The sequence below is a fragment of the Chiloscyllium punctatum genome, chromosome 14 (assembly GCF_047496795.1).
Source record: "Chiloscyllium punctatum isolate Juve2018m chromosome 14, sChiPun1.3, whole genome shotgun sequence".
Classification (NCBI taxonomy): domain Eukaryota; kingdom Metazoa; phylum Chordata; class Chondrichthyes; order Orectolobiformes; family Hemiscylliidae; genus Chiloscyllium; species Chiloscyllium punctatum.
In genome coordinates this window covers 90,008,359-90,080,447 of record NC_092752.1, presented here as the reverse complement: position 1 = coordinate 90,080,447, position 72,089 = coordinate 90,008,359, and the positions used below count along the sequence as shown (strand labels likewise).

The window sequence follows — 72,089 nt, the reverse complement described above, 5'->3', positions numbered from 1 at the left end:
AGACAGAGACTTGGAATGTCCATCATTTAGCTACACTAGGGTAAATGGTCAAGATGACCTCAGATAAGGTTTGACAAGAGACTCTAGGAAATGCAAGTTAAGGACTAAAATGAGGAGCACCCTTGTGAGGCAGTTTGGCTCGGTGGGCTAGTGGAGAGGGAGGAAAGAAGCAGAGGCAGCTGATTGGATTGTCTCAATTTTATGGACAGAGAAACTCCATGTGCTCCTCACTCTTGTTGTTGGAGGGGAGGATGTAGGAGACAGGATAATGGACAGTGTTTTTATCTCCAAAACAATAAACAAAACCTGTGATAGTGATTCTAAAAATAAGTGAACAAACCTGTCATATTTATCATTTATCAAGAATATTAAAATATACAACTGAAGTTCAGGTTTGAATCCCAAATCGGTAGAGGGTGGCTCTGAAGTCAAGAAAAAAATAACTGGAATGAAGAATCTACTGTTTGCCATGGAACCATTGGGGATGTTTTTCTGCCATTGACAATGCCCTTGAGGGAAAGAAACCCGACAGAAGGCCATCAAATCACTCATTGTATTAATCACTGCACAGTCTCAACAAAGGAATGAAATTGGATGGACCACATTACATCTACCAATGCACTGGAAAATACAACCACACAATCAGCCCTCTTGACCCTGCAACTTCTGTCTCACTGTGGGCCAACAACAGCAGCATAACTGTACTCCAGCCCAGTCTGAAATCTCATCGCCTGATATCCCCCACTCAACCATTAACATCAAGCCAGGGGAATCAACGCTGGTTCAATGGTGAATGCAGGAGGGCATGCCAGGACCAGTACCAGGCCTACCTAAAAATGAGGTGCCAACCTGGTGCAGATACCAAACCTGCATGCCAAACAGTACAAGCAACACCAAATAGAACTAAGTGATCCCATAGCCAATAGATTAGATCTGAGCTCTGCAGTTCTGCCACACCAAGTCAAGAAGAGTGATGGACAATTAAACAACTCACTGGAGGAAGCATCACAGATATCCCCACCCTTCCTGATGGAGGGGTCTCACACATCCATTCCACAGATAAGAGGACAGCATTAGCAGCGATTTTCAGCCAGCAGTGCCAAGTGGATGAGCCTTCTCCATTGGTCCCTGACATCACAGATATGGATCGAAATGGTTTAAAACTCATTTCAAATCAGATCAAGAAATGGAGAAGTAGTGTAAAGGTAATGGACCCTGCCAATATTCTGGCAATAATACTGTTGGCTGTGCTCCTGCACCTGCTGCCCACCAAGGCAAGTACTGCTCCAGCACTGGCACCTACTGACTTTGTGGAACATTGCTCAGGGATGTTCCAACACAAAAACACAGGGCAGATCCAACTCAGCCAATTCCCCTCCATCAGTCCACACTCGCTCAGCAGTGAAGTGATGGAAGGTGTCATCAACAGTGCTGTCAAGCAACTGCTCAGCAATAACCTGCTCAGCGATGCCCAGTTTGGGTTCTGCCAGGGCCACTCAGTTCCTGAGCATGTTACAGACTTGATTCACAAACGGACAAACAGCTGAATGAGGTGAGGATGACAGGCCAGACCCCCTCCAAGTCCACTATTTCGACATCAGTGATATCACCTGACCTCGCCACCGTCTCAGCTCATTTGCTGAAACTCTCATTCATTCCTTTTGTTAACTCTAGATTTCATTATCTAAACCAGCATCCCACATTCACCTTCCCGATAATCTCAAGAATATTAAAAACTCTACTGCCGAAGTGCTCACTTGTACCAAAACTTGCCGATCAATCAAAAGACTCCCATTTATAAGCGACAACAATTTACTTTCGCACCTTTGAATTAATTCCTGGCTGTAATTATTCCTATCTCCCAGCACCACACACCCTTTCATATCTCAATAACTCATTTTAGTTCAGACTCTCAATCATGTGTTTAATTTTGAGTTCACCTGTGTGACTGTTTCTATAGACTGCAAGGGAACATGGTCTGGAATCCCCACTAAGATCTACTTTCTTCCTTTAAGGCATTCTTGAAAAACTGCTTATTTGGCAATGGTTGTGGTCACTGGACACAATATTCTCCATCTGTAGCCTTATGTCAAAAGTTCTCAATAATATTTTTGTGAAATTAAAACCATGATGATTTGCACAGATATCTTCTACTCTTCAATATCGCTGAGTGAATAATCTGTAATGTCACTTACCCAACCACCTTCACCATACAAACTGCAGCAGTACAAGGAAGTCAAACATCACCCTCTCCACAGGCAACAAGGCTTTGGCATTGATCACTGGTTTCTTGGACGGAGAAATACACAGTTGATGTTTCAGGGAGTGCAATATGAATTACAGGGAATGAAAATGATGCACAATTTGACTGTCAGAAATGGAAGGAAAACGCACTCGCTTATTGGACAAAAGAATTTTTGACTGTCAAAGATATTGTGGAAAAAATAACCTGATAATGGAACAGCTTATGGTCACGAGCCGGGCAGCAGTGGACAATTCATTTACATTCCTGAAGAAGGGTTTATGCCCAAAACATTCATTCTCCTGCTCCTCGGGTGCTGCCTGGCCTGCTGTGTTTTTCCAGCTCTATATTTTTCAAATCATTTACAAAACAGCTGTGAAAGTAATAGTAAAATACTATACAGAGCAAAAATACACCCATGAGAGACTGAGGAAGCTAGATAATGAACAAGTGGACATCAGAGAACCCAGAGGTGAACCAGAGCAGAACTCACTTTTATGATCCCACAGTCAAAGATGTCTAGCACAGAAACAGGCTTCTTCGGTCCAACCTATGCCAACCAGATATCCTAGCTTAATCTATCTAAATTAAATCCTATTTGCCACTCCTCAGCCCATTGGCCCATCTGATCAATATCCCACTGTCCTCTGAGATAACCTCCTTCATTGTCCACAATACCTCCAATTTTGTCGTCACCTGCAAACTTACTAACTATACGGCCTCTATTCACATCCAAATCATTTAAATGAATGACGAAACAAATCCAGAAAAAAGTCCATTTCTCTGGGTTTGAATGTGCTCTGTGTAAATCCTGCACTATGACTCTTTTTACCAGGGAAGGCTGCACATACATCCCTCTGAACTTTGCCCCCTACAAAGCTGGCGGCCGCCCACGTGTCCAGTGAATCATTGCCCCGAATAAAGATGGCGGCGCTCACTCGGGCCGATTACTCAACGAGGCATTTTCCCGTTTGCTGCAAAAGTTTCAGATTTGTATTTTCCGATGTGTACTAAATGATTGCAAAACCTCTCAGACCATACCAACACCATTTCCCTCCCGCTTCCTGCTGTTTATTTCTTTCCTTACCGACAGATCTCCGCGCGCACACTCCGAACATCCGCGCCCCAAGAAAGTCTAGTCCCGCCCTCATTCACTGATTGGCCGGAGGACCAACTGCCCCGCCAGGTCCTCCAGCTCCGCCCCTGCCTTTCCATTGGTCCGCCGCTGACATCAATCACTTCTTCTGTCCAACCTGTCTATGACAACCAGATATCCCTACCTAATCTATCTAAATTAAATCCTATCTGCCTGTCCTCAGCCCATTGGCCCATCTGATCAATATCCCATTGTATTCTGAGATAACCTTCTTCATTGTCCACAATACCAACTGTTGGCTGGAGCTTGCGCACTGCTTCGTGGCTTTTGTTGCTGTTTCTCAGTCACAAGAGTGAGGGACAAAGTTAAAAATCACACACCCACCTGATGAAGGACCAGCAAAGTAGGGCTTCCAAATAAACCTGTTGGACTATAACCTGGTGTTCTGTGAATTTTAATTTTGTCCATCCTAATCCAACACCAGCCCCTCCAAGTCACGAGTGATGGAGGCATGCAAAATATAAGAACAAAAGATCTTGGAAAATGAGAAGGCCGTCCTGCCCTTCGAGCCTGCTCTACCATTCAATAAGATCATGGCTGATCATTTTGTGGACGCAGAACCATTTACCCACGTTCTTACCGTATTCCTTAATTAATTATTTCTTTTTTAAAAAAAACTAACTTAGCTTTAAAAACGTTTACTGAACTAGCATCAACTATTTCCCTGGGCAATGCATTCCATAGAGGTCAAGAAGTTCCTTCTCAATTCAGTCCTAAATTTGCTGCCTCTAATCTTGAGCTTCGTTTCTAGCCAGTGGAAACATCCTCTCTACTTCTTTTTTATCCATTCCATTCATTATTTTATATCTTTCCATTCTTCTGAATTCCAATGAATATAATCCCAATCTACTCAGTCTCTGTTAAACCAAACCCCTCACCTCCGGAGTCAACATAGTTAACCTCCTCTGCACCCCCTCTAGTGCCAGTACACCCTTGAGCAAGAAAGGAGATAAAAAACTACATGCAGTACTCCAGGTGTGGGATCACCAGCACCCACTATAGCCCACCTCTGCTTTTAAACACAATCTCTTCAGCAATGAAGGACAATATTCCATTTGACTTCTGAATTGATTGTTGTACCTGGTGACCAACCCTCCTACAGAAGGATGTTCAGGTGCCTCTGCATAGCAAATAATGCATTTTTTTAAAATTCAAGTAATAATCTTTTTACTAATATTACTCCAACCAAAGAGTATGACTTTACATTTATGAACATAATATTCCACTTGCCAAACCATTGCCCACTCACCCAATGTATCTCTGTTCCTCTGCAAAGTTTCCCAGTCCTCCACACACTTTGTTCTGCTACTCATCTTAGTCTCATATGCAAACTTTGACACCCTACATGTGGTCCCCAACTCCACATCATCTGTATCAATTCTAAATAATTGCAGTCCCAACACTGATCCTAGAGGCACGCTACTAGTTACTGATTGCCAGCCAGATTAAGGCTTATTTATCCCCACTCTTTGCTTCCTGTTAGTCAACCAATCTTCTATCCATGCTAATACTCTATCCCATGCACCCTTATATAATGCAACAGCCACTTGCGTGGCACCTTGTTGAAGGCCTTTTGGAAATCCAGACATGCCGCATTCTCTGGGTCCCCATTGTCCACGTAGCTCTTCTTAGAATTCCAAACGTCTTCTTAGAATTCCAAATGATTTGTCAAGCATGACCTGCCCTTCATGAATCCATGCTCTGTCTGCCCAATGAGACAATTACTATCGAGATTCCCTGCTATTTCTTCCTTGATAATAGACCAAAGCATCTTTCCAACTACAGAGAATAAACAAACTGGTGTAGAATTCCCTATCTTTTGTCCACCGCCTTTTCTTACAGTCCTTCCTTTTCACTGGAATATGCCTTTGCTGAACACTTCCTAAAATGTCTTTGAAAATCTTTCACTGCTCATCAACTGTCCCACCATAAAATCTTTGTTTCCAGTCTACTTTATCCAGGTTCTCCCTCATTCTATTTTAGTTCCCCATGTTCAAGCAAAGGACCAAGGTATTAGATTTTATCTTTACACTCTCAATATGTGTTCTAACTTCAACCTTACAGTGATCCCTAGAGGACCTTCCAAGAGGATCCCTAACTCTGAGGTCATTAATTATTCCTGTCTCATTGCACAGGGGCCAGATCTTGGATAGCTTGCTCCTTGTCAGTTCCGTTTCACACTGTTCAAAAAAACTATCATGGATACACTTAATGAACTCCTCATGGCTACCCTGACTGATCTGGTTTGACCAATCTACATGTAGATTCAAATCACCAATGGTAATAGATATGCCATTTTTACAGGCTTTAGTTATTTCTTTGTTTATTGCCCATCCCAACGTGACGTTATTATTTGTCTACACACTGCGCCTATCAGTGACATTCTTGTTAACATTTTGAAAGCATCATTCCTGTTTCTCCTAATGTATGGCAATAAAAACAACTGCTTGCATTGTTTGGAATCTTTCACAATAGCAAATTTCCTAAGGTGCTTCATGGATGATCAAAACATTGATTAAAGAGAATGATTTTAAAATACATCTTAATGGAGGATAGAGAAGGTTAGGGAGGGTATTCCACAGACTTCTGTCCTTGGCAGCTCCAATTGTGGAGTGATGCAGGTGGGGTGGGTTGGAAAGGGAATGTGCAAAGGGGAAAACGAGGAGTGCAGGCAGTGCATAAGGTCTTAAGGACAGAGGAGGTTCTGGACTGAGTCTGTCTGTCATACAGAGTATGGCTGCTTCATGGAATTTGAAGCACTGCAATGGGCCCATGGATGTCATGTTAATCAAGGATAGTATAACGGTGGCTGAGAGAACATTTGATGAGGACTTCTCTACTGAAGTAGTGTGGGCTGAGGTTAGAAACAGGAGAGGGGAGGGCACATTGCTTGGATTTTTTTTGTAGGCTGCTGCAGAGTTCCAGGGAGGGGGAAGAGAGGATTAGCAAAATTACTCTGGGTAGGAGTGAAAGTAACATGGTGGTCATTATGGGGGACTTTAACTTCCCAAACATTGACTGAAAATGCTATAACTCTAGTATACCGGATGGATCAGCTTTTGTCCAATCTGTGCAGGAGGGTTTCCTGACACAGTATGTCGAAGGGCCAACAAGAGGGGAGGCCACATTGGATCTGGTGCTTGGTCATGAACCGGACTAGGTGTTTGATTTAGTTGTAGGTGAGCACTTTGGAGAGAATGATTACAATTCAGTTATGTTTAGTTTAGCGATGGAAAGTGATAGGTACATGCCACAGGTGAAGAATTATCGATGGGGCAGTGGCAATTATAATGCAATTCAGCAAGAATTAGGATGCATAGGATGGAGTACCGAAATGCAGTGGATGCAGACAATGGAAATGTGGAGCTGGTTTAAGGAACAGATATGGCATGTCCTTGATAGGTATGTCCCTGTCAGGCAGGAAGGAAGTGATAAGGTAAGGGAACTGTGGTTTACCACAGAAATTGCATCTCTTCTTAAGAAGAAGTAGGAGGCTTATGTGTTGATGAGGCAAATGGTACAGATGAGGCGATGGAGACTTACAGATCAGCTAGGAAGGATTTAAAGAGAGTTAAGAAGAGCAAAGAGAGGACACGAGCAGTCTTTAGCGAATAGAATAAAGGAGAACCCTAAAGCTTTCTATAGGTATGTGAGGAATAAAGGATAGGGGAGGAATCGGGCCAATCAAAGACAGAAGTGGGAAGTTGAGTGTGGACACTGTGGAAATTGGAGAGTTGCTAAACGAATATTTCTCATTGGTTTTCACTCAGGAAAATGAGAATATTGTAGATAATAATGAGGTAGAAGATGTTAGACTAGAAAGGATCGAGGTTAGTTACGAACAGGTGTTATCAATTTTAGAAGGATTGAAAGTAGACAATTCCCCTGGGCTGGATGGGATTTATCTGTGGATTTTCTGGGAAGCTAGGGAGAAGATAGCAAATACTTCGGCTTTGATATTGAGTCGGCATTGCCTACAAGTTCAGTACCAGGGGACTGGATGATTGCAAATGTTATGCCCTTGATCAAGAGGGGCAGTAGAGATGACCCAGGTAATTATATACCAGTGAGCCTTACTTCTGTTGTAGGAAAGGTTTTGGAAAGGATTATAAGAGACACTATTTGTAATCATCTGGCAAACAATATGATTTCATATCGTCAATATGGTTTCGTCAAGGGCAGGTCGTGTCTCACAAACTTCATTGAGTATTTTTGAGATGGTGACCAAGCATATAGATGAGGGTAGGGCAGTTGACGTGGTATACATGGACTTCAGGAAAGCCTTTGATAAGGTTCCACATGGTAGGCTCTTAGATAAAATGTAGCGACATGGAATTGAGTGTGATTTAGCAGTTTGGATTAGAAACTGGCTTTCCTGAAAGAAGGCAGTGAGTGGTGGATGATGGAAAATAATCAGCCTCCACTGCAGGTATTAGTGGTGTGCCACAAGGGTCTGTTTTGGGATCACTGCTGTTTGTAATGTGTTATAAAAGTCTTAGATGCAGGCATAGGAGGATGGATTGGTAAATTTGCAGATGACACGAAAGTCAGTGGAGTAGTGGACAGTGTGGAAGAATATTACAGGTTGCAGGGGGACTTGAATAAACTGCAGAATTGGGCTGAAGGGTGGCAAATGGAGTTCAATGCAGCTAAATGTGAGGCGATGCACTTTGTGAAGGATAACAGGAAGGCAGAGTACTGGGTCAATGGAAATATTCTTGGTAATGTAGATGTGCAGAGGGATGTTGGAGTCCACGTACATAAATGCCTGAAAGTTGCCACCCAGGTGTACAGTACTGTTAAGGTGGCATACAGTGTGTTAGGTTTCATTCGTAGATGGATTGAGTTCTGGAACCACAATATCATGCTGCAACTATACAAAACACTGGTGCAGCCATATTTGGAATATTGTGCGCAGTTCTGGTGCCCATATTTCGGGAAGGATGTGGAAGCATTGGAAGAGGTGCAGAGGAGATTTACCAGGATGTTGTGTGGTCTGGAGGGAAGGTCTTATGAGGAAAGGTTGAGCAATTTGAACATGTTCTCATTGGCAAGAAGGTGGCTAAGAGAGGATTTGATAGAGACATACAAGGTGATCAGAGGCTTAAATAGGGTAGACAGTGAAAGTCTTTTTCCTCGGATGATGACATCAGTGTGTATGAGGGGGCATAACTACAAATTGAGGGGTGATAGATTTAAGACAGATGTCAGAGGCAGGTTCTTTACTCAGAGACTGGTTAGGGCGTGGAATCCACTACCTACTAATGTAGTTAACTCAGCCACGTTAGTGAGATTTAAACAGTCCTTTAGATATGCACATGGGTGGTTTCAGAATAGTGTAGGGGGATGAGCTGCGAATAGTTCACAGGTCGGCGCAACATCAAGGACTGAAGGGCCTGTTCTGCGCTGTGTTGTTCTCTGGCTATTGTGCTACAAGAGATTTTTACTGTCTTCAACAGAGTGATGGATCTTGTATTGTGAGCTTACGAAGTGTCACTGATCTCAACCAAACATGTACGAGGTAGCGAATGCTGCCTGACCTGCTGTGCTTTTCCAGCAACACATTTTTCAGCTCTGATCTCCAGCATCTGCAGTCCTCACTTTCTCCATGTCCGAGGTAGAGTCAGGGCAATAATAAGATGCTGCAACAGGAGGGGGACAGGTAGCTCCATACAAAACCCCACTCCTTCTCAACTTTTTTCACCACAAAAACCGAGCGCCTTCCAGAAAAGCACCTCTATATCCCACCACAACATTTTGCCCCACAATCGTGGTATCTGGCTGTGCACTAAAAGGAGTGCAACAGTCTGTACTGGGACCCTGAAACGCTTGGTAAAGAATCAAATCATCCTAGCATTGAGAGCCCCACCACGTTGCATGCATTTTCTATTGTTTTCTCTCTGTTCCTGACTTCCCTTGTTTTTCCTAAATGACCGGCTAAAAGTTGTTGTTACACACACCTGCACAAGCTGTGAATTGAAACCAAGCCTCTCGGTCCAAGATTCGGGATATTTTCACCGCGTCACAAAACATCGACTCGAACTTCCTTTGTCCCTTGCCTGCGAAGTCTCGCCTGAATCAACTCTGCAATTGGGAGGAAGGGGCGGAACAGGAGGACTGAGTAGTGGCTGGTCCTCCAACCACAGTGACTGAGGAGCGGGGCCAAAGTATTCTCGGGGAGTGAACGCTTCAAGATTGGTCAGAGAGCAAACAATTTTGCAGGATTGATCATTCTCACTACATAGTGGAGCATTAAATCTCTCTCATAAATCCATTTGAGATTTTAAGAAATCCTGTAGTTGAAATGTAAATATGATAACGTACATATTTCAAATCGATTTGCATAACTCGAGTAAGAAACTTCTTTCCAAAATCCCAGAACGATGAGTAATTTACATACCTGGCCATTATGGATGATTTGGACCGGACAATCTATTTGGATGCTAGACATCTCTATGACTGTAACTCGACAAAGCAAATGTTAATGACTAATGTTTTACCCATCAGTCTGTGCAGATATGGATATTCTCTATGAACACACTGACAGCCTTTTGCGCACGCGCGGTTTGGTTTCTATGCAGAGCATGCGCAGTGTCACATTGGTCAGGACAGAGAGAGAGAGAGAGAGACGTGGAGCTGCTTTCTCCGGCAGCGGCTGCGATCGACTTCAGAAAGCGGCGCTCAGAGCCGGTGTGCGGGAGCCTCGCTGGGAGAAAAGAGCGGAGAGAATTCACAAGTCCCGGATAAAGGTTAAAAAAAATCCTGAAAACGACCCTCCAGGCCCGGGTAAGAAGGTGGCGGTCTCTGATCAGGGAAGGGGCCCGGAGTCACGGCCGCCATTTGTTTGAGGGAAGAGGGAGCGCGGGCCTGAGGGCCGCCATCTTGGGAAGGTCAAGGTTCAGGAGGGCGGGGCTCTCGGGGTCTGTAGAACAATCAGAGGAAAGGGAAGCCCCATTGTTATTGATTAATTCCACGAACACAGCTTCACTGGGCGATCCTGCAGGAATATCCTCTCTCAGTCCTGCTGGGATGTTTCACCCCATCAGAACCAGCAGCTCTCCTCCTCTCTCAGCTCCCCTTCTGTCCTTCCTGCACAATCTGTCCCCTGGAACATTGAGCTGCCTGTCCTGTCCCTCCCTCAGCTGTTGTTCTGTAATACCTGTGATATCCCAGTCCCATCTTAGATTACTTCACTAAAGACAGGAATGCACCCGATGGATTTTTCTTAACATCAGCAATTGTTTAATACTCACTTACAGGTTTTTAATTACATCGTTTTTGAAGCATTTACTTCACATTCAATCATTTGCAATGGTGGGATTTGAATTTGTGTCCAGAGAACACTTGCTGAGTTTCTGCATAAATTGTCACACATTAATGCCACTGGGCCATCACTTTGCCTGCTCACAGTTTGTATATCCCAGTGCAACATGAATCAAAACCCTTTCTTCCTGCACAATTGTTTGACCCAGCACTCTGGTGATGTGACTCAGTACCTCTCCATGTGGTATCTCTCACTGTGTGGGTCTAATTGCTGCCTCTGTCAGCGTCTCTCACTTTTGAAGCTACTCCAGATCATGAGCCAACAGAATTCTCCACTCCAGAGAGATGAGGCAGCACAGGTCAGGAATGGAGACTGGGATTTTCCAGATCTCTGTGGGCTCAGTGCCATTCTATATGTGTAACCCTCAAAGCATTAGTCTAATTTCCCATTCTGCCTATTTCTGTGTCCTCTACAGGTACTCATGGAATTCCTGACTCAATAGACTTGCCAACTGCTGGTTGGGACGATGGTTGGTCAGCCAGAAAGACAAAGTCAGGGAGGTCGGGAGTCTTCAATAAATCCTGCTGCCAGGTAAGATCATTCCAGTGCACAGAGCAGAAAGTAATAAGGGGGATCCACACATCAGCTAACAAGACATGACATAGAGAAAATGCTGGAGGGGTAGCACAGTTACAGACATACCCCAGGCTCAATCACCACGCCTGCTGAAAGTTTTGTTGTAATGAGACAGCATCGGGAGTTCCCAGGTATCAGTCCAGGCCTGTGCTTTCTTAGGGAGCATCAGAACAACTGAGGGGAAAGCAGGCCTCCCCGAGAGTGTGATAATGTTGCCTGGGATCTTTTTGTTCCCTATTCCCTCTCCAACACTGTATCTATGGCTTGTATTGAGGACCAGTGTCTTCAATCATTCTAACTCCTATAACAGTTCCTATCTCTGTCATCTCCTCCCGTCTCACCAATTATTTCACATATTTGAAACCTCCAGTCCAGATGACCATCGTATCATTGTAACTTGCTTCAGTCTCTCCAACATGCCTTGTCTTGATAGTCTCCTCCACCAATAACTGGAGACATCGGGTCTGTTTCTGTGCGGCACGACTCTTCGGCCAAGGTTCCCTAAATGGAATGATTTGCGTTTGCCTGTGTTTGGCCCATATCCCTTCAAACCTTCTCCTCTCCATGTACCTCCCGAAGTGTCTTTTCCTTGTTGTAATTGTACTTGTTTTCACCATTTCCTCTGGCAGTCCATTCCGTCTATGCACCATCCTCTGTGGATCATGTTGCCCCCCAGCTCCCTCTTTAAATCCTTGCTCTCACACCTCATGTTTATGCCTCCTGCTATGGACTCACCTACCCTTGGCTATTCACCTTACCTAGGTCCTATATGGTTTCATAAACCTTTATAAGGTCACCCCGTGGCCTCCTCTGCCCAGGAGAAATATTGACGACAATGTTACCAATATCTCCAACTCATATACTCAATGCTCTGACCAATGAAGACAAGTGTGCCAATTGCCGCTTTCAACACCCTGTCACCCTGTGATGCCAGTCCAAGGAACAATGTAGCTGCACCCCTTGGTCTCTCTCTCTCTTTTCTACAACACTGCCCAGGGCCCAACCATTAACTGTGTTAGTCCTCCCTGGTTTGTCTGAACTAAATCCAACACCTGAATTAAATTCCATCTTTCATTCCTTGGCCCACTGGCCCAGTTGATTAACATCCCCTTCGATAATTATATTCCCTGCCCACTCCTCCACTAATCTTGGTATCCATAAACATACTAACAGGGACTGCTATCTTTGCACTCATATTGTTTATGTAAATGGCGCACAACACTGGTCCCAGCACCAATCCTTACAGCACACTGCTGGTCAGAGGCCCCAGTCTGAACAACAACCCTCTCCCACCACCCTCTGTCTCCCACTGTCATCCCATTTTGTATCCAGTTGACTAGCTCTCCCTGATCCCTTGTGATCTACCCTTACTAACCAATGTATCATGCTACATCCTGAACAAGGGTTTGCGGAAGCAACGTCTGTTGCTCTGCATTCATCTATCTTTTTGGTCACATCTTGAGCAAACTCCAGTCAAGTTTGTGGGACATGTTATCCCATGCACAAAGCTATGCTGGCTGTCCGTAATCAGGCCTTATCTTTCCAAATGCATGTAAGGCCTACCTCTCAGAATGACCCCCAACAACTAACCCACCCTGATGTCTCGCTCATCAGTCTGTAGTTCCCTGGCTTTCTCTTGCAGCCTTTCTTAATTAATGACACAACATTATAATCATAGTCAGAGAGTCAGACTGCAGTGTTTGGTTAAACCTAACCATACTCTAAAACGGATCTCATCCCACCTGCCAGTTCCTGGATCATATCCCTTCAAACCTTTCCTATTCCTGTACGAATCTGAATGTCTTTTGAACATTGTAATTGTCCCCATGTTCACCCCTTCCTTGGGAAGTTCATTCCACACACAGCCCACCCCCTGTGTAACAATGTGCCTCATGTCTTTTTTTTATGTCTCTCCTCTAAACTTAAAAATGTAGTGCCTTGTCTTGAAACTCCCCTGTCCATGGGAAAAGACAACTCCCATTAACTCTATCTATCCCCCTCATGATTTTATAAACTTCTATGAGGTCATCTGTCAACATTCAGGTTTCAGTGAAAAATACCAACCTATTCAGCCTTTCTTTATACTGAAGCCTTTCGTACCCAGCCACATCCCAGTAAATCTCCTCCCAACCCTTTCCAACTTAATAATATCCTTCCTATAACTGGGCGACCAGAACTGGACACAGTATTCCAGAAGAGGACTCACCAATGGCCTGTATAATCTCAATGCGACCTCCCAACTCCTATATCCAAAGGACTGAGCAATGAAAGCAAGTGAGACAAGCACCTTTTTTTAAACTATCCTGTATCTCCATGTTACAAACTTCAAAGAATTATGTAGCTGAACCATGAGTTCCCTCTGTTCTACAACACCACTGAAGGTCTTGCCATTAATTGTATAATCCCTGCCCGTGTTTGTTGTACAAAATGCATTACCTCGCATTTATTCAGATTGAACTCCATCTCCAGTTTTTCAGCCGTTCACACATTTCATCAGGATCCATTTGTAATCTCAGAAAAACTTCTTCACTGTCCACAATGCCACCCTCCAGTCTATCAGCCTATCACACATAGCTCTTTATGGTACAAATATCTCTCCTAGGGGCCCTACAATTTCTTCACCAGCTTCCCACAATGTCCTGAGCTCCATTTGATCAGGTCCTGTGGATTTATCTACCTTTGTGTTTTAAAACCACCAGCACCTCCTTTTCTATAATGTGGACTCATTTCAAGACATTGAGTCATAGAGATGTACAGCACAGAAACAGGCCCTTCGGACCAACTCCTGGATGACGTTTCCAGTCACATTTGCTACAATTTTGCCAATATCCCTCTGAACCCTTGCTGTTCATACTCCCATCCACATGCCTTTTAAATGTATTTCTATCAGCCTCCACTATTTGCTCTGGCAGCTTATTCCATCCACTCTGTGGGAGCCAGGTGTCCCTTAGACCCCTTTGAAAAGTTTCCCTCGCCTGGGGAAATGACCTTGTCTATTGACCCTGTCGATGACCATCATGATTTTAAACACCTTTTATCGGTTAACTCCTCAGCCTCCCATGTTCAAGTGAAAACAGCCCCAGCCTATTCAGGCTTTTCCCTGAAGCACAAACCCTCCAACCCTGGCAACATCTTTGGTCATTTCTTCTGAACCCTTTCAGGTTCCACATTCACAACTTACCAGAACGAAGGACCCGATACCCAGCATGAGCAAAACCAATGTAGTGTACAAAATCCCATGCAAGGACTGCACAAAACACTACATCGGACAAACAGGAAGACAGCTAACGATCTGTATCCAAGAACACCAACTAGCCACGAAACGACATGACCAGCTTTCCTTAGTAGCCACACACACAGATGACAAGCAACATGAATTCGACTGGGACAACACTACATTATAGGGCAAGCCAAACAGAGAACAGCCAGGGAATTCCTAGAGGCATGGCACTCATCCACAGACTTTATCAACAAACACATCGACCTGGACCCAATATACCGGCCACTACAGCGGACAGCTGGAACTGACAACCGGAAGTGGCAGAGACAGGCCACTATAAATGCCAGAGGAAACATCACAGAAGCACTTCACAGGAGGCTCCCAAGCACTGAGGATGTCACCTAGACAGAGGACGAAACGTTTGCAAGACAAATTCCCAGCTCGACGAACAGAACCACAACAACGAGCACCCGAGCTACAAATCTTCTCCCAAACTTTGAATGGTCACTACCTCCTAATGGCTCCTTCACTTCGACGTCCCTGATCCAATCTGGTTCGTTGCACAACACCAGATCCAGAATTGCCTTCTCCCTGTTAGGCTGCAGCACCAACTGTCCTAAGAATCCATCTCTGAGGCACTCCTCAAGCTCCATTTCTTGTGTTCCAGTACCATCCTGATTCTCCCAGTATACCTGCATGTTGAAATCCACCATATCTTTGCGACAGGCCAATTTCAGCTCCTTATTCAACTTACACTCTACATCCAGACTACTGTTTGGGGACCTGTAGATAACTCCCACGAGGGTCTTTCTACCCTAAGAATTTCTCAGCTCTCTCCACACTGACTCCACATCCTCTGCTTCCATGCCCTTCTTCGCAAGGGACTGAATACCATTCCTGACCAACAGGGCCACCCCACCTCCTCTGCCCGTCAGTCTGTCCTTACGATAGCACGTATCGCCTTGAATATTCATTTCCCAGGCCCTGTCCACTCCGTTATCCCCACATCGTAATTGCCAATTTCCAAATGAGCCGCAAGCTCATCCATCTTATTTCTAATGTTTTGTGCATTCAAATATAATGTTTTTAATTTGTTACTGCCCTCACCCTTCCTATCAATCCCTATTTCACTTAACCTTACGGCATGATCCCTTTGTGAGTTTTCTGCTCCATTGATTCTGTTGTCTTTCTTGACTTCTCTTGTTCTAACTTTCCCTTCAATTTCCTTCTTAAACTTCCAGTTTGTCCCGCCACCCACACTATTTAGTTAAAACACAACTGGATTGCAGTGACAAACCTGCCTGCCAGAATGCTGGTCTCCCATCTATTAAGCCGTAAGCCGTCTCTCTTGTATAATTTATCCTTACCGCAAAACATACCCCAGTGATCCAAGAATTTAAATCCTTGCTTCCTGAACCAGTTCCCCAGCCACACATTCAAATCAATTATATCCCTGTTCCTGTCCTCTCCAACCCGAGGAACTGGAAGCAAACCAGAGATAACCACACGAGACGTGCTGGTTTTCAGCTTTCTTCTGAGTTGTCCGAATTCCCGCTGTAGAATGTCCCTCCTCCTCTTCCTGACATCATTTGTGCCGACATGTACCATCACCTTCTCCCTTGAGCACTCTGTCTGCAACATCCGTTATCCTGCAGGCGGGATTTCAGGATAGCCTGTTGCCACAGAAACCCCGTTCAGTTCCTCTCACTATGGAGTCCCCTATTACCACGGCTCTATATGATGTCTGACTCCTCGGGTCTGCCTCCTATGCCAACTTTTGATTGGCAGACCTGACCGCCTCGCGGACTGGCAGTGTCATCTGTCTTTCCTGTTTCCAAGATTCAACCTGTTCCTAACAGATGCTTCGACTAGGGCCTCGAGCACTTGTCTCCTCTCTGCCTTCCTCACCGTCATTTCCCTTCTGGTATGCTCGGTGTAATCACCACGCTGAAGGTAATGTCCAGAAAGATCTTGTTCGCTTGGATGAGCATGAGGTCATCGAGTTCTTTATCAGTGTTTCAATATGCTCTGTCAGAAGCTGAACGTGTACACACTTTCCACAGTTATACGAGCCAGATACACCAGAGTACTTGACCTCCAACATCATGCACACAGCACACTGAACCAGCTTCGCAGTCAAGGAAACCTACGCAAACATGGGGAGAATGTGCAAACTCCACATGGGCAGTCGCCCAAGGCGGGAACTGAACCTGGGTCTCTGGTGCTGGGAGGCAACAGTGCTAACCACCATGTCACCATAGGACCTGGGACTTATAACACACCTACTTAAATAACAGTCGCTCAACTTCCCAAATAGCCTCTGTGCTCTGACTTCACTTCCTCCCAGCTACCGCCACTCTCTGCTGCACTCAGACCCTGACACACTCCCTGCAATGACAGTCGTCCTGTCACCGTCACACTCCCCCATCACCATACCAATCACCCCTCACACTTTTTCTGTCACCATCTCCTTGTTGCCTCGCACTTATCCGTCACTGTCGCACTGTCTCCCACACACCCACTCTCACACCATCACACTGACCCGCTCACACTGACTCCATCACAATAACCCTGATACCATCAAACTGACCCCGTCACACTCACTCCCTCCCTGACCTCCTCACAGTCACTCTGTCACTGTCACCCTGAGCCATTCACATTCACAACATCATTGTCACACTCACACCCTGACATTGACTCCATCATCATCACTATGACCTTCTCACACTCACTCCGTAACCATCAGCCATAGATATGTTCTCATTTGCTGTTCTCCATAGATATAACACTTTAGTGAAAGGGTTTACCCTACTTTTGAGTTTTCACAGGGAGCAACTCAAATAACATCCTCTAACACCAGCTCCACTAAGACCCTGAAAAGATAAGGAGTTGAGTGTCGCAAATACTATGATTATTTACCAAGTGGCCTAACATGCAAAATATTTTTAAAATTAATATTTCCCAATGCTTGTACCATTTGTAAACTTTTCTGTCTGACTCCTCACAATATGGATGAAACGATAAATTACTTGAGATTTCAACATGACCATTTACAATAATAAGTAACTCTAAACATTTGAAAGCTTACAAATGCCCAAAATTAAATCTACTCTAATATGTGACACAATATGTAGTTCTTTCACTCAGGTATAAATTCTCAGCACTGTCTTAAAAAGAAAATCACAACAACCAGTAAAAAGTGCTCATCTAGGCCATTGTATATAATAACTGGAGGTTCAAAAAAAATCTATGAATGCAGCCCTTTGCTATAGATTTGCTGCAAAATTGGATTTGCAAATATAATTATGATGCACCAATTGTTTTACCCATTTAGAAAAAAGTATTCACATGATAAAACTTCTGTGAACTTAAAGAAATCAATTTCCTACCACTCAAATTATTTTCAAAGATGTGCGACCTCTGAAAAATACTGCAGCATTACCACATGTAAAAAAGTGAAACATTTTAAAATTATTCCATTCTTGACAGAGCAATTTTCTTTTAGCTTAATATTCATTTAGGATATGGATAAACATAAGTTTTTGATACGGATTATACTTTACAAAGCTTTAAATATTCAACTATTTTGATTCTGATACAACTAGGAACAGCACTGCAAGTTGGATCCTACCCCTTGCTCTTTATTAAATTTATTATTAAATGCAACATTATAGCATATAGCATAATTTAGTTAGGAATTAAATCAATGTTATATAGCTGCTTAAATTCCAGTGACAACACTTCTTTCTTAGACATTGCCATATGTTCTCAATTTAACAATCATCTCCATGAAACAAAATGCAGGTCAGGAGATGGCGTCATTGCATGTGGTGCTGTGCAAGTGGTATGCCCGTCCTAAATGTGGTTGATATATTTCTGTTCATTTGGTTTGTGGTTGCTCCAATATATAATGTAATAATGTTGACAGGTTGTTGACTAAAACCTTACGTGCTCTATTTTCAAAGCTAACCCTGCAAAATTAAACATAATGTTATATCTAGACTGGATGCCTTTCATGAATTTGAATTCGTATGATAAGTGGAATGACAGAAGGTTTAGTCACTTATACTGGTAAGCCAAACCAAGAGACTGCTCAATTACAAATCATATATGTCCCCAGTAAAACCAAAAATTTTCATTGTTTTATGTGAAGGCCATAACATGTTAGCCAGCTATCAGCTTTCAAAACACAAAGGAAGTCCAAAATTTAATTTGTGAATTTCACTGCACAATTTTCTTCAAAAAAATTTCCTTTCACAAGTTGTGCTAACAGATCTTACAAATCAGCATAGCTTTGGTGTTGACTTGTGTAAGGGCTCTTCTAGTGTCTGGGTAGTGTCCATACTACTAAGCCAGGAGAACTGGATTCAAGTTCAACCTGCAGAAGACTTGTGTAACAATATCTCTGAACAGATTGCTCAGATTTACCACTTTTTCTGGCATTCATTTAATCTAATACAACCCTTTGCTTCCTTAACTAACCATAACTGATCAAGGTCAGGGTGGGTTAGTACCTTGGAGGGGAACTTGAAGGTAGTTGTATTTCCATCTAGCTGCTGCCTTTGTCCTTAGAGATGGAAGTAGCCATGGGTTCCTTGAGTGTTGTTAGGGCGGCACTAATCCAGGCAAGTGGGGAGTATTCCATCACACTCCTGACTTGTGCCTGGTAGCTGTTGGGCAGGCTTTCAGGAGCCAGGAGTTGGATTACTCCTGTAGCCACTGTGTTTGTGTGGTGAGACCAGTTCAGTTTCTGATCAATGATAATCCCCAGGATAATGTTGACAGTGGGTGTTCAGTGATGGTAACAGCATTGAATGTCAAGTGATGGTGGTTAGGTCATTTCTTATAAGTGATGGTCGCTGCCTGCATTTGTGTGGCATGTATGTTACTTGCCCCTTGTCAGCCCAAACCTGGATATTGTCCAGATCTTGTCGTTCTTGGGGTTGGACTGCTTCAGTACCTGAGGAGTTAATTGGTTATCAATGTTCAATAATTACAAAATTATGTAAATTCCTTTTTCTATCAAATGTCATGGACTGTATCTTGTGGTCACTCTGATATTCACTTTCGTTATCTCCTTATTTTCTTCCTAATTCAGACACAAATGTTTGAACATCGATCAGGATAAAATTAAATAATTTAAAAACATACGTTTCTACATGTAAATTAATTGAATGAAATACATTCCTTCGGTATTGTCTGCATTTTGAGCAAAAGTCATTTCTTTTCAATCATTACTGAATGGCTCATTCATTGTCCTCAATCCAGCTGTTATATTTTAGTCTTCAGTTTACCGATCTTAATGATGTCTAATCAACATCAGAGCAAAGCGCTTTTAAAATGTTGAATCAACTTATTTGTTCTGATTACAACATTTATTATGAATTCATTATCCTTATAATAATTACAGAATAATTTGTTTGTCTTTCTAACATGTATAGTCAGATCCATATTTTAATTTAATCCATTGTTTAATTTAATCCATTGTAACAATACTGTTGTTTTCAGGTCAAGTATCCCACAATGGAACCAATGATTTTGCATCCAACATGCTTTGAAAACTGACTTTTGCTCATTTGAATAATCACAGTAATCTCAGCCTTATAAGTTCAAAGAACTGTAATTACTTTTCACTGCAATGATTGCTGTTCATGTCTACACATTGCACAGTCATATAGCAACATTAAATATCTCCTTCTTTGAAGTGCACAGATTTTTGAAAATATATCAATGTGTTGCTAATATGTAACTATTGGTCAGTTCAGTAAGGGGTATAAATGTGCAATAATAGCTCAGTACGTGAACTGATGTGAATATATTGCAGTGCACAAACTCACAATCATTGTGAAAATCAATTTTTATTTTAACCATGGAAACACAGTTGAATTAATTCAATTATATTTCATTTTAGTGCTCGCATTCATTGTATTTCTAATCACAATAAGAGTGAACTATTTCAGGTGACACAATTATTTAAAATTCATGTCACTTTTTTATGGACACAAAATAGAATTAATACCCGTTTTTGCTTTCTTTTACCGATCACAGTCAAGTTTGAATTGTAGAAAGTTAGACTGATCCAGCACGGAAACAGGCCATTCAGCCCAACTTGGCATTCCGGCCAGCTTTCCGAAACTAAACTAGGCCCATTTCCCTGTGTTTGTCCCATATTCCTTTGAATGTTTTCCATCCATGTAACTGTCCGAAAGTCTTTTAGATTTTGTAATTGTACCAGCCGCTGACTTTCCTCTCACATCTCATCTCAATATGCCAAACACGCGTTGTGAAAAGAGTTGCCCCTCAGATCCCTTTTAAAACTTTCCCCCTCACCTTAATAACATTCATACTTTAATCAGTGACCTGAAGCAAATAAATTCAAGATATTGTGACCATTTTAATCAACAACAGATACAAGTTGAGAAAATGTTGGATTGAAAAGTAATTGAATTGACACTTAGATATTTTCCAATCAACTCTGAGGTGCTTTGACACATCTCTGTTTAAGGTAGGAATTGAACGCCTGCCTCATGGTCTATTAGTACAGACATTACCAGAACCCTCCATAATGTTCCCATGCAGGAAGGCAGGACTATAATCACATACTTACTGTGGTTACTCACAGGGAAAACTGCTCAGACATTTATCGTGATAATTGGACTAGGATTATATTAGACACTTCCAGTGTGTAATGGATAAAAAGAATTCCTAATTTCTAATAATGATGGAATGAAGCGACAATGATCTTAAATAAATATGTCTCATGATAATCAAATAATTCAATATGTTTGAAGCAGTTATTCCTATACATAAATTAACATTGACCTGCTTTGTAATGCACATGAATTGGAAATAAAGCATTTGACATTCAACGTGACTACTCAGCGAAAGACAACTTTCCTCAGTTTCACAAAATTGTGATTTCTAAGAATTCAAGATTTATTGTAAAAGAATAGATCAAACATTTGTTAAGTCAGGTTTGTGTACACAAGAAACATATGAAATTTAAATAATGTTTAATGTGAAAAATAGTTCGCTCTTTTGTAATAATCAGAAATATAGAAATGTTAGCATTGAAGTGAAATTCAATCAGTACAAGAACGCAAAAAACTGGATGCTGGAACTCAGAAACAAAATCAGTAATTGCTGGAAAACAACACAGCAGGTCTGGCAGCATCTGTGGGAAGCATTCATTCGGGTGGCACAGTGGTGAGCACTGCTGCCTCACAGCGCCAGAGACTCAGGTACAATTCCCGCCTCAGGCGATTGACTGTGCGGAGTTTGCACATTCTCCCCGTGTCTGCGTGGGTTTCTTCTGGGTGCTCCGGTTTCCTCCCATAGTCCAAAGATGTGCAGGTCAGGTGAATTGGCCATGCTAAATCGCCCGTAGTGTTAGCAAATGGTATTGATCTGGAACACATTACTCTCACACAATATGAATATCCACGTCCTGATGAATGGAGTAATTCTGTCAGAGTTTGGCATTACAATAACTGAGATTACCATCTGAATATCTGCCTGTAATACAAGTTTTTAAAATCCGTCACTGTCAGTTCAAGTTTGAAACTCATACAATCCCCTCCTCCTGGCCCAGGACGACAACACACATTACCCCTGGTGGAGGTTAGCAGGCACTTCAAGGGCAAACCGATGTGGGTTTCTATGAGTTTCCACGAGTTTCCACATTGGGACTTCATGTGACTGAACATGGGACAGAATATCCCAAGATTCAGTGAGATATGGAGAGCAGGATTTGCTTCCTTTTCTTTCCTTCCGTGCTGCCGCTGTGCCTCCACAATAAGACATGGGGTGTGAAAGGCTCATGCAGCTTAATGGGCAAGATGTCTCCATTCTGACCAATGGGCAGCAAGATCCTCCCAGTCATTAAACAGAGTATCCCTGAAAGATAGCCTGAAAGACTGCCCAGTGCTCTCAGTACATGGTTCGAATAATGAGGGGGGAAATCTCCTAGAAAAGGCATAACAGGAAAGTTCCAAAAGGATTATGAACAGTTTACAGAGAGATATTCACAGGAAATGTGGGCAACAAGTTGGCAAATAGAGTATAACTTGGGATAAACTGTAGAAAGCTGCACCAGAAAGGGACTGGGGGAAAATGAGCAGGAAACACAGAAAGCGAGCACACAGTTACAACAGGGAATCAGGAAAGGGAATGGAATGCTGTCCCTTATTACAAAGAGTTTGCAATAGACGAGTTTGGAGTATATACCTTAGGGCAACTAAACAAATGGCAAGTGAGACCACATCTGGAGTAACGTGAACAGATATGGTCACTTTAGTTAACCAAATAGAGCATTTCAGAGAAGATCCATTGGGATGATCCCTGTTTTGAAGGGATTATCCTGTAAGCAAAGGCTGAATAAATTGGGAATCTACACACTGGACTTTGGAAGAATGAGAGGTGATCTCTTTGAAACATACAGGAGTCTGTTGAGGTTTGATAGGGTAAATATGGAGACGATGTGTCCCATTACGGGTTGGTCTTGAACCAGATTCTGGGTCAGTCGCAGAATCAAGGGCTCTGTTTCAGATTTTTCAAGTTAAAGGCAACACCGACACAGGTTAGGGTTTCAGTAGCAATGGAGCTGGGGTGAGAAGGAGACAAGCAACGTTTTAGAGATTGGAATTCCTGGTGTTTGTGATTGTGTAGATGTCTGATCACAAGGTCACCTTGGGCTCAGATATGAAAGCAATATTGTGAAGAATGTAGTTCTGCCTCAGACACTTCCCAGTGAGAGGGAGGGACACAGCAGTAAGGGAAATGAATTTGGAATAGCAACTGAAGGCAATGGGTTTAATAATTACAGTGTTTCATTGGAGTGAATTGCAGCTAATCGAAGCGTGGTAAGCAGTTTGATAACTGAGTAATAGTGGAGTAATGGAGAGGGATGATGGGGAGGGAGAGCTGGACATTGTCAGTGTACATGTGAAACCTAACAGTGCTTTTGGGCGAAGTTACCTCCTGGCAGTATGGAGGTGAGAAACAGGACAGACCAAGGATAGATCCTGGAGGGACACCAAATACAAGGAATTCAGAAAGGAAAGGGAGAGTGGAGATGGAGCAGGATTTGCCAACAACCGTGAGGTCAAATATTAGGTTTTAGCAGAATGACAGAGAAGGACATAACCAGAAAAGACAGACAGACAGATCATGGAACAATATCTGTGAATTGCAAAGTGCGGGGGAAGTGGTGGAGGGCGGTAACAAGCAGGAGAATGAGACAGAGATTTGGAATGTCCATCATTTAGCTACTCCAGGGTAAATGGTCAAGAAAATCTCTAATAAGGCTTGACAAGAGACTCTAGGAAATGCAAGTTTAGGACTAAAATGAGGAGCACCCTTGTGAGGCAGTGTGGCTCGGTGGGCTAGTGGAGAGGGAGGGAAGAAGCAGAGGCAGCTGATCAGATTGTCTCAATGTTATTGACAGAGAAACTCCATGCGCTCCTCACTCTTGTCGTTGGAGGGGAGGATGGAGGAGACAGGATAATAGACATTGTTTTTGAAATAAAAGAAACAAAACCTGTGATAGTGATTCTAAAAATAAGTGAACAAACCTGTTGTATTTATCACGAATATTAAAATATACAATTGAAGTTCAGGTTTGAATCCCAAATTGGTAGAGGGTTGCTCTGAAGTCAAGAAAAGTAAAAGAAACTGGAATGAAGAATCTACTGTTTGCCACGGAACCATTGGGGATGTTTTTTCTGCCATTGACAATGTCCTTGAGGGAAAGAAACGCGACAGTGGCCCATCAAATCACTCACTGTATTAATCACTGCACAGTCTCAACAAAGGACCGCACAGTGGCTAGGACTGCTGCCTCATAGTGCTAGAGACCCGGGTTCAATTCCTGCCTCAGGCGACTGACTGTGTGGAGTTTGTGTCTCCCCGTGTCTGCGTGGGTTTCCTCCGGGTGCTCCAGTTTCCTCCCACAGTCCAAAAATGTGCAGGTTAGGTGAACGGGCCATACTAAATTGCCCGTACTGTTAGGTGAAGGGGTAAATGTAGGGAAATGGGTCTGGGTGGGTTGTGCTTCAGCGGGTCGGTGTGGACTTGTTGGACCGAAATGTCTGTTTCCACACTAAGTAATCTAATCTAAAAGGAATGAAACTGGATGGACCACATTACATCTACCAATGCACTAGCAAATACAACCACACAATCAGCCCTCTTGTCCCTGCAACTTCTGCCTCACTGTGGACCAACGACAGCAGCAGAACTGTACTCCAGCCCAATCTGAAATCACATGGCCTGATATCCCCCAACCATTAACATCAAGCCAGGGGAATCAACCCTGGTTCAATAGCGAATGCAGGAGGGCATGCCAGCAGTACCAGGCATACTTCAAAATGAGGTGCCAACCTGGTGCAGCTACAAGCAGCACAAGCAACACCCAAATAGAACTAAGTGATCCCATAAACAATGGATTAGATCGGAGTTCTGCAGTTCTGTCACACCTCGTCAGGAATGGTGATGGACAATTACAGCATCACAGATAACTCCACCCTTACTGATGGAGGGGTCTCACACATCCATTCCACAGATAAGAGGACAGCATTTGCAGCAATTTTCAGCCAGCAGTGCCAACTGGATGAGCCTTCTCCATTGGTCCCTGACATCACAGATATGAATCGAAATTGTTTAAAACTCATGTCAAGTCAGATCAAGAAATGGATAAGTAGTGTAAAGGTTATGGACCCTGCCAATATTCTGGCAATAATACTGTTGGCTGTGCTCCAGAACCTGCTGCCCACCAAGGCAAGTACTGCTCCAGCACTGGCAACTACCGACTTTGTGGAATATTGCTCAGGCATGTTGCAACACAAAAACACAGGGCAGATCCAACTCAGCCAATTCCCCTCCATCAGTCCACACTCGCTTAGCAGTGAGGTGATAGAAGGTGTCATCAACAGTGCTGTCAAGCAACTGCTCAGCAATAACCTGCTCAGCGATGCCCAGTTTGGGTTCTGCCTGGGCCACTCAGTTCCTGAGCTTGTTATAGACTTGATTCACAAACTGACAAGCAGCTGAATTCCAGAGGGGAGGTGAAGCTGAGGCCAGACCCCCTCCAAGTCCACTATTTCGACTTCAGTGATATCACCTGACCTCACCACCGTCTCAGCTCATTTGCTGAAACTCTCATTCATTCCTTTTGTTAACACTAGATTTCATTATCTAAACCCACTCCTGGCCAGCATCCCACATTCACCCTCCCGATAATCTCAGGAATATTGAAAACTCTACTGCTGAAGTGCTCACTTGTACCAAAACTTGCTGATCAATCAAAAGACTCCCATTTATAAGCGACAACAATTTACTTTCGCACCTTTGAATTAATTCCTGACTGTAATCATTCCTATCTCCCTGCACCACACACCCTTTCATATCTCAATAATATCTCATTTTAGTTCAGACTCTCAATGATGTGTTTAATTTTGAGTTCACCTGTGTGACAGTTTCTATAGACTCCAAGGGAACATGGTCTGGAATCCCCACTCTAACCAACGAAGATCGACTTTATTCCTTTAAGGCATTCTTGAAAAACTGCTTATTTGGCAATAGTTTTGGTAACTGGACACAATAGTCTCCATCTGTAGCATGATGTCAAAAATTCTCAATAAAATATTTGTGAAATTAAAACCATGATGATTTGTACAGATACCTTCTACTGTTCAATATCACTGAGTGAATACTCTGTAATGTCTCTTACCCAACCACATTGTGGGAGCACCTTCACCACACAAACTGCAGCAGTACAAGGAAGTCAAACATCACCCTCTCCACAGGAAACAAGGCTTTGGCATTGATCACTGGTTTCTGTGGAAGGAGAAATACACAGTTGATGTTTCAGGGAGTGCAATATGAATCACAGGGAATGAAAATGATGCAGAATTTGACTGTCAGAAATTGAAGGAAAATGCACTCGCTTATTGGACAAAAGAATTCTTGATTGTCAAAGATATTGTGGAAAAAATAACCTGATAATGCAACAGCATATGGTCAGGAGCCAGGCAGCAGTGGACAATTCATTTACATTCCTGAAGAAGAACTTATGCCCAAAACGTCGATTCTCCTGCTCCTCGGATGCTGCCTGGCCTGCTGTATTTTTCCAGCTCTACATTTTTCAATTCATTTACAAAACAGCTGTGAAAGTAATAGTAAAATACTATACAGAGCAAAAATACACCCATGAGAGACTGAGGAAGCTAGATAATGAACAAGTGGACATCAGGGAACCCAGAGGTGAACCAGAGCAGAATTCACTTTTATGATCCCAGTCAAAGATAGCTAGCACAGAAACAGACTTCTTCGGTCCAACCTATGCCAACCAGATATCCTAACCTAAGCTATCTGCCACTCCTCAGCCCATTGGCCCATCTGATCAATATCCCACTGTACTCTGAGATAACCTTCTTCATTGTCCACAATACCTCCAATTTTGGTGTCACCTGCAAACTTATTAACTATACGGCCTCTATTCACATCTAAATCATTTCAATGAATGACGAAACAAGTCCAGAAAAAAAGTCCATTTCTCTGGGTTTGAATGTGCTCTGTGTAAATCCTGCCCTATGATTCTTTTTACCAGGGATGGCTGTACACACATCCCTCTGAACTTTGCCCCCTACAAAGCTGGCGGCCGCTCACGTGTCCAGTGAAACATTGCCCCGAATAAAGATGGCGGCGCTCACTCGGGCCGATTACTCAACGAGGCTTATTCCCGTTTGCTGCAAATCCGGGATTGTAAGTTTCAAATTTGTATTTTCCGATGTGTACCAAATGTTAGTAAAACCTCTCAGACCATACAAACACCATTCCCCTCCCGCTTCCTGCTGTTTATTTCTTTCCTTACCGACAGCACTCCACGCGCGCACACATTCCGAACATCCGCGCCCACCGCGAGGATGATCACGTGGTATAGTCTAGTCCCGCCCTCATTCACTGATTGGCCGGAGGACCAACTGCCCCGCCAGGTCCTCCAGCTCCGCCCCTGCCTTTCCATTGGTCCGCCGCTGACATCAATCACGTCTTCGGTCCAACCTGTCGATGTTAACCAGATATTCTAACCTGATCTCTCTCAATTAAATCCTATCTGCCACTCCTCAGCCCATTGGCCCATCTGATCAATATCCCATTGTATTCTGAGATAACCTCCTTCATTGTCCACAATACCAACTGTTGGCTGGAGCTTGCGCACTGCTTCGTGGCTTTTGTTGCTGTTTCTCAGTTACAAGAGTGAGGGACAAAGTTAAAAATCACACAACCACCTGATGAAGGACCAGCAAAGTAGTGCTTCCAAATAAATCTGTTGGACTATAACCGGGTGTTCTCTGAATTTTAATTTTGTCCATCCTAATCCAACACCAGCACCTCCAAGTCACGAGTGAGGGAGGAATGCAAAACATAAGAACAAAATATCTTGGAAAAAGTTAAGGCCGTCCTGCCCTTCGAGCCTGCTCTACCATTCAATAAGATCATGGCTAATCATTTTGTGGATGCAGAATGATTTACGCACGTTCTCACCATACTCCTTAATTAATTATTTCTTTTTTTAAAAAAAAACTAACTTAGCTTTAAAAACGTTCATTGAACTATTATCAAATACTTCCCTGGGCAATGCACTCCATCAAGGTCAAGATATTCTTTCTCAATTCACTCCTAAATTTACTGTCTCTAACCTTGTGGTGATGCCCTCTTGTCCTAGCTTCACCTGCCAGTGGATACATCCTCTCTACTTCTATTTTATTTATTCCACTCATTATTTTATCTCTATCCATTTTTCTGAATTCCAATGAATATAATCCCAATCTACTCAGTCTCTGTTAAGCCAAACTCCTCACCTCCGGAATCAGCATAGTTAACCTCCTCTGCAGCCCCTCTCGGGCCAGTACAACCCTGAGCACGTAAGGAGATAAAAACTGCATGCAGTACTCCAGGTGTGGCCTCACCAGCACCCACTATAGCTAGAACATAACCTCTGCTTTTAAACACAATCCCTTCAGAAATGAAGGACAAAATTCCATTTGCCTTCTGAATTGATTGTTATACCTGGTGACTAACCTTCCTGCAGAAGGATGTTCAGGTGCCCTCTGCATAGCAAATAATGTAACTTTTTTAAAATTCAAGTAATAATCTTTTTATTAATGTTACTCCAACCAAAGAGTATGACTTTACATTTATGAACATTATATTCCACTTGCCAGCCCATTGCCCACTCACCCAATGTGTCTCTGTTCCTCTGGAAAGTTTCCCAGTCCTCCACACACTTTGTTCTGTTACTCATCTTAGTCTCATATGCAAACTTTGACACCCTACATGTGGTCCCCAACTCCAAATCATCTGTATCAATTCTAAATAATTGCAGTCCCAACACTGATCCTAGAGGCACGCTACCAGTTACTGATTGCCAGCCAGAATAAGGCTTATTTATCCCCATTCTTTGCTTCCTGTTAGTCAACCAATCTTCTATCCATGCTAATACTCTATCCCATGCACCCTTATATAATGCAACAGCCACTGAGTGGCACTTTGTTGAAGGCCTTTTGGAAATCCAGGTACACCGCATCCACTGGGTCCCCATTGTCCACCTTGCTCGAAATGTCTTCATAGAATTCCAAACGATTTGTCAAGCATGACCTGTCTTCATGAATCCATGCTCCGTCTGCCCAATGGGACAATTTGTATTGAGATTCCCTGCTATTTCTTCCTTGATAATAGACCCAAACATCATTCCAGCTACAGAGAATAAACTAACTGGTGTAGAATTCCCTATCTTTTGTCCACCGCCTTTTCTTACCGTCCTTCCTTTTCACTGGAATATGCCTTTGCTGAGCACTTCCAAAAATGTCTTTGAAAATCTTTCACTGCTCATCAACTGTCCCACCATAAAATCTTTGTTTCCAGTCTACATTATCCAGGTTCTCCCTCATTCTATTTTAGTTTCCCATGTTCAAGCACAGGACCAAAGTATTAGATTTTATCTTTGCACTGGAGAAGAAAGTGAGGACTGCAGATGCTGGAGATCAGAGCTGAAAATGTGTTGCTGGAAAAGCGCAGCAGGTCAGGCAGCATCCAAGGAACAGGAGAATCGACGTTTCAGGCATAAGCCCTTCTTCAGGAATGAGGAAAGTGTGTCCAGCAGGTTAAGATAAAAGATAGGGAGGAGGGACTTGGGGGAGGGGTGTTGGAAATGCGATAGGTGGAAGTAGGTCAAAGTGAGGGTGATTGCCCCACCCCCACTCCGGCCTAAGGGGTCAGGAAGAAGATTGCAGGTTAGGAAGATGAAGCTGAGTTCGAGAGATTTGACTGAGACAAGGTGGGGGGAGGGGAAATGAGGAAACTGGAGAAATCTGAATTCATCCCTTGTGGTTGGAGGGTTCCTCGGCGGAAGATGAGGCGATCTTCCTCCAGCCGTCGTGTTGCTCTGGTCTGGCGATGGAGGAGTCCAAGGACCTGCATGTCCTTGGTGGAGTGGGAGGGGGGAGGTGAAGTGTTGAGCCATGGGGTGGTTGGGTTGGTTGGTCCAGGTGTTCCAGAGGTGTTTTCTGAAAAGTTCCGCAAGTAGGCGGCATGTCTCCCCAATATAGAGGAGGCCACATCGGGTGCAGCGGATGCAATAAATGGTGTGTGTGGAGGTGCAGGTGAATTTGTGGTGGATATGGAAGTATCCCTTGGGGCCTTGGAGGGAAGTAAGGGGGGAGGTGTGGGCCAAAGTTTTGCATTTCTTGCGGTTGCAGGGGAAGGTGCCGGGAGTGGAGGTTGGGTTGGTGGGGGGTGTGGACCTGACGAGGGAGTCACGGAGGGAGTGGTCTTTTCGGAATGCTGATAGGGGAGGGGAGGGAAATATATCTCTGGTGGTGGGGTCTATTTGGAGGTGGCTGAAATGACGACGGATGATACGCTGTATATGGAGTTTGGTGGGGTGGTAGGTGAGGACCAGTGGGGTTCTGTCCTGGTGGTGGTTGGAGGGGCGGGGCTCAAGGGCGGAGGAGCGGGAAGTGGAGGAGATGCGGTGGAGGGCATCGTCGACCACGTCTGTGGGGAAATTGCGGTCTTTGAAGAAGGAGACCATCTGGGTTGCACGGTATTGGAATTGGTCCTCCCGGGAGCAGATGCAGCAGAGACGAAGGAATTTGGAATATGGGATGGCGTTTTTTTACAGGGGGCAGGGTGGGAGGAGGTGTAGTCGAGGGAGCTGTGGGAGCCGGTCGGTTTATAGTAAATGTCCGTGTTGATTTGGTCACCCGAGATAGAAATGGAAAGGTCTAGGAGGGGGAGGGAGGAGTCTGAAATGGTCCAGGTGAATTTGAGGTCGGGGTGGAAGGTGTTGGTAAAGTGGATGAACTGTTCAACCTCATCATGGGAGCATGAGGCAGCGCTAATACAGTCATTGATGTAGCGGAGGAAAAGGTGGGGGGTGGTGCAAGTGTAGGTACGGAAGATGGACTGTTCCACATATCCTATGAAGAGGCAGGAATAGCTGGGGCCAATGTGGGTGCCTTTGGCTACTCCTTTGGAGGAAGTGGGAGGATTGGAAAGAGAAGAAGTTGTTCAGGGTGAGGACCGGTTCAGTCAGTCGAAGGAGGGTGTCAGTGGAAGGATACTGGTTGGTACAGTGGGAAAGGATGAAGCGGAGGGCTTTGAGTTCTTCATGATGGGGGATGGAGGTGTATAGGGACTGGTGAAGATAAGGCGTGGGGGCCGGGGAAACGAAAACCATGGAGGAGGTGGAGGGCGTGGGTGGTGTCCCAAACGTAGGTGCGGAAGTCTTGGACTAAGGGGGACAGGACCGTGTCGAGGTATGCAGAGATGAGTTCGGTGGGGCAGGATCAGGCTGAGACAATGAGTCGGCCGGGGCAGTCATGTTTGTGGATTTTGGGCAGGAGGTAGAAACTGGCAGTGGGGTTGAGGGACTATGAGGTTGGAGGCGGTGGATGGGGTGATGAGGTTATGGATGGTCTGGGAGATGATGGTTTGGTGGTGGGAAGTGGGGTCATGGTCAAGGGGGCAGCAGGAGGAGGTGTCCGCGAGCTGGCGTTTAGCCTCAGCGGTGTAAAGGTCGGTGCGCCAAACTACTTCCGCGCCTCCCTTGTCTGCCAGTTTGATAGTGAGGGTGCGGTTGGAACAGATGGAGTGGAGGGCTGCACGTCCCGAGGTTGAGAGGTTGGAGTGGGTGAGAGGGGTGGAGAAGTTGAGGCGGTTAATGTCGCAGCAGCAGTTGGCTATGAAGAGATCGAGGGCAGGTAATTTATCTTCACATCTCTCCATATGTATTCTAACTTCAACCATACAATGATCACTTCTTCCAAGAGGATCCCTAATTCTGAGGTCATTAATTATTCCTGTCTCATTGCACAGGGGCCAGATCTTGGATTGCTTGCTCCTTGTCGTTTACATTTCATACTGTTCAAAAAAACTATCATGTATATTGACATGTACATTGACTGGAAATTCTATAATTCTAGTACGTCGGATGGATCAGTTTTTGTCCAATGTATACAGGAGGGTTTCCTGACACAGTCTGTTGAAGGGCCGACAAGAGGGGAGGCCACATTGGATCTGGTGCTTGGTCATGAACCGGACGAGGTGTTTGATTTAGGTGTAGGTGAGGACTTTGGAGAGAGTGATCATAATTCAGTTATGTTTAGTTTAGCGATGAAAAGGGATAGATACATGCCACAGGTGAAGACTTATCAATGGGGCAGTGGCAATTATAATGCGATTCTGCAAGAATTAGGATGCATAGGATGGAGGAGCGAAATGCAGTGGATGCAGACAATGGAAATGTGGAGCTGGTTTAAGGAACAGATATTGTGTGTCCTTGATAGGTATGTCCCTGTCAGGCAGGGAGGAAGTGATAAGGGAAGGGAATCGTGGTTTAGCACAGAAATTGCATCTCTCATTAAGAAGAAGTAGGAGGCTTATGTGTTGATGAGGCAAATGGTACAGATGAGGCGATGGAGACTTACAGATCAGCTTGGAAGGATTTCAAGAGAGTTAAGAAGAGCAAAGAGAGGTCACGAGCAGTCTTTAGCGAATAGAATAAAGGAGTACCCTAAAGCTTTCTATAGGTATGTGAGGAATAAAGGATAGGGTAGGAATAGGGCCAATCAAAGAGAAGTGGGAAGTTGAGTGTGGACACTGTGGAAATCGGAGAGGTGCTAAACAAACATTTCTCATTGGTTTTCACTCAGGAAAATTAGAATATTGTAGATAATAATGAGGTCGAAGATGTTAGACTAGAAAGGACCGAGGTTAGTTACGAACAGGTGTTATCAATTCTAGAAGGATTAAAGTAGACAAGTCCCCTGGGCTAGATGGGATTTATCCGTAGATTGCCTGGGAAGCTCGGGAGAAGTTAGCAAAGACTTCGGCTTTGATATTGAGTCGTCATTGCCTACAAGTTCAGTACCAGAGGACTGGGTGATTGCAAATGTTATGCCCTTGATTAGAAGGGCAGTAGAGATGACCCAGGTAATTATATACCAGTGAGCCTTACTTCTGCTGTAGAAATGGTTTTGGAAAGGATTATAAGAGACACTATTTGTAATCATCTGGCAAAGAACAATATGATTTCAGATCGTCAATATGGTTTCGTCAAGGGCAGGTCGTGTCTCACAAACCTCATTGAGTTTTTCGAGAACCACAGAGTCATAGACATGTAAACAGCTCCAGGTTTTGTTGACTCACATTCCTGGGATGTCAGGACTGATGGCTGAACAGGGACTCAATCTTCGTTTAATCCTCCTTTCCTTTGGCTTTCTGAGCCGCGAACTACATCACTAATATTCTACCTCCCATTCCCTGTCCTGAATCTGACCCTCTAAGCCTACACTTTCGTTCCCATCCCCCTGCCAGACTAGTTACAAACTCACCAACAGAACTGGCAAAAGCCCCCACCAGATTTGTCTCAGCTCTGCCCAGGGGTAACCGGTCAGGCTGGTACAGGTCCCACCTAACCCAGAAACAGTCCCAGTGCCTGAAGAATCAAAACCCTTCTCTGGTACACCCAGCCACACATCCAGCTGATCTACCTTCTCATTCCTGCTCTCATTAGCACATGGCACTGGGAGTAAGTCTGACATTATTACATTTCAGGAGCTACATTTTAATGCATCTCTGCTCTCCCTATGTCCAGCTTTCAGGCCCTCATCCCTCTGTTTAGCGATGTCCTTGGTATCTGTGTGTTGCACGACCACGGCCTGTTTACCCTCCAGCTCCAGAATGTCCTGCAGCCACTCCACGATATCATGGATCTTGGCACCAGGGAGATTACATACCATCCTGGATTCATGTCTGTAGGCACAGAAGTGCCTGGCTGTACCCCTGATTATTGAATCCCCTGCCACTATAGCCCTGCCACTCTCATTCCTCTTGTTCTGATCAGCAGAGCTCTCTGTGGTGTCATGAACCTGGCTGATGCTGATTTCCCGAGAAGCCACCCCACCCATTCCCGCCCTTACAGAATCCCAAGCTGTATACAGTATCTGTATGACAAGTGGATAACAACGGGGGACTCCTGTACTCACTTCCTGAGCCTTTTACTAGATCTGATTTTCACCCATTCCCTTTCTGCCTGTGTAACCCTCACCTGCAGTGTGACTAACTCCCTAAACGTGCTGTCCATAACATTCTCAGTATTGCAGATGCTCCACAGTGAGTCCACTCCCAGCGCCAGCTCTGAAAAGCAGTTTCCCAGTAGCTGCAGATGGGAACCCTTGCTGCACAAATAGCCGTCAGGGACACTGGAAGCGGCCCTTATTTCCCACATTGTGCAAGAGGAGCACACCACGGGTCTGAGGGCTCCTGTCACAACGTCTCTCTACATTCATCTAGTAACTCCCCTTAAGAGAATTTAAATGAGTGAGTAACCTTCCTTCACTTCAAACATGTCCATTACAATAACAAAAAAAAATCTTTACTTCAGCTGATATGTCATATTTTAAAAACTTAAATACTCCACAGGTATCACTGACAAATTGGCTATTCCCACTGGGACTGTGAATTTCTGAAAGGTCTGAACTAAAACCGAGTTTCAGCTTCACGTTCTCCCTGTCTCCCCTCACTGGAATTTGAATCCACGAGAAATTTGCAGAGAATTGGAAGTCGGGAGTTTACAGATTAAAATTATAAAGTGGATGATTGAGACTAAATCTGACACTTCCTGCAAAAAGACGAGGTGTAATTTGGATAAATCTGTGCTCTCTCTCAGGCCAATACCTCCTTCCACAGCTACAGGGCCAGGAATTGAACACATATCCCAAGGGTGATCCAACCATGGACTTGAACTTCTTTCTGCTTTTGGCTTGACAAAAATATTGAAGATATTTTCCCACGGACAGAACAGACAAACCTTTCTCGTTCCACAGTTAAATCCCAATGATATTCAGATCCCGATGACCCCGCTGACTGTAGAAACTTGTTTATTGAGACCCCAGTCTCAATTATCCTCAATTAATATCCTATAAACTGAATTCACAAAACAAAGCTCACAGTCAGTGCAAGATGAATAGTGAAGACAAACACTTCTCTCGGTATGTGTTTGATGTGTAAATGCTCCTCTTCAAATCACCCCGCCCCCACCCAGGAAGAGGACACGTTCATGCTCCTTGCTGTACCTTGCCCCAAATAAAGTTGGTGGCCATAACCCAGGACCTCTCATTGCCTGAAGCTCAAGCCATCTTCCCCTTTGCTGCAAACGTGGGACCAAGAGTTTCTAATTCAGACTAACGACCTGCCCAGAGTGTAACTAAACCCTCCCAGTCTACACTGATACATTTCATCTGGTTTCTGCTGCCACTCTCCCCTTTCCCCTTTCCGCCTCCAGCACACACCATGGGTTATCGCGGGTCCAGTGACCCTTCCTCAGAACCGATGACAGCTGGGAAAATTAGAATCCCATCAGGAAACAGGCCCTTTGGCCCAACAATTCCACACCCACCCTCCGAAGTTTATCCCACCCAGACCCATTCTCCTATTCTATTACTCTCCATTTCCCCCGAACTAATGCACATCCCTGAACCCTACGGGAACCTTAGCTGGGCCAATTCACCGAACCTACAGATCTTTGGGCTACAGGAGATAGGGGTTAAAGAGTAAATAATAGGTGGGGACAGAGCCCAAAGAGACACAGGAACATTTGGAAAGATAAAGGAGTGGGAAGGTGGAACGCTCTTAATGGAGGAGACAGGAACCTTCTAGAATCTCAGTGGCGGTTGTGGAAATGGTGGCTGATGATCTATATTGTGCCTGCAAAAAAGACCCTGAGCTTCCAGTTGCCTGCTCTTTAACACACAAGACTGTTCCCTGTCCAACATCTCTGTCTCATGCTTACTGCAGTGTTCCAGTGAAGCTTGATGCAAGCTGGAAGAACACTTCAGAACATACCCAAATGACTTCCTATTTCAAGGACTGCAATTTCCACTCACATGTGGTCAACAATGCCTTCCAGTGTATCTCCTCCACTTCCCACACCACTGCCCTTGAACCCCACCCGCCAAATGCAACAAAGGTGGAATCCCACCATCCTCAGCTTCCACCCATATACAACGCATCATCCTCTGCTCTTTCCACCGTCAGATCCAACCACCTGAGACATATTTACCTCCCCACCCCTTTCAGCATTCCACAGAGATCAGACCTTCTGTGACTTCCACGTTAGATCCACGGTCCCCACCAACCCACCCTCCACTCCAAGCACCTTCGCTTGCCACTGTAAGAGGTGGAAAACCTGTGCCCACACCTTCCCCTCACCTCCATCCAAGGCACCACTGGATCCTCCCACATCCAGCAGAGATTTCCCTGCCCACCCAAACAACTCACCTATTGTGTCCCTTGCTCTCAGGACGCCAAATTGTGGAATATTTCAGGGAATATTTCTGGGACACATGCACCAGCCAACCCCACTGCCCTGTGGCCGACCACTTTGGCTGCCCCCCACCCCCTCCGCCACCACGCTGCCAAGGACATGCAAGCCCTCCATCCCAAATCCGAGCCACCCGACACCTGGAGGAAGAACACCTCATCTTCCACCTTGGGACCTTTCAACCACACGGCATCAAGGTTTCCTCATCTCCCCTCCCCCAACTTATCTCAGATTCAACCCTCCAACTCGGCACTGGCCTCTTGAACAGTCCTACCTGCCCATCTTCCTTCCCAATTGTTCATTCCATCCTCTCACCACGACCCTCCATCTACAACCACCTATTGCCTCCCCAGCTCCCTTCCCCCCAACCCCAAACACCCCTCCCTATTTATCTCTCAGCCGTATTCCAGCACCCACATTTCTGATGAAGTGCTGACATGCCCAATACGTCACTTCACCTGCTCCTTGGATGCTGCCTGACCTGCTGTGCTTTTCCAGCATCACACTTTAACACAAACTGGAAGAACAACACCTCATCTCCCACTCGGGGACCCTGCAATCCTCTGGCTTCAACATCAAATTCAATAATTTTTTGTCCTAGTGTCTTTGCCCCCTACCTCACATACCAGGCCTTGTTATTACGTAGCCTGCCATTACACACTACCTATGGTTAGCCACTAACAGTCCCCATAAACAGCTATTCACCCTCCCCCCGTCCGATCGTTATTCACTCCTTTGTCCAACTGCTCTTATCTCTCTCTTTGGACTCTACCCCCACTTATCATTTACTCCTTAACTCCTACCTTCTGCATAAAAACAGACTTTTTTTCTCAGTGACATCAGTTCCTGAGGAAGCGTCACTGGATCGAAAATGCGAACTGATTTCTTTTCACAGATGCTGCCTGATCTGCTGAGCATTTCCAGTACCTTCTGGTTGTTGTGTGTGATTTACAGCATCCGAAGTTCTTTTGGTTCTAATTTACCCGGAGTATCTAATTCAAGTCCAACAGACTGAAACAGCATTTATCAACCTTCCCAGTCCACACTAACTCCATCTCTCTCCCAGTATCTGCTGTCTCTCCCACTCCTTCATATTCAGTCCCCCCTCAGAGTGACACTGTGCCTGCAAAGCTGATGGTCATGTGTTGGCCTGCTGGACCCACCCCTCATTCACTCCCATTGGCTGGAGGATCATACCAACTCTCCTATTGGTCTGAAGCTGTGTCAATCAGCCAGGCCCCATTGTGACCTGAGTGGTGGGATCCTCCCAGGTGCATCAGAGGCTGAGGGGTGACCTCATAGAGGTTTATAAAATCATGAGGGGCCTGGGTAGGATAAATAGACAAGGTCGTTTCCCTGGGGTCGGGGAGTCCAGAATGAGAGGGCATAGGTTTAAGATGAGAGGAGAAGAATTTAAAATGGATCTGAGGGGCAATTTTTTTTTCCCACTGAGGTTGGTGCATGTATGGAATCTTCTGTCGGGAAGTGGAGAATGTTGGTACAATTAAACCATTTGGCATCTGGATGGGTATATGAATAGGAAGGGTGTAGAGTGAAATGGGCCAAGTGTTGGCAAATGGGTCTAGATTAGGTTGGGATATCTGGTCAGCATGGACCAGTTTAACCAAAGGGTTTATTTTCATGCTGTATATCTGTACGGCTCTGCCCTGTGATGAGCTTCATCATTCACAGTGAATGGGTCAGTATGACAGAGCACAGGGACTGGAGGCTATTCTGCCCATTGGGGCTGTACTCTCTCCCTCTGGAGATGGTGCCAGTCAGTCACAACTCACCTCCCATTTGGACAGAGCCCTCCAAATCCTTCCTAAAAATGTTAAATTTCTAATTTGTTTTGACAATCACTATTGAATCTTCATCCAGATGTCGGTCAAATTGTTCCAGATGCTCAGAACTTACTGAGTAAAATAATCTTCATATTTTTCTTTGCATTATTTGTCAGTTACCTGAAAATAATTACTAAAAATTGTGATGTTAAAAATTTCTCACTCTGTCTCTCTGTAAATGAAATACCCTGGAAACAAATCAACTCCTGGTCGAAATCACTGCTTAACCTTCTCAGCTCCAAGGAGAATTGTCTGACCTTCTGCTAACTCTCCATAAAAGAGAAACCTATCTTAATTTTAATTTATTAGTGCCATAGATATGTACAGCACAGAAACAGACCCTTTGGTCCAACTTGTCCATGCCGACCAGATATCCTAAATTAATCTCGTCCCATAATCCAGCACTTGGCCCATAGCCTTCTAAACCTTTCCCAATCACATATCCAGTCAGATGCCTTTTAAATGTTGTAACTGTACCGGCCTCCACACTTTCTCTGGCAGCTCATTCCATACACATACTACATTCAGCTTGAAACTTTGCCCCTAATATCCCTTTTCAATCTTTTCCCTCATGCCTGAGCTTTCTAGTTTTGGACTATCTAAACAGCAATAAGACACTGGCTGTTTACCCTATCCTTGCCCCGAACGATTTTATCAACCTCGATGGTCACCTCTCAGCATCCAATTCTCCAGTGAAAACAGCCTCAGTCTATTCAGCCTCTCCCTATAGCTAAATCCCTCAACCCTGGCAACATCTTTGCATCTTTTCTGAATCCTTTCAAGTTTCACAATATCATTCCAATAGCGGGGAGACCAGGACTGAAAGCAGAATTCCAGAAGTGGCTGAATGAATGTCCTGTACAGCCGCAAAATGACATCACAACTCCTGAACTCAATGCACAGACCAATAAAGGCAAGTACACCAAACACTTTCTTCACTACCCTGCCTATCTATGATTCCACTTTCAAGGAAGTATGAACCTGCACTCCAAGATCTATTTGTTCAGCAACACTCCCCAGGACCTTCCCATTAAGTGTATAAGTCCCACCCTGATTTGCTTTTCCAAAATGCAGAACGTCACATATATCTAAATTAAACTGCATCTGCCACTCCTCAGCCCGTTTGATCGGAGGCTCATTGTACTCTCAGGTAACTTTGCTATCCATTGCACCTCCAATGTTGGTGTCTATTGTAAACCTACTAACCATAGCTCCTATATTCACATAGAAATCATTTATATAAATGGCAAAAAGCAGTGGACCCAGTACCCAGCCTGACAGCATATTGCTCATCACAAGCTTCCAGTCTAAAAAGCAACCTCCACTATGACACTGACTGCTCAGCAAGGTTCGAGCTCATGGCATACAGGGAGATCTAACCACTTGGATACAGAACTGGCTCAAAGGCAGAAGACAGAGGGTGGTGATGGAGGGTCGCTTTTCAGACTGGAGGCCTGTGACTAGTGGAGTGTTACAAGGAGCACTGCTGGATCCACTACCTTTCGTCATTTATATCAATGACTTAGATGTGAACATCGGAGGTATAGTTAGTGAGATTAAACCCAAACCGGAGGTGTAGTGGACAGTGAAAAAGATAACATCAGAGTACAATGGGATCTTGATCAGATGGGTGAATAGGCTGAGGATTGGCATTTTGGGAAAGCAAATCTTAGCAGGACTTATACACTTAATGCTAAGGTCCTGAGGAGTGTTACTGAACAAAGAGTCCTTGGAGTGCAGGTAGATAGGATAGTGAAGGAGGCATTTGGTATGCTTTCCTTTATCGGACAAAGTATTGAGTACAGGAGTTGTGAGGTCATGTTGTGGCTGTACAGGACATTGGTTAGGCCACTTTTGGAATGTTGCGAACAAGTCTGGTCTCCCTCCTATTGGAAGGATGTTGTAAAACTTGAAAGGGTTCAGAAAAGATCTACAAGAATGTTGCCAGGGTTGGAGGATTTGAGCTAGGCTGGGGGTTGAATCGAGGTTGAATAGATTGGGGCTGTTTTCCCCGCAGCGTCGGAGGCTGAGAGGTGATCTTATCGATGTATATAAAAACCTGAGATGGATGGATAGGATAAATAGACAACGTCTTTTCCCTGGCGTGGGGGATCCCAGCACTCGAGGGCATAGGTTTATAGTATGAGGGGGAAGAATTTAAAGAGACTTGAGAGGCAACGTTTTCACACAGAGGGTGGTACGTGTATGGAATGAGCTGCCAGAGGAAGTGGGTTACGATTGCAACATTTAAAAGGCATCTTCATGTGTATATGAATAGGAAGGATATGGGCCAGGTGCTGACAGGTGGGACTAGATTGCATTGTGATATCTGTTCAGCATGTACTGGTTGGACCGACGGGTCTCTGTTTCTGTGCTGTCCATCTATAATTCTTTGACCTTCCAGCCAATTCCGTACCCAAACAGCTAGTTCCGCCAGAATTCTATGGTACTGAACCTGCTAACCAGTGTGTTATGTGAAACTTTGTGTCTTTCTCAAGTCCAAGTTACTGATTTCAATGCACAAAGCCATGCTGACTCTCCCTAATAATTTCTTGCTTTTCCAATGACTTGTAAATCCTGTCCCTGAGAATCCCTTCCAACAACTTCTCTGCCACTGACTTCAGGCTCACCTGTTTATAGTTCCCTGTCTTTTCCTTACCACCTTTCTCAAATAATGGCACCCATCTTCCAGCACCTCACCTGTGGCGATCGATGATACAAATATCGCAGCAAGGGGCCCAGCAAAATCTTCTCTAATTACCCACAAAGTTCTGGGATACACCTGATCAGATTCCAGGGATTTATCCACCTTTATGCATTTTAAGTCATCCAGTACCTCCTCCTCTGTAATTTGTACACTTGCTAAGTTATCACTATTTATTTCTCCAACTTCTCTAACTTTCATATCCCCTTTCAGTAAAATCTGACATGAAATAATTACAGAATCTCTCCCACCTCCTGCTGTTCCATAGACAGTCTTGTTGATCTTTGAGGCTCGCTATTCTCTGCCTAGTTATTCTTTTGTCTTTAGTGTATTTGTAGAAACTCTTTGGATTCTCCTTAAACCTATTTCCCAACGCTATCTCATGTCCCCTTTTTTGCCTCCTGGTTTCCTGCGAGTATACTCCTACTGCCCTTATAGTCCCCTAGGGACTCACTCAAACCCAGTGCAATGTACCTGCCATATCCTTCCTTCATTTTCTTGACCAGAGCCTCAATTTCGCAGGTCATGCAGCATTCTCGACACCTCCCAGCCTTGGCCTTAATGGGAACATACTGTCTGTGTAGTCTCATTGTCGCAGGCCTATGGAGGCAATGGCAGATGAGGACAGAGAAACAATCATTATCAGTAAAGAGGTCGGGTTGGGAAAACTAACAACTCATCCTTATCTCTATAATTCCTCTCTAGCCTCAGAACTATCACTATCTCTGGGATCAAAAACATCTCAATCAATGCAACATCCTCCAATCTCTAATCTCCTCCAGTCTCAACACCCTCCCTATCTCTAATCTTGTCCACCCTCACAAATCGCTGTGATGTGCCTTTCTTTAATTCCAGCCTTCAGGATAACCCATTTTTATTTCAGATTCCTGAACCCTGAGCTCCACAATGTCCCGCTTAACCTCTGTCACATTTTCCTCCAAAAAACATTAATCAATCACGTATCATCTATTCTAATATCACCTTCTCTGACCTGGTTTCTATTGTGGCTTGTCATCTTCCTATATTATGCATCTGTGGTCTACATGACAGAAAAAGGTGTTGTGGTCCATTGGGTTTACGCTGTAAAGAAATCTCCCAGCTGACTATTTTAATCCCATTTACCCGCACTGAGCCCATAGACCTGTCTGCCTTGGCATTGCAAGTGTGTTCCTAAATATATCTGAAATGCCATCGGGACTTCTGTCTCTCACTCACTTCCAGACAATGAGGTTTAGTGCAACTGTTGCTCTATGATATCACCCACAGGAACACAGAGCAGCTGGGTCTGTGCGTACCAGAGATCGCCCACATATTGGGAAGGATGGCAGGGTCCCTGAGAGGGGGCACAGGAGATTTACTAGGATGGTTCAAGGAATGAGGGATTTTAGTTGCAGAATTTGTGGGGCTTTTGTAACATTAATTACTCATGTGACATGTGTGCTGCTCATACACATCAAGAATAACTATCCACAATTAATGGACTCTCCTTTTCAACCTATCCCCTTGCCTGCGCTGTGGTAATATTCAGGTTAACCACCACCGACATCTCTCTCCAACGAAAGAGTAGTCCTATGGTCTGGGAGGACAATGCTGACTTGATCTTTCACACAGTGATGCTACTGTCCCTCGGGGGTGGGGGGAGAGAATGCTGAAGGTGGTGGATGGGAAACCACTCAGGTACAGTGCTTTACCCTGGAGGATGTCCAATTTCTTTAATATTGTTAGTGGAGGGGGGACAGGTTGCACTGATGCTGGCAAGTGGAGAATGTTCCAACACAATCCTGATGTGTACCTTATAGATAGCAAACAGACATTGTGGAATCAGGGGTTTGGAAAAACTGAGAGTATTCTTCTTGTAGCAAAGGAAATTGTGGGGAGCTGTGACAAAGCGGTTTACAAAAGTTACATATTATAATAATAAACTTTACACCCGTCAGCTCATTATACAAGGATTACAGGACACATGTTGAAGATTTGGGAAGATCTATTGAGAGGATGGTTTGATTCAAAGGAGAACTTCAATGCAGCAAATGGCATTGATCTGGAACACAATACTCTCACACAATATGAATATCCAGGTCATGATGTATTGAGTAATTCTGTCAGAGTTTGGCGTTACAATGACTGAGATTCCCATCTGAATGTGCACCTGTAATACAAGTTTATAAAATCCGTCACTGTCAGTTCAAGCCTGAAACTCATACAATCCCCTCCTCCTGGCCCAGGATGATTAGATTAGATTACTTACAGTGTGGAAACAGGCCCTTCGGCCCAACAAGTCCCCACTGACGTGCAACCCACCCATTCCCCTACATTTACCCCTTACCTAACACTGTGGGCAATTTAGCATGGTCAATTCACCTGACCTGCACATCTTTGGACTGTGGGAGGAAACCGGAGCACCCAGAGGAAACCCACGCAGACACGGGGAGAATGTGCAAACTCCACACAGTCAGTCGCCTGAGGCGGGAATTGTACCTGAGTCTCTGGCGCTGTGAGGCAGCAGTGCTAACCACTGTGCCACCGTGCCGTCCTGACTGTACACATTACCCCTGGTGGAGGTCAGCAGGCAATTCAGGGGCAAATCTGTGTGGGTTTCTCGGAGTTTCCACTTTGGGACTTCATGTGACTGAACATGGGACAGAATGTCCCAAGATTCAGTGAGATATGGAGAGCAGGATTTGCTTCCTTTTCTTTCCTTCCATTCTGCCGCTGTGCCTCCTCAATAAGACATGGGGTGTGAAAGGCTCATGCAGCTTGATTGGCAAGTGGTCTCCATTCTCACCAAGGGGTAACAAGCTCCTCCCAGTCATTAAACAGAGTATCCCTGAAAGATAGCAACTGAGCATGCTTCCCACTGCCCAGTGCTCCCAGTAAATGTTTTGAATAATGAGGGGGGAAATCTCCTAGAAAAGGCATAACAGGAAAGTTCCAAGAGGATTATAAACAGTTTACAGAGAGATATTCACAGGAAATGTGGGCAACAAGTTGGCAAATAGAGTATAACTTGGGATAAACTGTAGAAAGCTGCACCACAAAGGGACTGGGGGAAAATGAGCAGGAAACACAGAAAGCTAGCACACAGTTACAACATGGAATCAGGAAGGGGAATGGAATGCTGTCCCTTATTTCAAGGAGTTTGCAATATAAGAGTTTGGAGTATATACCTTAGGGAAACTAAACAAATGGCAAGTGAGACCACATCTGGAGTAACGTGAACAGATTTGGTCGCTTTAGTTAACGAAATAGAGTAGTTTATTGGAGGCATTTCAGAGAAGATCCTTTGGGATGATCCCTGTTTTGAAGGGATTATCCTGTAAGCAAAGGCTGAATAAGTTGGGAATCTACTCACTGGACTTTGGAAGAATGAGAGGAGATACAGGATTCAGGATTCTGTCGAGGTTTGACAGGGTAAATATGGAGAGGATGTGTCTCATCACAGGTGAGTCTTGAACCAGATTCTGGGTCAGTCGTGGAATCAAGGGTTCTGTTTCAGATTTGTCAAGTTAAAGGCAACACCGACACAGGTTAGGGTTTCAGTAGCAATGGAGCTGGGGTGAGAAGGAGACAAGCAACGTTTTAGAGATTGGAATTCGTGGTGTTTGTGTTTGTGTAGATGTCTGATCAGGAGGTCACCTTGGGCTCAGATATGAGAGCAATATTGTGAAGAGTGTAGTTCTGCCTCAGACACTTCCCAGTGAGAGGGAGGGACACAGCAGTAAGGGAAAGGAATTTGGAATAGCAACTGAAGGCAATGGGTAACAATTGCAGTGTTTCATTGGAGTGAATTGCAGCTAATTGAAGCGTGGTAAGCAGTTTGATAATTAAGTAATAGTGGAGTAATGGAGATGGATGATGGGGAGGGAGAGCAGGACATTGTCAGTGTACATGTCAAAAACCTAACACAGTGCTTTTGGGCGATGTTACCTCCTGGCAGTATGTAGGTGAGAAACAGGAGGGAGCAAGGATAGATCCTTGAGGGACACCAACTACAAGGAATTCAGAAAGAAAAGGGAGTGTGGAGATGGAGCAGGATTTTCCAATGGCGGCAAGGTCAAATATTAGTTTTTAGCAGAATGGGAGAGAAGGACATAACCAGAAAAGACAGGTAGATCATGGGACAATATCTGTGAATTGGCAAGGGTGGGGGGGGGGGGTGCAGTGACAAGCAGGAGGATGAGAGAGAGATTTGGAATGTCCATGATTTAGCTACACTAGGGTAAATGGTCAAGATGACCTCCAATAAGGCTTGACAAGGGACTCTAGGAAATGCAAGTTTAGGACTAAAATGAGGAGCACTCTTGTGAGGCAGTTTGGCTCGGTGGGCGAGTGGAGAGGCAGGAAAGAAACAGAGGCAGCTGATCGGATTATCTCAATATTATTAACAGAGAAACTCCATGTGCTCCTCACTCTTGTTGTTGGAGGGGAGGATGGAGGAGACAGGATAACGGATATTGTTTTCGAGATAAAAAAAACAAAACATGTGATAGTGATTCTAAAACTAAGTGAACAAACCTGTTGTATTTATCATTTATCAAGAATATTAAAATATACAACTGAAGTTCAGGTTTGAATCCCAAATTGGGAGAGGGTCTGAAATCAAGAAAAGAATAACTAGAATGAAGAATCTACTGTTTGGCATGGAAACATTGGGGATGTTTTTTCTGCCATTGACAATGTCCTTGAGGGAAAGAAACCCAACAGTGGGCCATCAAATCACTCACTGTATTAATCACTGCATAGTCTCAACAAAGGACCGCACAGTGGCTAGCACTGCTGCCTCATAGTGCCAGAGACCCGGGTTCAATTCCTGCCTCAGGCGACTGACTGTGTGGAGTTTGCACATTCTCCCCATGTCTGCGCGGGTTTCCTCCGGGTGCTCCGGTTTCCTCCCACAGTCCAAAAATGTGCAGGGTAGGTGAATTGGCCATGCTAACTTGTCCGGAGGTTTAGGTGAAGGGGTAAATGTAGGCGAATGGGTCTGGGTGGGTTGCGCTTCGGCGGGTCAGTGTGGACTTGTTGGGCCGAAGGGCCTGTTTCCACACTGTAAGTAATCTAATCTAAAAGGAATGAAACTGGATCGACCACATTACATCCACCAATGCACAAGCAAATACAAACACAAAATCAGCCCTCTTGACCCTGCAACTTCCGCCTCACTGTGGGCCAACAACAGCAGCAGAACTGTACTCCAGCCCAATCTGAAATCTCATGGCCTGATATTCCCCCCACAACCATTAACATCAAGCCAGGGGAATCAACCCTAGTTCAATAGTGAATGCAGGAGGGCATGCCAGCAGTACCAGGCATATCTAAAAATGAGGTGCCAACCTGGTGCAGCTACCAAACCTGCATGCTAAACAGCACAAGCAACACCAGATAGAACTAAGTGATCCCATAAACAATGGATTAGATCTGAGTTCTGCAGTTCTGCCACACCTAGTCAGGAATGATGATGGACAATTACAGCATCACAGATATCCTCACCTTTACTGATGGAGGGGTCTCACACATCCATGCAACAGATAAGAGGACAGCATTTGCAGCAATTTTCAGCCAGTGCCAAGTGGATGAGCCTTCTCCATTGGTCCCTGACATCACAGATATGAATCGACTTGGTTTAAAACTCATGTCAAATCAGATCAAGAAATGGATACGTAGTGTAAAGGCTATGGGCCCTGCCAATATTCTGGCAATAATACTGTTGGCTGTGCTCCAGAACCTGCTGCCCACCAAGGCAAGTACTGCTCCAGCACTGGCACCTACTGACTTTGTGGAACATTGCTCAGGGATGTTCCAACACGAAAACACAGGGCAGATCCAACTCAGCCAATTCCCCTCCATCAGTCCACACTCGCTCAGCAGTGAAGTGATGGAAGGTGTCATCAACAGTGCTGTCAAGCAACTGCTCAGCAATAACCTGTTCAGCGATGCCCAGTTTGGGTTCTGCCAGGATCACTCAGTTCCTGAGCTTGTTACAGACTTGATTCACAAACTGACAAACAGCTGAATGAGGTGAGGATGACAGGCCAGACCCCCTCCAAGTCCACTATTTCGACTTCAGTCATATCACCGGACATCACCACAGTCTCAGCTCATTTGCTGAAACTCTCATTCATTCCTTTTGTTGACTCTAGATTTCATTATCTAAACCCACTCCTGGCCAACATCCCACATTCACCCTCCCGATAATCTCAAGAATATTGAAAACTCTACTGCCAAAGTGCTCACTTGTACCAAAACTTGCTGATCAATCAAAAGACTTCCATTTATAAGCAACAACAATATACTTTTGCACCTTTGAATTAATTCCTGGCTGTAATCATTCCTATCTCCCTGCACCACACACCCTTTCATATCTCAATAATATCTCATTTTAGTTCAGACTCTCAATGATGTGTTTATTTTTGAGTACACCTGTGTGACTGTTTCTATAGACTCCAAGGGAACATGGTCTGGAATCCCCACTCTCACCCTCTAAGATCTACTTTCTTCCTTTAAGGCATTCTTGAAAAACAGCTTATTTGGCAATGGTTGTGGTCACTGGACACAATATTCTCCATCTGTAGCCTTATGTCAAAAGTTCTCAATAATATTTTTGTGAAATTAAAACCATGATGATTTGTACAGATATCTTCTACTCTTCAATATCACTGAGTGAATAAATCTGTAATGTCTCTTACCCAACCACGTTCACCATACAAACTGCAGCAGTACAAGGCAGTCAAACATCACCCTCTCCACAGGCCACAAAGCTTTGGCATTGATCACTGGTTTCTGTGGAAGGAGAAATACACAGTTGATGTTTCAGGGAGTGCAATATGAATTACAGGGAATGAAAATTGTGCAGAATTTGACTGTCAGAAATTGAAGGAAAATGCACTCGCTTATTGGAAAAAAGAATTCTTGACTGTCAAAGATATTGTGGAAAAAATAACCTGATAATGGAACAGCACATGGTCAGGAGCCGGGCAGCAGTGGACAATTCATTTACATTCCTGAAGAAGGGCTTATGCCTGAAACGTCAATTCTCCTTTTCCTCAGATGCTGCCTGGCCTGCTGTGTTTTTCCAGCTCTACATTTTTCAATTCATTTACAAAACAGCTGTGAAAGTAATTGTAAAATACTATTCAGACCAAAAATACACCCATGAGAGACTGAGGAAGCTAGATAATGAACAAGTGGACATCAGAGAACCCAGAGGTGAACCAGAGCAGAGTTCACTTTTATGATCCCACAGTCAAAGATGTCTCGCACAGAAACAGACTTCTTTGGTCCAACCTATGGCAACCAGATATCCTAACCTAATCTATTTAAATTAAATCCTATCTGCCACTCCTCAGCCCATTGGCCCATCTGATCAATATCCCACTGTACTCTGAGATAACCTTCTTCATTGTCCACAATACCTCCAATTTTGGTGTCACCTGTAAACTTATTAACTATACGGCCTCTATTCACATCTAAATCATTTCAATGAATGACGAAACAAATCCAGAAAAAAAATCCATTTCTCTGGGTTTGAATGTGCTCTGTGTAAATCCTGCCCTATGACTCTTTTTACCAGGGAAGGCTGCACATACATCCCTCTGAACTTTGCCCCCTACAAAGCTGGCGGCCGCGCACGTGTCCAGTGAATCATTGCCCCGAATAAAGATGGCGGCGCTCACTCGGTCTGATTACTCAACGAGGCATTTTCCTGTTTGCTTCAAAAATGAGACTAAGTTTCAAATTTGTATTTTCGGATGTGTACCAAATGTTTGCAAAACCTCTCAGACCATACCAACACCATTTCCCTCCCACTTCCGGCTGTTTATTTCTTTCCTTACTGACAGCTCTCCGCACATACATCCCCAACATCCGCGCCGACCGCGAGGATGATCACGTGGTATAGTCAAGTCCCGCCCCTCATTCACTGATTGACCGGAGGACCAACTGCCCCACCAGGTCCTCCAGCTCCTCCCCTGCCTTTCCATTGGTCCACCACTGACATCATTAACCCAGGGTAAAAACAATGACTGCAGATACTGGAAACCAGATTCTGGATTAGTGGTGCTGGAAGAGCACAGCAGTTCAGGCAGCATCCAAGGAGCAGCGAAATCGACGTTTCAGGCAAAAGCACCTGAAGCGTGGAGAGATAAGCTAGAGGAGGGTGGGGGTGGGGAGAAAGTAGCATAGAGTACAATGGGTGAGTGGGGGAGGGGATGAAGGTGATAGGTCAGGGAGGAGAGGGTGGAGTGGACAGGTGGAAAAGGAGATAGGCAGGTAGGACAAGTCAAGGGGACAGTGCTGAGCTGGAAGTTTGGAACTAGGGAAGTTTGGGAAGGGAAATTGCGGTCTCTAAAGAAGGAGGCCATCTGGTGTGTTCTGTGGTGGAACTGGTCCTCCTGGGATCAGATACGGCGGAGGTGGAGGAATCGGGAATACGGGATGGCATTTTTGCAAGAGGTAGGGTGGGAAGAGGTATAATCCAGGTAGCTGTGGGAGCCGGTGGGTTTGTAAAAAATGTCAGTGTCAAGTCGGTGTTCATTAATGGAGATGGGGAGGTCCAGAAAGGGGAGGGAGGTGTCAGAGATGGTCCAGGTAAATTTAAGGTCAGGGTGGAATGTGTTGGTGAAGTTGATGAATTGCTCAACCTCCTCCCACCCGGGCCCGATTGTTGGCTAGAGCATGCGCACTGCTTTGTTGCTGTTTATCAGTTACAAGAGTGAGGGACAAAGTTAAAAATCACACAACCACCTGATGAAGAAGCAGCAAAGCTCGTACTTCCAAATAATCCCATTAGACTATAGCCTAGTGTACTGTGAATTTGAATTTTGTCCATCCTAATCCAACACCAGCACCTCCAAGGTAAAAACAATGACTGCAGATGCTGGAAAATAGATTCTGGATTAGTGGTGATGGAAGAGCACAGCAGTTCAGGCAGCATCCGAGGAGCAGTAAAATCAACGTTTCAGGCAAAAGTCCTTCTTCAGGAATAAAGGCAGAGAGCCTGAAGCGTGGAGAGATAAGCTCGAGGAGGGTGGGGGTGGGAAGAAAGTAACATAGAGTACAATAGGTGAGTGGGGGAGGGGATGAAGGTGATAAGTTGGGGGAGGGCAGAGTTAATAGGTGGGAAAGAAGATAGGCAGGTAGGACAAGTCAAGGGGACACTGCTGAGCCAGAAGTTTGTAACTAGGGTGAGGTGTGGGAAGTGGAAATGAGGAAACTGTTGAAATCCACATTTCAACCCCAGGGCATCAATGTGGACTTCAACAGTTTCCTCATTTCCCCATTCCCCCACCTCACCCTAGTTCCAAAATTCTGGCTCAGCACTGTCCCCTTGCCTTGTCCTACATGACTATCTTCTTTTCCTCCTATCAACTCCACCCTCCTCCCTGACCTATCACCTTCATTCCCTCCCCCACTCACCTATTGTACTCTATGCTACTTTCTCCCCACCCACTTCTAGCTTATCTCTCCATACTTCAGGCTCTCTGCCTTTATTCCTGATGGAGGGCTTTTGCCCGAAACGCCAATTTTACTGCTCCTCAGATGCTGCCTGAACTACTGTGTTCTTCCAGCACCACTAATCCAGAACCAGCACTTCCAAGTCCAGTGAGGGAGGAATGCGTAACATAAGAACTAGGAACAGGATAAGGCCGTCCTGCCCTTTGAGCCTGCTCTGCCATTCAATGTGACCATGGCTGATCATTTCGTGGATGCAGAACCATTTACTCACGTTCTCACTGTATTCCTTAATTAATTATTTCTTTTTTTAAAAAACCTACCTTAGCTTTGTCAACGTTTACTGAACTAGCATCAATTACTTCCCTGGGCAATGAATTCCATAGAGGTCAAGAAGTTCCTTCTCAATTCAGTCTTAAATTTGCTGCCTCTAATCTTGAGATGATTCCCTCTTGTCCTCGCTTCACCTGCCAGTGGAAACATCCTCTCTACTTCTATTTTATCCATTCCATTCATTAATTTATATTTTTCCATTCTTCTGAATTCCAATGAATATATTACCAATCTACTGTTAAGCCAATCCCCTCAACTCTGGAAACAACCTAATTAACCTCCACCTTATCGATGGGGCGGGGCAAATATAATGCGATTCAGCAAGAATTAGGATGCATAGAATGGGGTAGCACATTGCCCTTTGATGAGAAGGGCAGTGCTTGTCACTGGCCACTCAGGTGTTTTCCTATCTTCCTGGTGGTGGAAATTGAATAAAGATTCGTGCACTTTGTGTCTTTCACTGTGTCTCACACCTGCACACACACACCATGGGTGCAGGGGATAAAAATAAGCACTACCGCACTTAGGTGGTAGTGTGGGGGTTAAATTAAAAAATATACAAAAAAAAACAAAAAAAAAGAGAAAAAAAAATAAACAAGAAGTTTGCCATGGAGGGGGTCGTTAGGGCCGACTGCCTGCCCCTCTTCCGGGGTTACGTTCGAGCCCGGGTGTCCTTGGAGAAGGAGCACGCGGTGTCCACCAACACCCTGGAGTTGTGACTGGCAAAAAAAAAAGAAAAAAAAAAATAGAATGCGGTAGCAAAAGGCAGGGAGTGTAGACTATTGAAATGTGGAGCTGGTTTAAGGAACAGATATTGCGTGTCCTTGATAGGTACGGCCCTGTCAGGCAGGAAGGAAGTGATAAGGTAAGGGAACCGTGGTTTACTGTGGAAATTGCATCTCTTGTTAAGAAGAAGAAGGAGGCTTGTGTGTTGACGAGGCAAGATGGTACAGATGAGGCAATGGAGAATTACATATCAGATAGGAAGGATTTAAAGAAAGAGTTAAGAGCAAAGAGAGGACAAGAGCAGTCTTTAGTGAATAGAATAAAGGAGAAACCTAAAGCTTTCTATAGGTATGTGAGGAACAAAAGCACAGGTTAGGAATATGGCCAGTCAAAGACAGAAGTGGGAAGTTCAGTGTGGACCCTGTGGAGATCGGAGAGGTGCTAAATGAACATTTCTCATTAGTTTTCACTCAGGAAAAGGAGACTATTGTAGAACAGAAGAATGAGGTACAACATATTAGAATAGAAAGGATTGAGGTTAGTTACAAACATGTGTTATCAATTCCGGAAAGTAGACAAGTCCCCTGGGCTGGATGGGATTTATCCGAGGATTCTCTGGGAAGCTAGGGAGGAGATCAGAGACTTTGGCTTTGATATTTGAGCCGTCATTCTCTGCAAGTTTGGTACTAGAGGACTGAAGGATTGAAAATGTTGTTCCCTTGATCAAGAAGGGCAATGGAGAGATCAAGAAGGGCAATGGAGATGATCCAGGTAATTATAGACCAGTGAGCCTTACTTCTGTTGTAGGAAAGGTTTTGAAAAGGATTATAAGAGATAAGATTTATAATCAATGAGCAAACAACAATTTGATTTCAGATAGTCAACATGGTTTCGTCAAGGGCAGGTCATGTCTCACAAATCTGAGTTTTTTGAGAAGGTGACCAAGCATGTAGATGAGGGTAGGGCAGTTGACATGATATACATGGACTTCAGTAAAGCCTTTGATAGGGTTCCACATGGTAGGCTGTTGCAGAAAATGCAGAGACATGAAATGGAGAGTAATTTAGCAGTTTGGATTCGAAACTGGCTTTCTGAAAGAAGGCAGCGAGTGGTGGCTGATGGAAAATATTCAGCCTGGACTCAGGTTAGTAATGGTGTGCCACAAGGATCTGTTTTGGCACCACTGCTGTTTGTTATTTTTATAAATGACGTAGATGCAGGCATGGGTGGCTGGATCAGTAAACTTGCAAACGACACTAAATTCCATGGAGTGGACAGTATGGAAGAATGTTACAGATTGCAGGGGAACTTGGATAAACTGCAGAATTATGCTGAGAGGTGGCAAATGGAGTTAAATGCAGCTAAATGTGAGGTGATGCCGTTGAGAAGAATAACAGGAAGGCAGAGTACTGGGTTAATGGAAAGATTCTTGGTAGTGTGGGTGTGCAGAGAGATGGTGGAGTCCATGAACATAGATGCCTGAAAGTTGCCACCCAGGTGGATAGTACTGTTAAGGCAGTATACGGTGTGTTAGGTTTCATTCGTAGAGGGATTGTGTTCTGGAGCTGCAATATCATGCTGCAACTGAACAAAATGCTGGTGTGGCCATACTTGGAATATTGTGTGCAGTTCTGGTGCCCATAATACGGGAAGGATGTGAAAGCATTTGAAAAAGTGCAGAGGAGATTTACCAGGATGTTGCCTGGTCTGGATGGAAGGTCTTATGAGGAAAGGTTGAGAGACTTGAACCTGTTCTCATTGGCAAGAAGTGACTAAGAGGGGATTTGATAGAGACATACAAGATGATCAGAGGATTAGATAGGGTATACAGTGAAAGTCTTTTTCCTAGGATGATGACACTAGCATGTATGTACAACCACAAATTGAGGGGTGATAGATTTAAACACGTCAGAGGCAGGGTCTTTACTCAGAGAGTGGTTAGGGTATGGAATGCACTACCTGCTAATGTGGCTAACTCAGCCACATGAGTGAAATTTAAACAATACTTTACTTAAGCACATGGGTGATTTTGGGATAGTGTAGGGGGACGAGCTGAGAATGATTCACAGGTCGGCGCAACATCAAGGACCGAAGGGCCTGTTCTGCCCTGTATTGTTCTATGACTATAGTGCTACAAGAGATTTCTGCTGTCTTAAACAGAGTGATGGATCTTGTATTGTGGGCTTACAAAATGTCAGCGATCTCTGCCAAGAATGTACGAGGTATAGTCAGTTCAATAATATGATGCTGCAACAGGAGCGGAATAGGTAACTCTGTACAAAACCCTACATCTTCTCACCTATTTTCACCTCCAAAACTGAGGAAATTCTACAAAAGCATCTCCATATCCCACCACAACACTTTGCCCCACAATCGTGGTATCTGGCTGTGCACGAGGAGGAGTGCAAGTCTGTATTGGGACCCAATGGGGCCCTGAAACACTTGGTAAAGACTGAAATCTTCTGAGCATTGAGAGCCCCACCACAGTGTATTTATTTTCTATATTTTTTTCCTCTGTTCCTGACTTCCCTTGTTTTTCCTAATGAACCTGTTCAAAGTAGTTATTACACACACCTGCACTAGCTGTGAATTGAACTCAAGCCTCTCGATCCAAGATTCGGGATATTTTCACTGCATCACAAGGCATCGACTCTAACTTCCCTTGTCCCTTATTGTTTCTTGTGCTTAGCCTGCTGAGTCACGCCTGAATCAACTCTGCAATTGGGAGGAAGGGGCGGAACTGATGACCGAGCAGCGGCCGGTCCTCCAACCAAAAGTGAGTGAGGATCGGGGCCAAAGCATTCTCGCAGAGTAAACGCTTGAAGATTGGTCAGAAAGCAAACTGTTTTGCAGGATTGATAATTCTCATTAACATAGTGGAGCATTAAACCTCTCTCAAAAATCTATGTGAAATTTTAACAAATAGTTGAGATGCAAATCTGATAACGTACATATGTGCACAATTCGAGTAAGAAACCTCTTGTCAAACTCCCAGAACAATTGTTAATTTACATACCTGGCCGGTATGGTTAAATTGAAGCGACCAGTCTATTTACATACTAGATAGCGCCATGACTATAACTCGACAGAGCAATTATTAATGAATAATATTTCCCCCATGATTCTGTGCAGGTATGAATATTCTCTGTAAACTCATTGATAACTTCAGACGCACGCGCAGTTTGCTTTCTATGTGGAGCATGCGCAGTATCACATTGACCAGGACAGAGAGACATGGGGCTGTTTTCTCCGGCAGCGGCTGCGATCGGCTTCAAAGAGCGGAGCTCAGAGCCGGTGTGTGGGAGCCTCGCTGGGAGAAAGGAACGGAGAGAATTCACAAGTCCCAAGTAAAGGTTAAAAACCCCGAAAAAGACCCTTCAGGCCCGCGTCAGGATGTGGCGGTCTCTGATCAGGGAAACGGCCCAGGATCACGGCTGCCATTTGTTTGAGGGAAGAGGGAGCACGGTCCTGAGGGCCGCCATCTTGAGAAGGTCAAGTTGCAGGAGGGCGGGGCTATTGGGGTCTGTGGAACAATCAGAGGAAAGGGAAGACCCATTGTTGTTGATTAATTCCACAAAGAGAATGTAAGGACTAGAGATCAGAGCTGAAAATGTGTTGCTGGAAAAGTGCAGCAGGTCAGGCAGCATCCAAGGTTCAGGATTCCTGAAGAAGGGCTTATGCCCGAAACGTCGATTCTCCTGTTCCTTGGATGCTGCCTGACCTGCTGCGCTTTTCCAGCAATTAATTCCACGAACACAGCTTCACTGGGCGATCCTGCAGGAATATCCTCTCTCAGTCCTGCTGTGATGTTTCACCCCATCAGAACCAGCAGCTCTCCTCCTCTCTCAGTTCCCCTTCTGTCCTTCCTTCAGCATCTGTCCCCTGGAACATTGAGCTGCCTGTCCTGTCCCTCCCTCAGCTGTTGTTCTGTAATACCTGTGATATCCCAGTCCCATCTTAGATTACTTCACTTAAGACTTGAAAGCACTCTATGGATATTTCTGAACATCAGCAATTATTTAATACTCACTTATGGGTTTTTAATCTAATCTTTTTTGAAACATTTAATTCACATCCCAACATTTGCAATGGTGGGATTTAAACCTGTGTCCAGAGAACATTTGCTGAGTTTCTGGATTGATTATCTCACAATAATGCCACTAGGCCATCACTTCGCCTGCTCACAGGTTGCGCAGTCCACTGCAATATGAATCAAAACCCTTTCTTCCTGCACAATTGTTTGATCCTGCACTCTGGTGATATGACTCAGTATCTCTCCATGTGGTATCCCTCACTGTGTGGGTCTAATTGCTGCTTCCGTCAGCGCCTCTCACTTTTGCAGCTACTCCAGATCCTGAGCCAACAGAATTCTCCAATCCAGAGAGATAAGGCAGCACAGGCCAGGATTGGAGACTGGGATTTTCCAGATCTCTGTGGGGCTCAATGCCATTCTACATGTGTAACCCTCACAGCATCAGTCTAATTTCCTATTCTGCCTATTTCTCTGTCTTCTACAGGTACTCAGGGAGTTCATGACTCAATAGACTTGCCAACTGCTGGTTGGGAAGATGGTTGGTTTGCCAGAGAGACAAAGGTCAGGGAGGTTGGTAGCCTTCAATAAATCCTGCCGCCAGGTAAGATCTTTCCAGGACACGGAGCAGAGAGCAATGAGAGGGCTCCAAACATCAGCTAATAAGACATGACATAAATATAGTACTGGAGGGTGAGTACAGTCCAGACCCACACCAGGCTCAGTCACCACCTTTACTTTAAGGTTTGGTTTTGTACTGAGACAGCATCAAGAGTTCCCAATTTTCAATCCAGGCATGTGCTGTCTTGGTGGGCATCAGGACAACAGAGGGGAACGCAGGCCTCCCACGAGATGGTGTTAATGCTTCCTGGGATCTTCCTGTTCCCTATTCCCTCTCCAACACTGTTTCTATGGATTGTCTTGTGGACCAGTGTCTTCAATCATTCCAGCTCCTATAACAGTTCCTATATCTATCTTCTCCTCCCCCTCACCAATTATTTCACATATTTGAAACCTCCAGTCCAGATGACCATCCATATCACTGTAACTTGCTTCAGTCTCTCCAACATGACTTGTCTCGATAGTCTCCTCCTCCAACAACTGGAGACATAGGGTCTGTTTCTGTGTTGTATGACTCTTCGCCTGAGGTTTCCAAAATGGAATGAGTCACATTTGCCTGTGTTTGGTCCATGTCCCTTGAAATCTTCTACTCTCCACGTACCTGCCCAAGTATCTTTTCCATGTAGTAATTGTACTTATTTTTACCATTTCCTCTGGCAGCTCATTCCATCTATGCAGCATCCTCTGTGGAGAATGTTGCCCCTCAGCTCCCTCTTTAAATACTTGCTCTGTCACCTCACGTTTATTGCCTCTAGCTTTGGACTCACCTACCCTTGGCAATTCACCTTACTTAGGCCCTACATGGTTTCATAAACCTTTATAAAGTCACCTCATGGCCTCCTCTGCCCAGGAGAAATATTGACGACAATGTTACAAATATCTCCAACTCATGTACTCAATGCTCTGACCAATGAAGACAAGTGTGCCAAATGCTGTTTTCCCCACCACTCTGTCCACCTGTGATGCCACTTCCAACTAACTATGTTACTGCTCCCCTTGGTCTCTCCCTGTTTGACAACACAGTCCAGGGCCCGACCATTAACTGTATTAGTCCTCCCTGGTTTCACTTAACTAAATTCAGCACCTGAATTAAATTCCATCTTTCATTCCTTGGCCCACTGGCCCAGTTGATTACCATCCCCTTCGATAACTATATTCCCTGCCCACTCTTCCACTAATCTTGGTATCCACAAACATACTAACAGGGACTGCTGTATTTTCACTCAGATTGTTTATGTAAATGGTGCACCAATCCTGAAAGCAGACTGCTGGTTAGAGGCCTCCAGTCTGAACAACAACCCTCTCCCACCTCCCTCTGTCTCCCACTGTCATCCCATTGTGTATCCAGTTGGCGAGCTCTCCCTGATCCCTTGTGATCTACCCTTACCAATGGATCATGCTACACCTTGACGTCTGTTGCTCTGCCTTCGTCGTCTTGGTCACATCTTGAACAAACTCCAATCAAGTTTGTGAGGCATGTTTTCCCACGCGCAAAGCCATGCTGGCTGGCTGTAATCAGTCCTTATCTTTCCCACTGCAAGTAAGTCATACCTCTCAGAATGACCTTCAACAACTGACCCACCCTGATGTCTGGCTCACCAGTCTGTACACCCCTGGCTTTCTCTTGCATCCTTCCTTAATTAATGATACAATATTATAATCACAGTCGGACAGTCATACCGCACTGTTGGTTAGCACTAACCATACTCTAAAACTGATCTCGTCCCACCTGCCTGTTCCTGGATCATATCCCTTCAAACCTTTCCTATTCCTGGAGTAATCCAAATGTCTTTTAAACATTGTAATTGTTCCCATGTTCACCCCTTCCTTGGGAAGTTCATTCCACACACAACCCACCCTCTGTGTAACAAAGTGCCTCTCGTGTCATTTTTTTATCTCTCTCTTCTAAACTTAAAAATGTACTGCCTTGTCTTGAAACTCCCCTGTCCATGGGAAAAGACAACTCCCATTAACTCTATCTATCCACCTCATGACTTTATAAACTTCTGTGAGGTCATCTGACAACATTCAGGTTTCACTGAAAGAATGTGTTGCTGGAAAAGCGCAGCAGGTCAGGCAGCATCCAAGGAACAGGAGAATCGACGTTTCGGGCATCAGCTCTTCTTCAGGCTGATGCCCGAAACATCGATTCTCCTGTTACTTGGGTGCTGCCTGACCTGCTGCGCTTTTCCAGCAACACATTTTCAGCTCTGATCTCCAGCATCTGCAGTCCTCACTTTCTCCTCAATGAAAAAATACCAATCTCTCCAGGTTTTCTTTATAACTGTAACCTTCCATACCCATCCACATCCCAGTAAATCTCGTCTGAACCCTCTCCAGCTTAATAATTTCCTTCCGATATCCTGGGCGACCAGAACTGAACACTATTCCAGAAGAGGTCTCAGCAATGGCCTGTATAATCTCAATGTGACTTCCCAACTCCTATATCCAAAGGACTGAGCAATGAAAGGAAGTGAGGCAAGCACCTTTTTTTCACCATCCTGTCTCTCCATGTTGCAAGCTTCAAAATTCTACGTCACACTACCGAGGGTCCGATCATTAATTGTATAAGTCCTGCCTGTGTTTGTTGCACCAAATGCCTTACCTCACATTTATTCAGATTGAACTCCATCTACTATTTTTCAGCCATTCACACATTTCATCAGGATCCCTTTGTATTCTCAGAAAACCTTCTTCACTGTCCACAATGCCAAGCTCCAGTCTAACAGCCTATCACACATAGCTCTCTATGGTACAAACATCTCTGCTAGGGCCCCTACAATTTCTTCACCAGCTTCCCACAATGTCCTAATATACATTTGATCAGGTCCTGGGGATTTATCTACCTTTGTGTATTAAAACCTCCAGCACCTCCTTTTCTATAATGTGGAAACATTCAGGACATTGAGTCACAGAGTTGTACAGAACAGAAGTAGATCCTTCAGACCAACTCCTGCATGACGTTTCTAGTCACATTTGCCACAATTTTGCCAATATCCCTCTGAACCCTTCCTATTCATATACCCATCCACATGCCTTTTAAATGTATTTCTATCAGCCTCCACTATTTCCTCTGGCAGCTTATTCCATACACTCTGCAGGAACCAGTTGTCCTTTAGGTCCCTTTGAAAATTTCCCCTCGAACTTTAAAGCTATGGCCTATCGGTTTGTAATCCCCCCAACCTGGGGAAAAGACCTTGTCTATTCACCCTATCGATGACCATCATGATTTTAAACTCCTTTATCAGGTAACTCCTCAGCCTCCCATGTTCAAGTGAATTCAGCCCCAGCTTATTCAGCTTTTTCCTGCAGCGCAAACCCTACAACCCTGGCAAATCCTTGGTCATCTGAACCCTTTCATGTTCCACAACATCCACAGCATTGAGACCAGAACTGCACATAGCATTCCAATAGTAGTCAGGACAAACACTGTTTAGTTCCCTGAGCCCCCCAGTCTTTATCCACATTAAGTTCCAAAGTGAAATATTTGTTTTGGATCTTGTAGTTTCACACATCGTTGCCTTCATTGATCATTAAGGAGACCGGATTTGTCCCGAGCTCTTCTTTTGCTCTTAATACACTTGTAGAGTCTCTTTGGATTCTCCTTAACTTTCTCTGCCAAAACGATCTCGTGTCCCCTTTTTACATTCCTGATTTCCATCCTAAATGTATTTCTACAGCCCTGATGCTCCTGAAGGGATTCCCTTGAGTCAGCCAGTTATATCTGACATGTGACCACTTTTTTCTTGACCACAGCCTCGAAACTCAGCCAGTGTTTCCTAACTCAGTCAGCATTGAGCTGCACACTAACAGGAACACACTGGCGCTGAACGCTCCTTTTATCTCGGTTTTAAAATATTCCTACTTGCGAGACTTCCCTTTACCTGCAAATAGCCTCCCCAAATCTATTTTAAAAATTCATGACAATCTTGCTCCATTGTATAACTTGAACTTGTGGACCAGGCCTGTCCTTTTCCATCGCTATTTTCAAACTAATACAATTCTGGTGACTTTCCAAAGTGCGTCCCCGCTAACACCTCAGTCCCGTTCCCGACCTTGTTTCCCAAGTGGAGGTCAGGTTTCGCCCCATTTTCCAGTTGGGTCATTTACATAATGACTGGGAGTTTCTGGAACACTTATCAAATTCCTTCCATCCAACTGCTTAACACAGTAGCAATCCCAGTCGAGGTTTGGAAAGGTTAAAATCCCCTACCATTACGACGCTATCATTCTCACAGATATCTGAGATCTCCTGACATATTTGCTCCTTCATCTCCCATTGCCTATCGCTGTAGTACAATCGTAGCAAACTGATAACCAATTTTTATTTCTCGGTTCCACTAATATCATTTAACTGGGCGATCCTGAATGAATATTCTCTCTAGGTACTGCTGTGATGTTTTCCCCCAGTCAAAACCACCAGCTCTCCTCCTGTTTTGCCTCCTGTTCTAACCTTCCTGTAGCCTCTGTCCCGTGGAACATTGAGCTGCCAGTCCTGTCCCTCCCTTATCTGTGTTTCTGTAATATCTATGGTATCCCAGTCCCATGTTCCCTTCCAAGGTCTGGGTTCATCTGCCTTATCTGTGCGGCCACTTGCATTGAAATAAATGCAGTTTAATTAATCAATTTTCCCTCATTGCCGGCTATGTTCTTGCCTGCCTTGTCTATTTAAATTGCTCTCTTGAACATCTATACCAGCCTCAAACTTCTTTCTGGCCTTACGACTGTTTGCAGTCCCACATCCCTGCCAGACGATTTTAAATCCTCTCGAGCAGCTCCAGCAACTCTCCCCACCAAGATTTGTGTCCTCCTCCTGTTCCCAGTTCAGGTGTCTTCCCCACTCTGTCTACCTGTGCTGACACCTTCAGACATCCAATGACTTGCCCACCAAGGTCCCTGTATTCCTCAGTACTCCAGGAGGACCTACCATTCATGATGGATATCATTCGCTGATTAGACTTCCCACAGTGCATTACCTCACAGTGATCAGAAGTAAACTCCATCTGCCATTACTCTGCTCAGTTTATCATCTGATCAATATCAGACTACAGCCTGAGACCATGCTCCTCACTGTGGACTACACCCTCACCTTTAATGTGATCTGCAAACCTACCAATGATACCTTCTGCTTTCACTTCCGAGATATTAATGTACATAATAACCGGCAATGGTTACTGTACAGAACCCTGTGGTACACCAGCTGGGCAAAGTTTTCCAGTCGTGAAAAACCTGCTCCACCAATTATGGATCCAATTTTCCAACTTGCCTTGGATTCCATGGGCTCTTTCCTTTTGGACCGGCCTTCCATATGAGACCTTGTCAAAGACATTAATAAACACCATGTTACCACACCATCTGCACTGGCCTCATCAATATCAGAGGACAGTCCTTTACCAAATCCATACAGACAATCCCTAATGTATTCCTGTCCTTTCGAATGTTGATTCATCGTGTCCCTCACAATTGTTTCCAATAATTTCCCTCCCCCTGCTGTCAGACTATCTGCTCTGTAATTACCTGGCCTATCACTGCTTCTCTTGAACAAAGGAACCACATTAGCGATCCTCCAGTCATTCAGCACTTCACCTGTGGCCAGCAAAGTATTAAATATATCCACCAGGGACCCAGCAATCTCCTCCCTTACCTCCTATAGCAGCCTGGGATATATTTTGTTGTTACTGGGAATTTCTCCACCTTTTTGCCTGTGAATACATTTAACGCCTCCTTCTCATTGATCATAAGATGTTCCAGAACCTCACCATCCCAACTGAAATCCCTACAATGCCTTTCTCCTGTGTGAATACAGATGGGAAGTATTCATTGTAGACCTCACCTACTTCCTCTGGCTCCATGCACAGATTGTCCCTTTGGATTCTAACAGGCCCCACTGCTTAGTTGGGGATCCTCTGACTCTAACTGTACTTATTAAATATCTCGTGGCTTATCCTGAACATTATCTGCTAAGGATATTTTGTGACCATTGTTTGCCCGTTTATTTTTAAGGAGCCCCCACCCCCACCCCCCGCGCTTTCTATCTAACATCTTTGTTACCCAATATTGTTAGTGTTGTCCATTTTGCCTGAGTTTCCACAAGGTTGTAAACCATTGAATATTTATGTTCCACATTTTGTTTCCCCTGTAACCACATCTCTCTGGTATCTAAATCTCTTTCAGCTGTGTCACAAATCCAGCTAACTTATTGAAGATACTTTGTCTATGCGGAAAACAAGTTTCAGTACTCTTTTCCACAATTTCCTATCACAATCCACTTCGTTAATTTAGAGTTTTAGTTAAACTCTGGCCCAGCCTGTTCCTTTCTGCTTTTCTTTAGCCACATCCCCATGCTGTTCTGATGCATCACCTTTTTCTATTTGGATTTGGAAAACACTTTGCTGTGGATATGTCATGCAGACCATGTGAGGATGGGCAGATGTCATTCTCGAAAGGACAAGTGTTTGGGTTTTTTGTACATCAGCAATGGTTTCATACATATGTATGGATGGTTAATTATAATATTTGAATTTATTGATTTCAAATTCCACCACTTCAGATGGTGGGATTCAAACCTGTCTCCCCTGAATATTAGCTGAGGTTTTGGATACATGCTCTAGCAATAATACCACGAGGCCATCACTTCACCTGCTCGCACGTTGCTCATGCCTGAGCACTGATACCAGTGCATCATGAAGCTAAACATCTTCTTCTGTCACAATTGTTTGATCCTGACACCTTCCTGAACTCTGGTGATGTGACTCAGTCTCTCTCCATGTGGTATCCCTTACTGTGTGGGTCTAATTGCTGCCTCTGTCAGGGTCTCTCACTCTTGCAGTTACTTCAGATCCTGAGCTAACAGAATTCTCCACTCCATCCTGTGATGCAAGCTTCAAGAATTATGTACCTGAACCCGGAGGTCCCTCTGCTCTAAAACACTAACCAAGGCCTGAACATCAATTGTATAAGCTCTACCCTTGTTTGTTTTACCAAATGCATTACCTCACATTTATTCAGATTGAATTCCATCTGTGGTTTTTCAGCCCATTCACCCAAATCATCAAGATCCCTTTGGAATCTTAGAAATCCACTATGCCACCTTCCAGCCTTCCAGCTGATTACACATGGCTGTCAATGGTACAAATACCCTTGCTAGTAGCTCCACAATTTCTTCCCTAGCATCCCACAATGTCCTGTGATACACTTAATCAGGTCCTGGGGCTTTCCAATCCTTTGTGTTTTAAAACCTCCAGCACCACCTCTTCTATAACATGCACTCTTTTAAAGTAATAGAGGAGTACAGCATGGAAACAGAGCCTTCAGTCCAACTCATCCATGCTGACTAGAAGATGTAAATAAATTCATCCCGTTTACCAGCATTTGTCCCATGTACCGCTAAACTCTGACTATCCATATATCCATCCAAATACCTTTTAAATGTTGTTTTGTATCCGTCTCCATTACATTCTCTCTCAGCTTATTCCATTCACACATCACCATGTGCGTGAAAAAGTTGTCCCTTCAGTCCCTTTTTTAAACCTTTCCCCTTCAACCTTAAACCTATGCTCTCTAGGTTTGGAGTCTCGAACCCCGGGAAAAGACCTTGACTGTTTACCCTATCCATGCCCCTCATGTTTATATAAACCTCTGTCAGGTCACCCCTCAGTCTCTGATGCTCCAGGGAAAATAACCCCAGCTTATTCAGCAACAATCCTTGCAACATCTTGTTAATCTTTTCTGAACACTTTCAAGTTTCACAACATCCTTCCTATAGCAGGGAGACTGGAATTGCAGAGAACTCCAATTGTGGTCTTACGTATTGCTGTTGTTCTCTGCGTTCCCCAGTCTTTGTCCATAGTAAGTTCTGGAGGGAAAAAATTGTTTAGGGTCTTAGCCATACCTGCTAATGAAAGCCAACACACCATACGCCTTCTTTACACCCTCTCAACTTGGGTGGTAACTTCAGGGACACAGGATCACTCTGTTCGTGCACACTGCTAAGGTTCCTGCCTTTAACCATGTAAACTTTTTCTGCAGATTCTTCCAATCTGAAACCATCTCTATCTTTGTAAATTGCTACAGTCCATATAACACTCATAAACTGTGAAATCTCCTCAAGTCCCAATATTCCTAATGCCTGCGAAATCCTCCAATACCGAGATCCCTCCCTAACGCTGTAAATGCCACCATCCTCCAGTGCCTTTCTGGGGAACATTGCAGAGGAAGGAAGAGTTGTAGAGTCCAGGCCATGTTACGGAGGTAGGAAGGGCTGCAGACCCTGGAGGATGGTACTAATGTAGGAAGGAACGTGGATCCTGCAGGAGGTTAGACTGTGTGGGATTCATAGAGCCTGCAGGATGGGACCAAGAATGGGTTGTGGACCCTGAAGGATGTTACGATTTGAACCACAGATCATCTTTGATTGGACCATTCAGCTGATCTTAGAGTCAAAGAGATGTACAGCATGGAATCAGACCTTTCGGTCTAACCTGTCCATGCCAACCCAATCCAGTCCCACCTACCAGCATCTGGCCCATATTCTTGCAAACCCTTCCTATTCATATACCCATCCAGATAGCTTTGTACCAGCCTCCACCACTTACTCTGGCAGCTCATTCCATGCACGTACTACCCTCTGCGTGAAAAAAAATGCCCCTTAAGTCTCTTTTATACCTCTCTCCTCTAACCATAAACCTGTGTCCTCCAGTTCTGGACTCCCATTCCCGTGGGTGAAGACTTTGTCTCTTTAGCCTCTCCATGCCCCTCATGATTTTATAAAGCTCTATATGGTCGTCCTTAATGATTATATAAACCTTGATAAGGCCACCCCTCAGCATTCGATGCTCCAGGGAAAACAGCCCCAGCCTATTCAACTTCTCTATAGCACAAACCCTCCAATCCTGGCAACATCCTTGTAAATCTTTTCTGAACCCTTTCAAGTTTCACAACATCCTTCTGATAGGAAGGTGACCAGAATTGCACACAGTATTCCAAAAGTGACCTAACCAATGTCCTGTACAGCCACAACATGACCTCACAACTCCTGTACTCAATATTCTGACCAATAAAAGAAAGCATACCAAATGCCACCTTCACTATCCTACCTACCTGCGACTCTGCTTTCAAGAGCTATGAACCTGCACTCCAATATCTCTATGTTCAGCAACACTCCGACAAAACTTACCATTAAGTGTATAAGTCCAGCAAAGATTTGCTTTCGCAAAATGCAGCACCTCGCATTTATCTGAATGAATATCCATCTGCCACTTCTCAGTGCATTGGCCCATCTGATCAACATTCCATTGTAATTGGAAGTAACCTCTTTCGCTGGCCACTACACCGACAATTTTGTTGTCATCTGCAAACTTACTAACTATCCCTCTTATGCTCACGTCCAGATCATTGATCGAAACAATGCAAAATATTGGACCCAGCACCGATCCTTGTGGCACTCCACTAGTCACAGGCCTCCAGTTTGCAAACCAACCCTCCACCACCACTCTTTGTCTTCTACCTTTAATACAGTTCTTTACCAATTGGCTAGTTCTCCCTGTATTCCGTGAGATCTAACCTTGCTAACCAGCCTCCAATTGGGAACCTTGTTGAACGCCTTCTTGAAGTCCATATAGATCACATCCACTGCTCTGCCCTCATCAATCTTCTCTGTTACTTCTTCAAAAAACCCAATCAAGTTTGTGAGACAGGATTTCCGACTCAAAAAGAAATGTTGACTATCCCTAATCAGTCTTTGCCTTTCCAAATACATGTACATCCTGTCCCTCACGATTCCCTCCAACAACGTACACACCGATGTCGGGCTCACCAGTCTATAGTTCCATGGCTTTTCCTTACTGCCTTTGTTAAATAGTAGCAACACGATAGCCAACCTCCAGTCTTCTGGCTCTGATGTCCTGTTTCTAGAGATCTTTACCGGAATGGTGAGCACAGCTTAAGATTGCCAGGCTGGAAGATGTGAATTCAGGTGTGAAACTATTTGCCCATTCTCTATGTGTGCCTGAAACTGACCTGGTGGTGCTCTGGTAAAAAGCACTCTCTGTGCATCTTGTAACAAACAGATCTCCAGGACTGACCAGAGGTCACCTCATCAAAGCCTTCATTTAGAATGTTCTTTATTTTAAATGGCAGTTTTATGAGATGCAGGAATTGAGGAGTTGTCATTTTTAAAAGAATGAAACTTTTGTCATTGACCCTGACACATGCAATGGGGATTTGTGGATTCTGTTGTTCTCTACAGACTGTCACTCAGAAGGTTGTCTCACCGGGGAATCTGAGTGCAGATAGTCTTTGCTTGGTAGAGTGTGAATTTACCAGTTTATTACAGCCCAGACACAGTGTTTCTGGAGAATGTATAACTATGTAAATACCTCACCGACAGGGTGGGTGCACTGGGCCCTGAGCACAAGCAGCTGGGAAACCTCATGCCGATTGTATGTGGCAAAAGTGAGAATTGCAGATGCTGGAGATCAGAGTCGCGATTAGAGTGGTGTTGGAAAAGCACAGCAGGTCAGGCAGCATCTGAGGAGCGGGAAAATCGATGTTTTGCCTGATGTTGATGTTCCCACTCCTCGGATGCTGCCTGACCTGCTGTGCTTTTCCAGCACCACTCTAATCTAGACTCTGTTTGTATGTGGGGCTTGGCACAGACTGGGTGAGAGCAGCTCCCTGAGCAAATGACAGGTATGGAGCTTGGGTTCCTCCTGCTGTGTTTGACCGAGTGCCATATCGTTATCTCCCTCTCATGAGTGAGCATGTCATGTTCTCTAGTCCTGACAGTGTCCAATCCCTGTAAACCTTTCCAGCTGTTGAACATCTTCCTTCTCTCTCACTCCCACCAGCCCTTCCAACCTGGCCTTGGTTTCGTATCTCCTGCAATCCTAAATGACCAATATTATCGCATTGCTTTCCTTTGAGCTGTGTGGGAACAAACCTGAAGTAGGTTTGGGCCATTGGAAGAAAAAGACAACTCCCCCTTCTCCACCTTTGTCAAACAAAGTGTGCCTTTTTGTCTCTATCCCATAAGTGTAAGGAACCATCCTTTCAGCATCCACCCTGTCCATTCCCATGAGGATCTGTACATTTTAATGAGGACAACTGTCCTCCTGATGACCATCAGTGGCAAAGCACCGAAGTGACATGTTTATGTTCCTCGATTTTCTGTAACTGCTTCCTTTTGCTCGACCCCTCCATCATTCTGAAACCTTCCCCAGCCTGGACAGTGCTCCAAACCACTAATTACTGAGAATGCTCCAACCTCTGTAAACTCTTCACACCCCTACAATCCTCCTTGTCATGTGAACCCCTCCAGCTTCTACAGTCCTTCTAAACTATTGCATCTCCTACAACCCTCACCATCTCTGTATGCTCCAGTCACTAAATTTCTCCATGCATCTGTAAATCCCCCCAGTCCCTCCAGCCCCTTCAAATCTGCCTATCTCTCTTAGGTCCTGCAGTTCCACAACACATCCCTCTACATGGAACTTCCACCAGAGATCACGAGCCTCCAGATCTCTGTAATCCCCTGCGGTTCTCTCTATTTCTGTTCCCACCTTCGGTACCGACAACCCTACTTCCATATATAACATCATCAAGTCCCTACAATCCTCCAGAACGGTGTAACCACCAAAAGACCTTACAATTCTATCTCGATCACTGACTGCCTGCAGTGATTTGAAACTTCGGCAATTAGAGTCAGAGAATCATAGAGATGTAAAGCATGGAAACAGACCCTCCAGTCCAACTTGTCCATGCCAATCCAGTCGCGCCAATCCAGTTGCACCAATCAGCACCTGGCCCATCTCCCTCTCAACCCCTCCTATTCATATATCCATCCAGATGCCTTTCAACTGTTGCAGTTGTCCCAGCCTCCTCCACTTCCTCTGGCAGCTCATTCCAAACGTGTACCACCCTCTTTGTGAAATATTTGTCCCTTAGCTCTCTTTCATATATTTCCCCTCTCGCCCTAAACCTATGCACTATAGTTCTGGACTCACTGACCCCAGGGAAAAGACTTTGTCTATTTATCCTATCCATGCCCCTCATAATTTTGTAAACCTCTATAAGGTCTCCCCTCAGCCTCCGACGCCCCAGCCAGTGCAGCCTCTCCCTATAGCTCAAATCCTCCAAATTTGGCAACATCCTTGGAAATCATTTCTGAACCCTTCAAGTTTCACGACATCCTTCTGATAGGAAGGAGACCAGAATTGCACACAGTATTCCAAAAGTGGCCTAACCAATGTCCTGTACAGCCTCAACATGACATCCCAACTCTTGTACTCAATAATCTGAACAATAAAGGAATGCATACCAAGTGCCTTCTTTGCTATCCTATCTACCTGTGACTCTACTTTCAAGGACCTCTGTAGTTCATTTGAAAAATTGGGTAGACTGATGCAGTGTCCTGAGGTCTTGTGGGTGAAGTTGGTTCAGTCTAGGCTGTTAGGCAGAGCCAGTGACGTATTTGCAGCGCTGTCTCCTGAGTGGCCAAGAGATTACACACATGTCGAACAGGCTATTTTAAGTGCTTTTGGATTAGTACCAGAAGCTTATCGACAGCGGTGCAGCTACATAAAGAACCAGGACAGACTTATGTGGAGTTCTATCCAATTAAACGTAGTAATCTTTCTGCAACATCTCCAGCCTCCATACATCTCTCTGTCATGGTGAGCTGCTCCAAACCCCACAAGCTTTCCTGCCTGTGTACACCATCAAGTTGATACAACCCTTCTGATTTCTGTCGTGTCCTGCAGACCCATTTTTATGAATTCTGCCGACCACTAATACTCTCCATATCTGCGTAAATGCCCCAAGCCACTACAATTCCCTGTACTGTGCAGCCCCCACCAGACCCGAAAGTCATCGCTATCTGTGAAATCTCCTTCAGGTCCATATCCTCCACCTTGCTGAAACCCCCTCTCAGCATTGCAACCCCCATTATTTCCTAATGTTGTTGAGTCTCTAAAACCATCCCTATCTACTCCACTGCATACTACACTCCCAGTCTGTGTAGTCTCTTCAATTCCTTCAGTTCCTATATACCTATGTATAGGTGTGACTGCTTTGTGGCCATTGTATCCTCGTTTCTATCTGCAAAAGACTCTGCTCACTGTAGCACATCCTATGCTCATAAGTGAATCTGGTCTCTCACAACCCTCTTTATGACTCTCTCCTCCAGTCCCGACAAGCTTCCCTATCCCTGTTATATCTTGCAGCATGCACACCACTCACTCACTCTGACATACCATGCAGTGCATAAAATCATCTCTCCTTCTAACTTTATCCAGTCTACAACTTCCTCCCGATCCCTGCAACATCCTCCAGTCCATATATCCCTCTCTATTGCTGCAGCATTCTCCAGCTTATATCATCTTCCATGTGTTTGCAACATTCTCCAATCCATACTACCCACCCTTTCCCTATAATATTCTCCAGTCCATACCATCCTCCGTATCACTGTCATATTCTCCAGATGCACAACTGTTGTTAAATGTACAACATCCTGGAATCATGTGAATGTTTCTACGCCCTGATCAACATTGTCCATGTAACGATCCACAACCCTATACACATCCCTATCTCTGAAGTCTAATCAAAGATGCTTTATCTCTCTAACTTCCTCCAAACAATAAAATGTTTTCTCCTGCGAACATTCTGTAGCAACTGTAACTATGTTTAACCCTGCAACATTGTCGCGCCCCCACACATCTCTCCCACTCTGTGGCCTCTAACCATCCCTCAAAGGCCCTCTCTCGGTGACACGCGCCATGCATTTGCAACAAGGCAGATGGAATGACAGCATTAACTGAAGGGAACAGATATGATCGAACTGTTATTGTGGAGGTGTGGCTGCAGAATGATCATGACAGCAATGTGATTATTGAGGGGTTGTAGGGATTTAGGCAGGATCAGCAAAAAACCAAACAAGGTCCCGTTTTGTTGTGAAGAAAGGACACAGTCAGTGCATTAGTGAGACAGCCAATTTAATCTGGGAATCAAAATATAGAGTCATTTTGAATGGACAGCTTCCAAATAGCAAGGGGGATCTGGAAGATCAGATCACAATCCATGCTCGTTGGTAAGTTAGATGCAATATTTTCTTGGTGATAGTAGACAGAGGCATGTGGAGTGGTCAATTTCTGATTGGACATCTGTGGCCAATGCTGTTTCACAAGGATCAGTCCTGCGATGTCTGTGTGTAATTTATATCTGTGATTCAGATGAAAAGGTCAGCAGTTTGCTCAGTATTTTGCAGACGACATTTGGAAAGGCATGTAATGATTAGGGATAGTTAGGGGAATTGTGGATAGTGTGGAAGAGTGTTCAAGGTTGCAGCAGTATGTAGATCAGCTGGAACGTTGGGCAGAGATGTGGCAAATTGAATTTCATTGGGATAGGTGTGAAGTGATGCATTTATGAAGTCAAATGGAAGAGAGAAGTGCACTAATTGACTAGTTGGAAACATTGATAAACAGAGAGACATTGGAAGCAAATCCAAAGCTCCCTAAAAATAACAACACAACATGATGTGGTGGTAGAGGGGGAGTATGGTATGCTTACCTTTATTGGGCACAGTATTGAGTACAGACGTTTGCATGTCATGTTGTGACTGAATGAAACTTCATTCGGCCATGTTTGGAATGTTGCGTGTCGTTCTCATCAACACACCACAGGAAGGATGTGGAGGTTTTAGGGAGGGTGTAACAGAGGGTTGGCAGAATATTGCCTGGATGAGAATGTGTTTACTGTGAGGAGGTTGGACGCAGTTGGATTGTTTTGCGAGAATATCCGAGACTGAGGGGTGACCTGGTACAGGTATATAGCATTAGGAGAGGCGTGAATAGTGTGGATAGTTGGAATACTTCATCCAATGTAGAAATATCAAATACTAGTGCGCCTCACTTTAAGGTGAGAGTGAGAAGTTTTAAGTGAGATGAATGAGGCCAGTTGTCTTTACTGAGAGGGTAGAAGCTGCTCAGGAGGTGGGAGAGGTGGCAAAGAGAGCAAACATTTGAAGGGCATTTAGACAGAAACATGAACAGGCAGAGAATAGAGGGATATCGCCCATGTGCAGGCAGATGGGATTAGTTTAGAATAGCATCATGGTCAGCACAGCCATGGTGGGCCGAAGGGCCTAGTACTGTGCTGTATTTTTCTACTTTCTAACTTCACGGCATCTACCCTGTCAAAGCCTCTCACAATCCTGGATGTTTCATTCAATTTCTCTCCCATTCTTCAAAACCCCAATAGGTTCAAGGTCAATCTACTCCACCTCTTCTCATTGGAAAATCCCGCCATCTCCCTGATCAGCCGAGTGAACCTTCCCTGGCCTGCCTCCACTACAAGAATGCCTTTCCTTAGGGCATGCAATCTGTTCATTATAATCTAGGTGTGGTCTGACTTGTACCTTGCATCGTTTTAGCAAGACCTCTCTATTTTTAGACTCCATTCCCTTTGTAATAAATAGCAGCATTTGATTTGTCTCCTCAATGACCTGCTGATCCTGTAAGCTACCTGTTTCAGATTGATTCACAAGGATTCCCAAAACCCTTTGAGCAGTCAGTCTGAAACCAAACGGTGTTAACCTGACAGTAAGTCGGGAACGTGCTGGAATGTGTTATAAAGGCTATGAAATAAATGATAACTGAATGCTTAGAAACAATGGGAGATGTATGATTTTATAAAAGGGATTCTATATTTTGGTGTGACCTTAAATGGTAGAATAGATAAGGGTGGGGGAGGCTAGTTGCGGTAGAGTGATATTTGGAATTTCAGAAGCATTTGACAAGTTTCAACCAGGGCTAAAGATTAGCTCGAGAGAGAATAGGGCTCCTGAAAAGTCAATGAGGCTGTCTGTGTGGAATCTCTGCTGTTGAGTGAGATACTGAACAAATATTTTGTGTAAGGATTTACTACGGAGAAAGACATGGAAGCTTGGGAACGTGGGAAAATACATAGTGATGTCTTGAAAAGAATTC

The 72,089-nt window shown here is 44.5% G+C and overlaps 1 long non-coding RNA gene across 1 annotated transcript; it reads right to left on the bottom strand.

Annotated features, from left to right (window-relative positions):
* Positions 1 to 34,919: 34,919 nt before the first annotated feature.
* Positions 34,920 to 54,098, bottom strand: LOC140485786 (uncharacterized). The gene is made up of 4 exons (XR_011962452.1): positions 54,030 to 54,098; positions 47,633 to 47,726; positions 41,424 to 41,549; positions 34,920 to 34,998 (listed from the first exon to the last, which is right to left on the bottom strand). It is a non-coding gene; the product is annotated as an uncharacterized lncRNA (long non-coding RNA).
* Between the last annotated feature and the right edge of the window lie 17,991 nt (positions 54,099 to 72,089).